The sequence below is a fragment of the Nannospalax galili genome, unplaced genomic scaffold (assembly GCF_000622305.1).
Source record: "Nannospalax galili isolate Female #2095 unplaced genomic scaffold, S.galili_v1.0 scaffold11, whole genome shotgun sequence".
NCBI classification, from domain to species: domain Eukaryota; kingdom Metazoa; phylum Chordata; class Mammalia; order Rodentia; family Spalacidae; genus Nannospalax; species Nannospalax galili.
This window is the reverse complement of record NW_008330735.1, coordinates 5,334,029-5,406,117: the sequence shown is the minus strand read 5'-3', so window position 1 is coordinate 5,406,117 and position 72,089 is coordinate 5,334,029. Positions and strand designations below refer to the sequence as shown.

General features: G+C 43.7%; 1 protein-coding gene across 1 annotated transcript; it reads right to left on the bottom strand.

The window, feature by feature from the left end:
- Positions 1-37,541: 37,541 nt before the first annotated feature.
- On the bottom strand, positions 37,542-48,974 carry Rcn1 (reticulocalbin 1). The gene is made up of 6 exons (XM_008851420.3): positions 48,565-48,974; positions 45,450-45,643; positions 44,363-44,541; positions 42,937-42,997; positions 39,600-39,799; positions 37,542-38,643 (listed from the first exon to the last, which is right to left on the bottom strand). Exons 1-6 carry the CDS (start codon positions 48,804-48,806, stop codon positions 38,536-38,538), a joined length of 984 nt encoding a protein of 327 aa, XP_008849642.1. The 5' UTR covers positions 48,807-48,974; the 3' UTR covers positions 37,542-38,535.
- Positions 48,975-72,089: the final 23,115 nt, after the last annotated feature.

Here is a 72,089-nt window from a genome sequence, read left to right as displayed (position 1 = left end):
AGCACTTGGGAGGCTGTGTCAGGAGGATCTTGAGTTTGAAGCTGGCCTGGGCTGCACAGGGAGGCCCAATCTCACTCAGCATGCCAATAAAGAGGGGAGGTGGGAGGGAGGTGGGAGGGAGGAAGAGGCCTCCAGACAGGCTCTTGCTGCTGAGACTGATCACAGTAGTTCATCCCAGCGACACACACACGGTGGGAGAAGTAACTTGCAAGTTGTCCTCTGATCACTTACGGACTGTGGCATGCGTGTGCACACAAAATAAATAAATAAATAAGTAAATAATAAAAAAAAAGTAAGAGCAGGGCAAATTTCAAATGTTAAAAAAATAAAGTATTCTATAGCTTAGCTTCTAAAGATCCAGGCCTTGGCCATGTGACCTGCCTCCTCCATTCCCCTATGAACAGATGGAAGGCTTGCTTCCTCCTAGCAGGAACTCTAAGAGGCATCACAAACCCTCACCAGTTCTCTCACTCTTCCTCTCCGTTATTAAAATTTGGAATTTCAAAAAAAAAATTGTAGCAATGATTTACAGTGAAAAAATGTTGCTGATTTGATTCTACCAGAGAAACCCCCATTTTTCTATTTTTCAGAGGACTTGGTAAGGAATTTTAAATATTTTCACTTTCTTAACCCACTCATGAAGAAACTTTCTCATCTGTGGACAAATTTTTCCTGAGCAAGTACTATGTGCTGGCACTGTGCTAGGGTCTGAGTATAAATGATAAACAAGAAAAAGCTTATAATGTTCATAACAGAACATTTTAATTGCAAGCAATCAAAATCCACCCATTAAGGGCTATTTAAGATATTCGAGGATTTAGAGGTTGGGCTATAGCTCAACAGTGAGTTTGATCACCAACATAAAGAGAAAAGAAAAGGCGGGGGGGGGGGGGGAGGAAGGGACAGGGGAAGGAAGAAGGGGGAAGGAGGAAGGAAAGAAGAAAGGGAGGGAGGAAGAAAAACAGGGAATTTGATTTGTGATGTCTGGGGCATCTTCCACAAGCCAAGAGCAGGAAGCAGAGCTGGCTATTGTAGGAGCTGGAGTAGAGGACTCCAGCCTCTCTCTTTGCTATGGAGCCATGTGTTCCTCAAGCTTCCCATTTTCTTCATTCTTGCTTCTGTACACCATCTTCTCTGCACATTCATTGACTTGCACATAGGCCCCAGTTTACATGACAACTTCGTGAAAATTAGGAAGTGTCCCCTCCAGGGCAAACAGTCTTACAAACAGGGTTTTAGTGCTCACCAAGGTGTCCTCAGTTGGGTGCCATTGTACATGGTGGCTCTCATTGCAGATGGCCTTCTCCTGGCATCCTGCAGTGGTATACTCAGCCCCTATTTCTACATGATGGTCTAGCTAGACCCCTTACCAGCAAATTAACATGTCTCTTTGACCCCACTTCATTTTCCTCAGAGGAGAGAAGTTAATTGGGTCAGGTGTTATTCTTCATGTAGTTGGATGTGCTGGGACAGGCTAGGATGAACAGGGTCCTGGAAGAACCATAGTTCTCCCAAGGCTGGGGCAGCTGCACAGGGGGAGACACTAGATCGTGGCATGAGAATTGCATGGAGATGTGTGGGATGCAGCATGCAACCTAGTCTTGCATCCCAAGCATTCAGACCCAGGGATTTTGGAAAAGAAAATATTGGATATTGATGACACCTGTTCTCCATCAAAGGCTCAGAGCAATGGGTCAGAGTTTGTTGTGTCTTTTGTTTTGATCCCACAATCTCTTTGAGACTAAGACTTCTGCCTTGGGATTTTGTCATTGTTTCTTTTCCATGTATAGCAATTCCCATTCTGACTCAGAGTCATACAGAAGAAACTGTTGATATCCAACCCTTAAAAATCTCTGCCCTGTGAGGACCCAGGTTCAGTTCCCAGCACCCACATGACAGCTGACAGCTGTTTGTAACTCTAGTTCTAGGGGGCCTGACATCCTCTTCTGACCTCCACGGGCATTGCACGACACAGGTACACTTACATACATGCAGGCAATATACTCATACATAAAATAAAAATAAAAATGTTTTTAATAATCTGTGTCTCCAGCATCATGAAGTGTGGGAAAAGTGCTAGTGAAATGTGCCTACCTCTGTCATTGCACCCACCCAACCCTGCAAGGCTTCTAGATAAACTTTACAAAGGCCTCTTGAGCTGCTTTCCTGAATACACCACTGAGTCTGTCTTCTAAGTTTCATCCAATTACACAACAAATTTTGTGAGGGCATATTTCAAAGCACCTGATAGTTTTACTTGAAGAAGAAAGAAAATGAAGACAAATGTTTGAATTATGCTGACTTGCCTCATTAAGAAGTTAGCTTGGGTCAAGTTGGCTCAGTGAATTCATGTATAGGCCCCTAAACTTTCCCCCAAACATGTAGTCATGAGAAGTAAAATATTAAGTAGGAAACAAAAAAGGTACAAAAAAACATAACTGAGAAGAAAGAAAATTCCATGGACCAAAAAAGCAACATGAGTGGGGCTGAGTCCTTGGACCAGCTAACTGCAGGGGAGCAGCTGACAGGGATCAGAAAGCACATCTGGGTAACAAGGGTAACCGTGGGTGAAGGGTAACAAGGAGCCACAGTGCTAACCCGGCCACACTCTGTTGCCAAAAGTTGGGAGCTGGGGTGTAGCTATAAAGATATGCTGAAAATTTCTGATCACTCCTGGGAGTGATATGACAGTTCCTCACAATCAGGACCATAGGAGCCTGAAACCAGGTAATTCCATGAACTAGGGCTTCCTGGCTATTGTAGGAGTTTTGCCACCATCCCTGGCCTTACCCACTAGTTGTGTGTTAGATTTCCCTCACTGTGACAAAACGCTGAGGAAAACAACTTGAAAGGAGAAGAGGTGTATTTCGGTTCATGGTTTGAGGTTTTAATCCATGATCCTTTAGGCCTGTCACTTTGGCATGAGGTGATGCTGAACATCATGGTACAAAGCTTATATGCTCACTCTTATTTAAGAGATGCTTTCAGAAGCATGACCTCACTGACCTACACCTACAGGCCCCACCTCCCATTAGCCCATTTAACTATGAACACATAACAGGTTAACCCATTGAGGAGGTGTGTACCCTCATGATCCAGTCACCTCCCCAAAGCACATGAACTGCAGCCAAGCCTTTAGATCCAAACTGTAATAAGCTGTAACAGCCAACACTGTCTCCAGGCAGATGTCCTCTAGGAGACAGACAGTACCACTGGGTTGTAGCTGTAAGAATGATGGTGCCTGTGGATGCGGGAGCATCTTGAGTAAGAGTTCAGCCATGTTGGCCTCTGCCTTGGGACTGGATCAGTGATTTTCCCTGTAATGCATGAACACGGCCCTGAAATTCCACTGGAGAGCTGACTAGAGATTCTTTATGGGGACTATTGCAAGGCTGTCAAGCAAGGGCAGGTGAACCAGCAAGAAAGGCAAAATGAACAAGTGAAATAATTGCCAACTATGTCTTGAAATATACATATATAAAATTTATTTTATGTCATCTATGATATAAATGTTGAAGGAAAATGACCATTGACCTAGACTTTTCCTGCACCACTAAACGATTTCAAGGTGGGGGCCTGTGGGGGCTCAGTGGTTAAGAACACTTACTGCCTTTTCAGAAGACCAGAGTTCAGTTCTCAACACCCGCATCAGACAGCTCACAACTGCCTGAAACCCCAGTCCCAGGAAATCTGACAGCCTTCCTCTGCCTCTTTGGGGGACTGGCATGTACAGGGTACACATAAACTCATGCAGCCATGCACAGGCACACACACACACACACACACACACACACACACACACACAAATAAAATAAAGAAGAAAAATTTTTTTTTAAGAAGAGGAGAAATAAGTCAAGAAATGAATTGTCAAGAAAAAAACAAAATAAGCACACACAACTCTATCTCAAGAAATGGGATGAATCCATTAAATGGAAGACACTATTAGATTATATCAAAATAAAACACCATAAAGCCCAGCCCTGAACTCTCCTAAAGGGTTGTCTACAATAACTGGGTTAGAAGTGACAGACATTGATATTAATGATGCCTATGCCCAAACTAACCTCCACTTCCAGCAGAAGGTTTCAAATCTTCATTTTCATTGCATTTACAGTCATCCCCGATTTTCGATGGTTTGATACACAATTCTATGATGTTATGATGTTGCAAAGGCAAAACATTATCAGTAGAAATCATTCCTCATTGGGTTTTGAATCGTGATCTTTCCCCAGGCTAGTGATGTGTAGTACAGTCTTCTCTCAAGATGGTGGCCAGTGGTACCAAGCCATGGTTCCCTGTCTGCTGTGCCACCTCCAAGGGTGAACATCTGACACTCTGCATTGTGCTGTTTGCTAAGCTAAGAAGTTTGATAGGTTAGGCGATATACTTTGGTTTCTATTGCTATGACAAAACACTGACTAAAACCAACTTGGGGAAGAAAGGGTTTATTTTGGTCTACAGCTCCCAGGTCACACTCCAATATAAAGGGAAGTCAGGGAAGGAACTCAGGGCAGGATCTTGAAGGCGGGAGCTGAAGCACAGACCATGGTGGAATGCTGCTTACTGGCTTGCTTCCCTGGCCTGTGCTCAGTCTACATTCTTATATAATCCAGGAACACCTGCCCAGGGATGGAACCACCCACAGTGGGCTGGGCCCTTTCATATCACTCAACAATCAAGAAAATGCCCCACAGACATGGCCACAGGACAGTCCAATGGAGGAAAATTCCTCAGTTGAGGTTCCCTCTACTCAGCTGTGTCAAGTTGACAACTGACGCTATTCAGCACAGGTGTAGTCACTGCATTTGAACTTGATGCTGTTTTCAGTTTATAGATGGGTAATTGGGACATGATGCCAGCATAAATCGAGGAGGACCTGTAGTGCAAAAGGAAACGGATTGGATTGGAAGAGACTGAAGGTCATTTCAACACTAAAATCCCAAGATTTAATGTTTACTCACCAATGTGGCATCTTTGTGGGTAGAACTTTTACCAGCACTCAAGACCATTAAGGACCCCACACACTGTGGTTATTACCACACTTTATGAGGCTGGCCTTGTCATTTGGACAGTTAACACTTGGAATGCAGTTCCAATGTTCATGTTGTCACTGGGCTGTGCTAAGGAGCCTTTTGTAGATGGATAGATGCTGTTCTTACCATCCTTTAATGGACACATGGACATTGGCCTGGATGAGGCAGGAGAGGGCCTTTTACTGCTAATATAAAAGTTTGATCAGAGTGGGAATTTCCTGTCATGGATGATTAGTATCAGCTGGGATCAATATTCACTTTCTGTAACTCAGTATGAAAAGTGCCAACATAAGAACACATTGTGATGAGATGGAGAAAGATGGCAGAATTATACTAAGCACAATTTCTCATGGCTTCCATGTGAAAGATGAGTGGATCCCTCTCCCTTCCAGCTCCCTGTTTATTCTGAATTTGTTGAACCATTCAGGCCATTTCTGTTCACAAATATATAACCTTCATCATAACAACAATAATGCAGAAGCCAGGCATGGTGGTGCACACCTGTAATCCCAACACTGCTGGGTGGTCAGGTTCTGAAGGTCAGCCTGGACTACATAGTGAGACCCTGCCTTAACACAAACCAACAAGCAAAAACAAATATTGCATGGAGTGGTTGCTATTTGGACTAAGTTCTTGACAGCTATTAATTCACTAAGTTTTCTCTAATACCCATGATTATCCCATTTTTACATATGTGAAAACTGAGGTATAGGGGGTTATGGCTTACTTGAGTTCACATGGACAGCAAGCAGTGGTGTAGGACCCCAAGTGAGCAAGGCTGGCATGACTATATGGAGCAAGGTTGCTCCTGCCCTGGAAAAGAATCTTTTAGACTGGAGATGAGATTTCTCAACCTTAGCACTACTGACATTTTTGAGCTGAAGAATTATTTTGTGGGGGAGGGGCTATCTTGTAAAAAAAAGAGTACAGTTTCCTTATAGTGCAGCCCAGAGAAACAAACCCTGGGTTAGGGTCAGCCCCATGCTCAGAGAAAGCCCAAAGGAGATTGATGCACCATCTGGATGTGGAAGTTTTGGGGAAGGAGAAAGGAGTGATGGTGATTGAAGAAGGCTTTGTGGAGGAAGTGCCACCCAAATTTGAGGTGGAAAGGAGTCCACCCAGCAGAAGAGGAGGGAGAAGACGGGAGAGTTGTGCTTTCCCAGCACCACTAGGAAAGAATTTGATGTGTTATTTGCCCACTTCCATTCTGATTCTAACTGAAGTAGAAGATATTAGGATTTCAGTCTGGAATGCCCTTCACAGGCTCGGCTGCTGATCCTGTGGCCCCCCAGCTTTTGACTCTGTTTTGAAGGCTGTGGAAGCTTTAGGAAGCAGAGCCTGGCTGACAGGAATAGGGCATGAGGGACCTTTGAAAGTTGTAGCCCAGTCCTGGTCCCAGCTGCGACACGGTCTAGACTTTTACGAAGACATGGTGAACATCACTGGTCTTTATGACAATACACTGGATATTGGTTTACCTTGATGAGGAAGAAAATAGAGTACGGAGGGGGGAAATTCCCTATTAAGTTTATAATTATAATATGAAAATTCAGTTAATTTCTTTTATCAGAGCAAGTCATTAAAGACTGAAGTAGACTCCCAGCCTTTTGTTCCTGAAACAGTCCCCCAGAGGCCTAATGCTCTGTCATCTAAATGGGCCTGATTACAGCAGAGAACCTCTATCTTCAGATTACCCCTCTTCATCATTAGCATTGTGTTATCTTGCTCTTCAGACTGATTTTTAATTTTTATGCTCACAATTAGAAATGATTTACAGGGACATTCATCGCCCGACCTGTCCTGAGTCATTAAATTCACCTAGGTTGAATAGCCTGATGTGCACCTGAAATTAACTAAATCAGTGACATTATCTTGCTGGATTTTTCAGAGGTTTTAGAAATAGAAGAGAGACTCCATTTTCCCTCTCAACTCTTTGGCTTAATGGGAAAAGAATATTTTTAATTGATAAAAGAGGTAATTAGCCAAGGCTAAGAGGTGCACACTAATTGTGCAGTATATCTTGTGGAGTGAGTCTGACTGTGGTTTGGAGGATTGGAGGGAAAAAGTGGGAGGGCTCAAATGGGGCTAGTTCATTTATGTTTTACAAACTTCTGCAATCAAGCCCTGGAGAAGAGTTTTGTTTCTGTATACTGAGCACCTACTGTGTGCCAGGAATGAGACCTCTCAGAACAGTCTTCTCACTCCAATACAGTGGCTTGCTCTGTATTGCTCTGATGCCAGGATGGAAAAAATCCTTAAGCTGGTTCTGATGATGCAGAAGCCAAGCGCTCTCTCACTCTAAGGAAGAAGGTCGAAGGCCTTTCTTGCTCTTCCTCTGTCACTTAGGAGATGAGTCAGTATCCTCACTCTGCTACTTGCCTACATGCTATAATTTTTTTTTCTTTTGTTCCATGGCTTGGGCTGGACAGACTCCTTTTGCCCATCACCTTCCAGTTCTAGTCCCAGCTATAGCTTGGCAACAGCCTCCACTCTTCTTGGCTGGAATTCTCTGTAGGACACCAGTAGTCTCTTATTAGTTAGTGGACTGTCCGTCTTTGATTAGGAATATGTCCCTTGTGGCCAGAAGGGATGTGAGCTGTAGGTAGAACAACAATGTCAGGGTAATGGTTATCTGTTTGGTGCATTTTAAGATAAGTGTGATTATACACTGCTTACCAAAGAGGAAACTGAGGCTGTTAGAGCTTAAGTAGTTTGTTAGTATCTGCTGGCAGGTATCAGAGGCAGGAGTGAGGGACAGGTGGGAATGACTTCATTTTCTCGTTTTCTGCCTGGTGTGCTGATCCTGTAACGCCTGTGCCGTTCGTTGCACAGATGTGTAAGCCAAGAACACTCATCACCCAGGATGATTGCTGGTGAATTTGATTGGAGACCCAGTGACTATTGGAGCAGTATAAACACCACCTTCTGTCCAAGTCTGTGCCTTTTCTGGGTGAGTTTAGAGGCATTGAAATAGTACATCTCACATTCAAATATCAGAGGTGAAAGAGAAGATATCCTGCCCCATTTTCAGCTTTGAAAAAGAGCCCAAAGAATATATGATTGAAGGATAAACTAGATATTTATAAAACTTTGACAGTAAGAAAAGTAAGAGAAAAGGCCAGAAACTGGTCCTTTCCTTACTGTTGAAAGATGGGGACCTGGGCCTCTCCTGACCTTTAACACTTACCAGCTACTGTATGGCTTTGAGCAGAGTATCTAACTGTCCTGATCTTTGTTCCCTCTCTAAAATGAGTATGATAGAATTGCAAAAATTGGTGCCACAATGTGTGTACTAAGTATAGCTTCATACCCACAGCACCTATGACTATCTAGGCAGGGTGGCAGGGTGGATGACACGGACCCAGAGCAAGCTATGATGTTAGCAGTTGCTCTGGATCTTATAATACCCTGGAAGATTCTAGTCATCAAGGAACTGTAGCTTTCATTTTTCTGGCACCCTTTCCCTCCATTAGGTAAAACCACACCCCATTTTCGAGTGACCAGTGTCTCTCTCCTCTATGTGGTTCTGATATGACTGCCAATTCTGTACCACCCATGCCTAGGCAGGCACTGAACCCATCTTCTTGCCTCCCTGATTGGACCAGAGATGGGAACCTGACCAAAGGTGGCCCAATGAATAAATACCCCGAAGTGGGCAGGCTGGAACTCTTGCTCTCTTGCAGGAGTGTGAAGCTACCAATACTTGAGTCACCTCTGACGTGCCTCCTGCTTGCTTCAGCAGGAGCAAGGAAGGTTGAGTTAGAAAGGAAATAGGGCAGAGCTAGATTCTGAGAGCATTGCTTCAAACTTGAGGGGTCTCGATGCCACACTTCAGCTTCCTGTACAGGAGCTAATGAACTTCCCTTCCTTCTTATGCCTTGAAGGAAACAGAGACTCACTTTCCCGTATTCAGATGCTTGAATAAGGGATAATCCAGTGATGCCCACTCCCAGTCAGAGCCATTTTGTTATCAGAGGCCATACTGCCCTATCGATTTCCTATTTCTGCTTGCCAGTAGTCTTGTGGAAACTAAGCCCCCGACCCCATGCAATGTATTTGCACATGTGGAAGCCAAAGGAGGATGCCAGGTGTCTTGCTCTGTCTTATTCTTTGAGACAGCTGTCTCTTATTGAATCTGGAGCTCCCTCAGTGACACCTCAGCAACCCTCCTGCCACCTCCACACCCACAGTGCTTGCATAGCTGCACCTGGCTTTTTACATGAGTTCTGGGATTCAAACTCAGGTCTTCATGCCTGTGCAGCAAGGGCTCTTACCCATGGAGCCACTTCTCCAGCCCCTCTTCCCTCTTTCTTCCCCAGCCTGTGATCACAGCATGAATACAGAATACCTCACAATCAACTTGCACCATGCTCAGCTGTGGCACAGCACCCCCTGTTTAAACTCTGGACACTGCTTGGAAAGCACGCCTTATCTCCCTCTCATAAATCTCTTAACTGGATTATACATGCTAGTACTCAAAATTTCCTCATCAAGACAAACTGCCACTGATGTTATGCAGTGTGCTTACTGTCACAGATCTGACTTAGGAATTCCCCTCCCTTTCCCAACATGTCCAAATGTCTGCTCTTAGTACCTGTTCCCCCCACAAACAGCTTCCCCCTCCTACACGCCTGCCTGGCCTTCCCCTGGGTGTGGGCTCTGCAATAACTGCAGAGTCATCACCAGTCTCCTTCTGTCCTTCTGCACCAAATACTTCATTTCTAATGAGGCAGCCTCAAGGCATGGCCTCCCCAGCCAAAGACTTCATCCTGGAGTTCGGCTCAGTCGATAAGCAGTGATGTAACCCAAGTACAACCTCAGTTTTCTCATCACAAAATGGAGATATCCTGGGCTTCCTTGGCAGGCCCTAGCAGGAGATTCAGATATGCTCAGCTTGGGAATTGGGCAGCAATGCCCTTGTCTTGGATCCATTTGCATCTACTGTTCTACATGAGGACCAAGTGCCTCCTGAGGAGCCATGTGCAAGGAAATGAACAGCCAGTGTCCATGTACAAGAATACAGTTGATGTGAATTTCACTAACAACAAAAGACACTTGGAATGCAGCTTAGAAATTCTAATGAAACCTACAATCCTGTTTATCGTAAAGTCCACACTGCCCATTGGTTCTTGGAGAATGTGAAGAATTTTGGGCTGAATTCGTCTATCTTTGGCTAGTCTTCAGCTGCAGTTGACACACATTGAGTTTATGGCGTGCAATGTTTGTTGGCATTTTTGTTTGTGTTAGTAAATGATCGAAGCACCTTATATACATGTATGAAATTCTCAATAAAGTGTTTTTAAAAGTTAAAAAAAAGTAAATAATGTTGGGAGAACTAGGAAACACCTCTTTATTGAGATGAAGCCCAGGAGATTGAATGGCATGTCTTTTGGAAGCTTTCTCGGTACACAGATACAAAGAGCACTCAGCCAGGAACACTGAGTCTGTTATTTAATTATAGGCTAACTTATGAGCTCCAAAGTAAGATGGAGGTTTTTATGATTTATTAATTGCCTATTGGTCTCTGAATATGTTTGAAAGTGGAATGACAGTCCCTGCCTCTGAGACATATACATCTAAAGTCAATATATAAAACAGTTGTACACTCCAAAAATATTAATACAGTAACTCTCTCAAAGGGGAATATATACCTTCACACTCTAAGGAGGGATTATATAGTTTCTTTATTTCCACATATGGCCTCACGTTGAAAATGTAACTTTTTTTGTTTGTGATTTTAAAAAATATTTTATTTTTTTTTCTGTGTATGAGTATATTGCCTGCATGTCCATAAGTTCACCTGTGTCATGCAGTGCCCATGGAGGTCAGAAGAGGACATCAAATTCTCTGAAATTGGAGTTACAGACAGTTGTTAGCCCCCATGTAGGTGCTGGGAGCCTAACCTGGGTCCTCTGCAAGAGCAGTCAGTGCTCTTAATCACTGAGCCATCTCTCCAGCCCCCAAAATATAACTTATCAACAAACAACCTCAGAAGATAATCTGGGGGCTGAGGGAGTAGCTCAATGTTAGAGTGCATGCTTAGCATAAACGAGGCCCTGGTTTCCATTTCTAGCACCAGAGAAAGAAATGAAATGAAACTCCGATGACAGTGGATGAAACTCACCTCTTTTATCTATAGATGAATAAAATCATCATTGCTAAAAACAAAACAAAACAAAACAAAAACTGTGTTGTGAGCTTTAAAAAGGTTTTGAGGGTTGGGGAGATAGCTCAGTTGGTAAAATGCTTGCCTTGCAAGCATGAAGATCCAAGTTCTATCCCTAGACCGCATTTTTAAAAGAAAAGCTGGGTGTGGTGGCATGCACATAAATCCCAGTGCTATGAGGCAGAGACAGGCAGATCCTTGAGGCTCACTGGCCGGCTAGCCCACCCTAATTGTCAAGTTCCAGGCCAGCGAGAGACCCCAGTTGAAAATAAAAAAATAAAAAAAAACCAAGACAGAAAGCACCTGAAGAAAGACAGCTGAGGTTGTCCCCTGCCCCTCCCCACATGTATACACAGGTGCACCTGCGTGCACACACACACACACACACACCAAGCAAGTTTTTGAACACTGGAGATCTAGTTCCTCTATTTTTGTACTATTCATGCTACAGACAAGATGTGCCCTCGAATCTAATCTACACATGAGGGCTGTGAGACAGGGTCTCTCTGTAGCCCCAGCTGGCTTGGAACTCACTATGTAGACCAGGCTGGCCTCAGTCTCACAGGGATCTGCCTGCCTCTATCTCCTAAGTGCTGGGATTAAAGGTGTGTGCCACTACACCCAGCTAATCTGCATTTTAAACATGTTCTTATAGCTTTAGCTGAGGGATCAACAAATCATAACATGTTAGCCAGCTCTGGCCTGTGCCTGTTTTTGTGGGTGAAGTTCACTGACCCTTGGTATTCCTACCTTCTTAGGCATCACCAGTGGCTGATTTTGAGCAGAGGTGAGCAACTGGGACAGAGCTGTATGAGTCACTGAGTCTGGAACATTCACTAGCTGGTCCTTTATAGGAGATACTTATTGCCTCCTTCCCTGTCTCTATAATCAGTAAAACAATAAGTTAGTTGATAAACAAAAGCATCCATCTGTACTGTTTGCTGATTTCCATGGTATTAGTTGCTGACTTGTAAAATGCAGGGCTGTAAAGAGCTTTGTGGTATAGAATGTGTTCCCTGAACAAGTACAGCAGATCTAAATCAGCACAAGAGCATAGACTTAAAACATAGTAAAACAATCAGGAATGATGAGGTTTGGGTTCTTTTTTTTTTAATTGCTTATTAATTTTTATATTTTATGCAAATGTATCTTTTGTCTCCCTGTAAGTAAGTGTATCACATGCATGCAGTGCACACAGAAACCTGAAGAGGGCATTGGATTCCTGGAACTGGAGTTAAAGATGGTTTTTAGCCTCCATGTGGGTCCTGGGAACCAAGCCCAGGTTCTGTACAAGCAATCAGTGCTCTTCCATCTCTCCAACCCCAGGAATGATGAGTTTTGAGTGTTTATTACTGTCATGTATTTTACTGTACATCTGTGTAATTGAATTTTTAGTAGTGGTCATATTTACTAACAAATTGGTAAGAGCTCTGAAAATATAACAATTGGGTCTTATGAACTCATAAAGACTTTTCCCTGAGGGGAACAGGACCCATGTTTTTGCTGGGGGTTTGGCTAGATAAAGGCATGGCTGATGATTTAGTTGGAGATGGATAGATAACTGGCAGGGTATGGGAGGCCAATGGCAGACAAGGAGCAAAGGGGCAGTGTAGACCCCCAGGAAGAGAATTCTACCAGATGGGGACTTCACCCAGAGTCTGAGCATCATTGAGAGACTGGATGGAGACAGCAGGTAGCTGCTCCTTCAACCCATCCACTTCAGTTCTTTGGCCTGTGAAAGGTGTTATGTATAAGTAAGCTTCAAAGAGCTGACAGGCAGCCAGGGACAGTGGCACATACCTATAATCCCAGAACTTGGAAGAGAAAAGTTGGAGGATTGTGAATTTGAGGCCAGCCTGAACTACATGGAGAGTTCCAGACTCAACTGAATAAATAGTGAAACCCTATCTCAAAAACATACAAAGCCAGGTGTGGTGGCACACACCTTTAATCCCAGAACTTGGGAGACAGAGGCAGGTGGAGCTCTTTGAGATTGAGACCAGCCTGGTCCATATAGTGAGTTCCAGGCCATCTAGGCCTATAGGGAGATGCTGTCTCAAAAACAGCTGAAAACCTTCTATATATACCTGTATTGCTAAAGGACCCTCCAAAGTTGATGGACTCTTAAAATCAGAGCATCTCCTTACAGTGCAACTAGCAAGGAAAGGAACACTGCCATCTGAAGTGGGTGATGGTGGTCCCCCAGCCAGGGGTTCACTGTAATGCATGGTGGTCAGAGCCTTTGTGGGTATGAAGATAAAACTACTTCTTCATGGGGGGTAATTTCAAGTTAAGGTGAAATTCTAATACCAAACTTCCAGCAGAGGTGGGTTTTCAGCACACGTCTGTCTATTCGGTCCCTTGCTTTCCTTCTCTCTTGCTCCTTCAAGGCCGCTATCTCAACGTTATCTTGATCCTAAGTAACTTGCTCTAAGCTCTGGGTGTGTGAAGAGACTGGCTTCCGGCCAGCATATCTCACTGAGCATTAGTGGGGCACAAAGGCTGCCTGGCCTTTAGGTCTTGTTGCATCACTGCTCACCTCGAACTTCGTTAGAAGCGATGGTTCAGCCTTTCTTCTGAGTCTCACATCTTTTATTTCATTCCCTCTGCCACACGGCCGCACCTGCAGACAGTTTGTTTCTCTACTGTCCCTGGCTGGCCTCTCATCTGCAGGTTTGACTGAGGCATGTGGGGTGATGTGGCCCTGTTGTAAGTGGCCTCATTCTGCAGCAGGTTAGCCTGGGCTCTCACAGCAGGAGGATCAACCAGGCAAGCAGCTTCGATGGGCCTCTTGGGACCTAGGTTTGCAATTTGCAGTGTTCTTCCACTGTCCCCTCTGCACAAAGTATGTTAGGAGGTCTACCCAGAGTCACAGGAGATGGGAAATGAGATGACAAGGTAAGGGGCATGCATATAAGAGGTCATTAATCACAACCATTCACAAATCAGTCCCCCAGAAAGCTACCTGATTGGGACACGTGTGGCTCCCAACAAGCCTGCCCACAGCCCCAGTTTGCTCTACACCCTCCACCCTCCCACCCCCATTTCTTCAGGTCTTTTGAGTCTTTGGGGTCTTCTTGTTTTGGAGAGTCTACATTTGGTTTCTTTTCTTACAAATAGTCTTCCTGAAGACGAATTATCTGGAGAAGGTGCTTGCTAGAATAATTCACACTCTGGAGGAATATACATTTGGAATTTCATTATTTCAAGGGTGTATGGCTCACGTTTCCATTCACGTCCCTCCTCTGATTCCCTTCTTTGCTCCTAGGAATGATGGGCACCTAGTTTTCCTCCCACCTCCCAGTCCTCTCAGTCTCGTTTTCCCTGCAACTTCCTTCTTTGTGCACCTGCTTTCAGTCTGCTTTTCCAAGAAGCAGACCCTGCTTTTTCCCCCGAAGGCCAGGCAAGCAGTGTTCATTGAGAAGCAGAGTAACAGTTCTGGTGTCAGAAGGGGAGTCCAAAAGTGGGTTGTCCCAGAAACAGACCTGGGTACAAGGGTTTGGCATAGGTGGTCTCTTTGGTGCTTTGGACAAACCCATAGAGGAGTAGAGAGGTAAGATGGGGGGAGGGAAGCCAGTGAACAGCATATTAGTGACAGTCATGTCTGAGGACCCAATGGAATCTCCGTGAGCTGCCATCGCACATACTTTATTTGGCCCGTGTGAGGCCAAGGAAGCTCATAGTTATCCTTTCACCCCATCCCTCATGGATAAGAGGGATTAACCTGCTTGTGCCAAGTTCATCTGTGGGAACTCCCTTGGGTGGAGTCTTAGTTCATGTGTGTTGCCTTAATAAAATGCCTGAAGCTTGGTTATTTGTGAAGAGATGTCATGTTACTCATGAGTCTACTTACTGCTATAGACAGCGCAGTGTTTGGCACCTGGCAAGGCAAGCCCAATCCCCCACCACACCCCCGCCACTGTCTGCATCACAGTGTGGCAGGAAAAAAATGGAAAAGGAAACAGTCCAACAGTCACATACAGAGATCACATGCTGAAACAGGAAACTAGAGATGATGAGGAGAGATGGGATCTTCTTAACAACCCATGCTGGTGATGCTTTTCCTCCTGGGTGTCCATCCAGTAGCCACCTTGAAGGCAACACATCCGAAGCTAGCTTCACCCTTTCTTTCCTATACTGGGTTGCTGTGACAAATCATCCTCTTATTCTTAGTCTATGATTTAATTAGAGCTCCAGGTAAGCTCAGGAGGGAGATGGGGTCTGGACCTCTGGCTGTGGTGATTGGTTTGGGCTTTGACACAGGAGCCAGACCTGGTCAATCAGAATACTTGCTCCCTGGTTACAGGGTTCCCAGCTTTTAGGCCCATAGCTCCAGAAAGTCGTGGGGTTGGGTTGACTTTTGTTATCTGGAACCTAGCACCAGTTCTAAACACTTATTGGCTTTTCTTTGAATAAATGAATATAAAATATTACTTGATAAGCTTGGGTACTGGATAGTCAAATCATTAATGCACTAAACACTTTGAAAATATCTTATCATCTGAGTTAAATATATTCTTGAATGCTTTTTTAAAAATCATCACTTTTACCATTAAGATTTCAGAGGAAAACTTCAGCCATGTCCAGACAGTTTTAGCAATCATTTCCAAGAGCGGAATCCAGATTCCTGAGATTTGACCATATTTGGGCAGGTGTAGAATAGTATTTTCTGGAAACTAACTTGTCATCACTGTGTGCATTCTTTTTAAGGAAATACTGTAGTGAAGGGCATTTGTTAATTACATTAGGTTTTCCTTAATCCTTCTGATCTTGGGTGAATTCTAGAAATAACAAGTCCTGATATCATGGAACACTGGCCCCTCCACCGCTGCCAGGCTGTACCATTTTCCCTCTTCTCTCTGTCTCTTTTTGTATCTGAAAGACATTTGAGCTAGGCTGCCCAGATAAATGATTCATTCTATTAATGTATTAATATAGTACCTTCTCTCCACAGATTACTTTAGCTTTAGATAACCCATCCACTCCCCATAGAACTTATCAAACCCTTTCATAGTGTTCTCTGGCCTCCTAGTTTTTAAAAGAACAGAGATCTTTTGTCATCTGAAAGGTGTCATGCCTTTGATTATTTTTTCATCACCCAGGCTCATATGTGTAGACTATTTTCTCCAAATCTTTTTTTTTCTGAGTCTTTCTTTTCCTTCCACAAAAGTAGTTTTGTAATTTTGATAGCATAATGTGTTCATTTTTTAGAAAATGGGTGAGATTCAGAGATGGCTAAAGAAGAAAAAGATCATTTTTAATAACCCCATGGAGACTAATTTCATTGAGAATGTTTTATTTACTATTCACATCTTAGTCTGTTTCTCTCTACTGTGTTCTTTCTTTAAATTATCTTTAGGGACTGGAGAAATGACTCAGTAGTTAAGAGCACTGGCTGCTCTTGCAGAGGACCTGGGTTCAGTTCCCAGCATCCACATGGTAGATAACAACCCTCTAGAACTCCAGTTCCAGGTGACCTGATGCCCTCTTTTGGGCTCTACAGGCATTGCATGCACATAGTGCACTTACATGCAGACAAAACATTTATACACAGAAATAAAAAAAATTAATTACAAGTATATCTTAATTGGAGCTGGAGAGATGGCTCAGCAGTTAAAAGCACTGGCTGCTCTTGCAAAGGACCCAGGTTTGATTCCCAGCACCCACATGGTGGCTATGAACTGTCCTTAACTCCAGTTCCAGGGGAATTTGACACCTTCTTCTAACCTCCGTGGGCATTGCATGACTCAGGTGCACTTACATACATGTAGGCAATATATTCATACATGTAAAAGAAAAGTAATAAACAAAATATTAATAAATATATCATTGTTGAGGTATAACACAAAGTAAACTACACATACTTCAATGTACAATTTGATGAGTTGAGGCGTATTCCACACTTAGGAAATCCCCCCCTCTACAATGGAGATGAAAGTTATCATCACCGTCACCTCCAAAGTTTTCCTTGTAGACCTGCTGATACCTCTCTTCACCCTATCACCAGGTAAGCACTGGTCTGCTTTCTGTCACTAGTGATTGGTGTGTCATTCCTGGAAGTTAATGGAGCCATAGTGAGTTGCATCATGAGCTTTTGGCGGGGGGGGGTAGTTGTGAGGTGGGGACATCTGTCCATGCTGTTGTGTGTTGGTTTTCTTTTTATTATTGAGTAGCATTCTGTTGTAGGGATAGCCTGTGGACTCACATTTGTGTTGTTTCCAGAGACTACAAACAAAGTTTCTGTGAATACTCATGTCTTTGCCTTCATGTCTCTTAGGTAAATAACTAAGAGTGAAAGGACTGGGTCATATGATAAATGAACTATTTTTTTTTAACCTTTTAGGAATGCTAAAGTATTTCCCCAAGCAAATGTGCCATTAACATCCTTATCAGTGTACTCCCACATCCTTGTCAACTCTTGGCACAACCTACTTTCTTAATTTCAGCCATTTTGGGCTTTTATTATGTATTCTTTGGTGAAATAACTGTTCAGATTTTTTGCCCATTTTTAAGTTGTATTGTATGTCTTCTTATTGAGTTACAAATGTATTTTATATATTGTAGACCATAAATGCTTTGTTAGATATGTCTCTCCCTCTGTGGCTTTGCCTTTTCATCTTTGTAATAACTGGCTTTGAAAAATGCTCTAGTCTTTTTTGGCTTCTGTAACAAAATACTTTAGAATGGGTAGTTTATCAGCAGCTGAGATTTTTTTTTATAGTTCTGGAGGCTGGGAAGGCCAAGATCAAAGTCCCAGTAGACCCAGATCTGGTGAGGACTCTCTCTTTCTCTCTGCTCTGTAAATGCTGCCTTGCTGCCCCTCACATAGTGGAAGCAGTAAGGCCTGTCTCTGAGCTTCTTAGTGACGACACTAATTCCATTCAGGAAGTCAGATCTCTCAGGACACAGTTACCTCCCAAAGACCTTACCTCTAATACCATTGCCTTGATAATTAGAATTCACCCTACAAATTTGAAGTGTGGGCACAAACATTCAGACCATTAGAAGAAAAGGTGCTAATTTGGATGAGATCAGATTTATTGATTTTTTTTTTTTTTGCCCTTTATAACTTGTATGTTTCATGTCCTGTCTTGGCTATTTTTCTCATTACTATACTATGACAAAATACTTGACAAACTTAATGAAGAAAGGTTTACTTGGGCTCAGGTTTGAAGATGCAGTGTCTCATGCTGGGGAAGGCCAAGCAACAAGAGCAGCTCTAGTTAGTCACAGTAACTGTCCTACATTCTTTAAAAACATTACCATGAAGGAAAGAGCAGGCCAAGGGATGGTTAAATGAGAGACCTGGAAAGAGCTAGGACAGCTAATGTACTCAGCATCAAAGAGCCAAGAGTAGGAAGAAGCAAATCACATTGTATCCACAGTCAAGAAGCAGAGAGAGAGATGAACACCGGTGCATAAAAAGGTAGCGTACTTGGCAGACAGGATGAGGAACATACTGATTAGCACAGAAATGAGTTGGTGATGAAAGCCAATTGCTATGTGACCTTAGTTTTATTCAAACAAAACAAGTCTTTTGAACGTGTAACAATATGTACATTGAACGTGTTAATTCTGGTTACTTTTGAATTGTGTCTTGAAGGGGATTTTAACTTTCCTTCTTTCCATCTATATTTCCCTTGTCCAAAGTTTGCACGCAGTAACTGATAACGTGATAGATTTACTTATTTAAAAATAAGGAAACAGCAAGTGGCAGGAATGCCTTAAAGCTGCCCCATTGCATGGACTGATGCTGGGATCCTCTGAGCTGGGACAGTTGCCTTATTTAGTCCCTTCTTCCTGATATCCAGGATGTGCTTCTTCATCCTTAAGCATCACATGGTGGGGATTTAAAAAAACAAAAACAAAAACAAACAAGCAAAAAAACCACTTGCTGGTGTGTGTGTGCAGGTATGCATACAAGTGTGTGCATATACATGTGGAGGCCAGAAGTCAACCTCAGGGGTCTTTCTCAATCATTCTCCACCTTTTTTTTGAGATAGGGTCTCTCTGAACCTGGAGATGGGCTGAACCTTCAGCCAGGCCGGCTGGCCAGCAACCCCCAGGGATCCTCCTGTCTCCACCCTCCTGGTGCTGGGATTATAGATGTGTGCTGCTGCACCTAGCTCTTTTACATAGGTGCTGGGGATCTGAACTCAGGTCCTTATGTTTGCACAGCAAGCATTTTACTGACTAAGCTATCTCCCCAGCCTCCTCCAAACCTTTTTATAAAGGCTCCATCCTCTGCCTCCTTCCCTCCTCCAATTCTACCTTCTCTAGGTAAGAAATCTTCAGAGACTTGTTTCTGGCTCACTGGAGATTCTAAACCATTTGTGCATCTTAGGTCTTTTCTGCCAGGTGGTGATTAAAAATAGAGTTTGAAACTGCAGCACCTTTCCACACTTGCTGGTCCCCGATTGCCAGGGCAGCACCTGGGGACCTGTCTGAACACTGTGGCACAGGAAACATCACACAGACTCATCTGAGCTGTTTCTCTCACTTTCCTCAGCGGGCCCAGGAATGATGGTCAGATTCATTTTGAGGACTCCAACCATTTTGTAATCACTCAGAGATGCCATCTTGGATTTCTGTCCCTTAGTGAGTAGCTCCAGCAAAGACAGAGGGCACAAGCTTTGTGATGTTATTGGTGCCTGGTGTGGAAGCTTTGGTCCTGCAGCTTCCCTTTCAGAGCTGACTTTAATAGCAAATTCTGCTTCTGAATCTCTGATAATCAAATCATTCATAGCTGTCTGTGTTTACCCTTGAAGATTGTGTTTTCCTATTAATTGAGCATAATATCAGTCTTCTTGTTTTTACTCAAATTTTTTTAATGAGTTCATTTCATTCCTTCAATTTTTTTGTCTTTATTTTTCATACAATCTTTTTAATGCTCAGCTTCTGAACGTGGATTTGAATTTTTTTTTTTTTTTTTTTTTGCTTGTTACATATTGTGCCTCTGGAGACATGTTGGATTTTCCTGTCATTTTGACACTGATTTACCAGAATGAACTTCCTGTGAGAACATTGTTGCGGAGAGGTTGTTCTGCTCTCAGAGCAGGTAATTTCCATTATTTTGATTTTCCCCAGGCTGGGATCTTCTTGCATGCCCACTAAAAACTGTAGTAGCTATGGTCTGCAGCCGACTGGGCCTGAGCATCTTCCTAATGTGAATGCTGGCTCATTACCTTAGCTGCTTCTGTTTGGAGCTAGGCAACTTGGTTTAGAAATATCATTTTTATTTTTTATGTTGGTATACTGCCAACAGCAAGATAAACACAGTCTGGGCTAAAGGCCTATTTAGATATTTGCTCAGTCTTGCATCTTGCTAGAATTTAGTTTTGAGAAATTTTTCTTGCTACCTTTGAGATCATTTATCCTGTAAATAGAGCCAAAATGTGCTAAAAAGCAGCATGAAACTAATCAAAGAAAAAAACCTCAGTACACTTCAGGTCATGGGTGCTTAAAATATGAGACTGTCGGAAAGCGGTCCTTTGCATTTCCATCTTCATTGCCTCCCGTCCCTTCTGGAAGCAAAACAGTGTCTCTACATTTCAAATAAGTTTATTTATCTGTGTGGTCATTTCCCCTAACTTTGGAATAATATTCTTCTTGAAGTATTTGAATGTACTAGACCTAAAATTCTGCACATAGACAATGGAACAGGAGCCCAGACTTAACTGGTGGGTGACTGAGGCAGGCTCTACCAAGAGAGTGCTCTTCCTTTACAATGAAGACCCCATAGTATCCTCAACAGCCTCAGAGGCCCAGAGGAGCTCATGGAGACATGCATGTGCAGTAAATTATTGTCAACTACAACCTTACTCGGAGGGCAGCTCACCAGGAAAAGCCCAGATTTCAGTCCGTTGACTTCCCCTTGAGCATCTCTAGAAGCCACACTTTCGTCTCCACTGTTTCCATCCATCAGCTCCATAGTCCCTAATGCACCTCTGCATCTACCCTGCCTTCACCAGTTCACTTCCTAGATCAGTGATTTTGAAATTCAAAACATGATCATGTCTCCACCTTCCTCCCACAGAACAGGTTCCCATCCTGTTAGGATGAGGTCCAATTTGTACACGATAGTACCCAGCCTCTCTCCTCCAACTTGCCCATCCTCATTCCCCCATCTCATAGTTGAGCCTTACCTGTTGCAGTGGTTTGAATGAGAATGTCCCCCACTGGCTCCAAGTATTCGAACACTTTGTCCCCAGTTGGTGGTGCTGTTTTGGAAGGTTCTGGAACTGTGGCCTTGCTGGAGGAAGCATGTCACTGGGGGCAGGCTTTGAAAGTACAAAGTCACATTCTACTCCCAGTTTTTCTCTCTTTCTCTGCTTCCTATGTCTGCTTGAAGACGTGAGCTCGGCTTTCTGCTCTAGTCACCTCTTCCGCCATGCATTCCCTGCCATGATGGATTCATATCCTTCTGGAACCATAAGCAAAATAAACTCTTCCTTCTATAAGTTTTCTTGGTCATGATGATTTATCACAATCACAGAAAAAGTAACTAATGCACCTGCCTCCTTTCAGTCCTCCAAAAGCTCTGTACATCGCTTGTTTCCTCCCAGGCTAAGTTCCTTTATTACTACATCTCAGACAACCATGTATATTATGTGCTTTCCTGCACAAGCACATTCTCAGTTTATGTATATTATGTGCTTTCCTGCACAGCACATTCTCAGTTTGTGATGAAGTGTTCATCATCATCTTTTGGCTCAGTGTAGGACCACCAGAGAAGAAAATCCATCTTCACCAGCACCAAACATCAGGATGTGGTTAAACTGGTAAAACTTAAGCAGTCTAGATTGTATCATCAGCTCCTATTGATGAAGTCTTAGCTTCACAGTTATGTTGGATGTGCTTAAATCATTGCCACCAAGGGACTATAACAGACCTCTTGATTAAATTCCCATTATGGTAGCACAGTAACTATTACTTAAATTATGTAATATTTACTATGCAAATTTCACTGTCTTCACTTTTGTCTGGCTCAGTGACTATGCTAGTCCCTCTCCCCTATGAAAAAAACCTCTAGCACTTCCTGGAAAAGTTCCTAGAGTTTAATGTGGTGACATGGTTCAGAGCACTTGTCTAGTATGTGAAAGGCCCTGGGTTCAGTCCCCAGCACCATAAAACACAAACAACAATAAACAAAAGGGAAATCTCATTTGTTATCTGACATGTGGCTGAAGTGTAGCAGTCCTTTACACCATCCATTTTGTTCTTCCGCCTTGCTCTGCTCCTCTGGTCCTGGTGTCTATGACCTTGACACCATCTGCAGGAGCAATAACAGTGCCTTTATTGAATTACCACCATCCTCTTCCCTTGCTGGATGTCAGGGTCCTGACATATACATCTTCTCAATATTAAAAGTGAAAAAGTTTTTTTCTTTTTTCTATAAATAAATAAATGTTTCTATCCCTAGAGTCCAAATCAATTTACAAAACTGACAAAAAAAGAGCAGATTTGAAAAAAGAGCAGTATGTAGAATTGAAAAAAAAAAACAGAAAAAAAAGCAGAGAATAACAGAGATCTTTAAGCTCTAGAAATTAGCCAGGAGAGATAAAATATGCTTTTCTTTGTTTAACCTAACCCCTACACCCTTGCCAAAACAAACAAAATTAAACAAAACACACAACCCATGAGACAAAAAATGAACGAAAATCTATTTGCCTCTTTCGTTACCCCTACACTAATAGGCCTCCCCATAAGTGTCATGAAAATCCTATTGGGTCTGTGTTATTAGCTCCATTTTAGAGAGAAGAAAAACTGAGGTTCTGAGACATTGAGTGACTTACTGAAGTCACACAGCAGCAGAACTGTGATTTAAACCAGGCCTAATGACTTGAAACTTTTAACCTGTATTCTGTACCACATGATGAATCAGTGGACATGACTGCATGGGGACTGCTGTTCGGTTTGTTTCTATTAGTCTTTGTGGGCTGTGTAGACCCTGATCATTCTGTTATGACAAGATGCACATGGGCTTGAGAGAAAATCGATTATTTATATAGAGCCACATGCAGTACATTCTTAAGTGTCAGGCTTATCTTTGTCTCCTGAGGGTAACGGACCTGCAGCTGCTGTGGGATGCTCCCTGAGATCTCAGCCTTATCTGGGGCTCCTATTGCTAACTGTGTGTTTAGGGAAGATAGGGATGGACTTCCTGCCAGTCTCCTGCACTACAGGTAACTGACTACAGGTTCTAGCTTGCCCTGAGTTAATTATAGCAAATGGCATAAATAACTGCACTCTCTGAAAGATGCACCGGTGCCATCTGCCCACTGGCCTTCCACCACCTGAGAGGCACGTTCTCTGCCGACCTCCAGAGGAGACAGGACTGTGTCCTCACACAAACCAGAGGCCACACAGGCAGGGCTTCCTCTCAGGGGTCCAGGGAAAAACTAGTTATGGATCCATTGAAGTAGATGGGAACTTGGGGGAGAGGGAAAGGAGTTAGACTGAGTCAGAAACAAGTCAGGGCAAGATGGTACTCATCTGATTCTAAACAGTGAATGCCTCAGAGACACTTTGGTCCCAAGCCTGAGATGGGGCTGAGTTGTTGGGTGAGGAGGTAAAGAGACTCTGCTGAAGGGGCTGGAGTAAAGGGCACAGTGTAACAGGCCCTCTTCCTTTCTATCTGGGTGACAGCAACTTGCTTCCTCATCTGGGCTGTTTCCTTATCTGGGCAGGTAGCCCTAGAAGAGAAAGTGTGGTGCTCAGGTGTGTGTATCACAGTCACCAGCCGCTTGCTATGGCTGCCTGGAGCCTTCCTTGTGGACTACTGGGGAAGCCTGGCATGATGCAGGGTTTCCACAGGAGGTTCTGATACATATCAGGCTTGAGGGCCTGATGCTAGATGGTCCCCAAGAGTTCTTTCAACTCAGAAGTTCCTTTATCCTACAGTTTACCAACTCTGGGATAAGAATTCATGAAAGATTAACATTTGGCTCTTGTGGATCACACACTTTTAGGTGCTTGTTACACCCTAAGACGTCATCAACTGGATGCTCATTCATAGGAAGTTTCCTGTATGGAAGGCTGACTCCCTAGACTCAAGTTCAAACATTTCCATATTCTCTCCAAGGCAATATCTCCTTCTCTCATGGTTTGATTACCATTTCATTCAAAGATTATAGACTGGGGACTTGAAGGACTACCCTAGACATATAGCATGTGAGTTTGTCTGCCCAACACTTTCTAGAAACGTGAATCTGTCTGGTGTCAGACAGACCTAATGCAGTGTGTTACTTAGAGCCAACCCCAGCCCTCTGTGTTATGTGCTTGAACCTTGATTATAGATCTAACCCTGCCTCTCAGCTCCTATCTCTGGTCAAACCTGTTTTCTGAGCTCTAGACATATCCAAAGGCCTCCTGGAAGGAACTCCAGGCTAAGTGCTTAATGGAAGTGTGGTAGCACAGGCTAAGAGAACGTTAGTCACATGATTCCAACCCCCCATCTTTTTTGAAAACCTCCAGAGTCCCTCAATTCAGCTCCTTAGCACTGAACTCACCTTCCTTCCTCACCTGCCTCCCAAGTTTTCCTACCATCCCCTACCAGCCCTCCTGCCATGAGTGGAGTTACTGGGACCTTGCTAAAGCCTGGGAGTTATCCTTGGCTCCTTCTTCTGCCCTGCTAGACTGATGCAAAATGTCTCTTGAATCCATCAGGCTGTTTTCTATTTCTTCCATGGCTGTCCTGGTCCAAGCCACCATCTTTGCCAAGATGGTGAAATTGTTTAGTTGTTCTCCCTTCAGACATTGTTCTCCACTGGAACCCACACTCCCATTGGAAGGCATCCATCATTTCACTAAGCAACCTCCATCTTGCCTCTCCCTTGCATATATGCACTGCCTTCCCCACCGCCCAAGATAAAGTTCAACCTCTCATACAATCCTCAGTCTGGCTCCTGCCTCCTCCCCACCCCCTCTGCAGTCTGCGTTCCAGCCATTGGGGATTTTCCTTGGTGCCACCAGTTGCCCTTCTCAATCTGGCCTCTGGGTTTTCATGCATGCCATTTCCCTTGGAAGGCTTTCTTTCTACTGTTTACTGGGGGTCGGGGTGGGGGGGTTGCTGTGCATGTGTGTGTGTGTGTGTGTGTGTGTTTTAATGTCTCATTTTAAGCTGTTACTTCTTCTTTAGTTCCCAAGATCAAGTAGGCCCCTGCTCTGACCCAGCAGAGTTCTTGTTCTTCCTTGGTACGGTGTTCATCATATGCGATCAATTGTTCCTCTCCAGAGTAACACTACATGCAGCAGGGACTCTCACTCTCTCACTTGTTCTCCGTTCTCCCTTCCATGTCTAGAACATGATGGGAGTGTAGACGGTATACAGTTAAGGTTTGCTGAGGAAGGAAAGAAAACATGTGGGAAAGAAGCAAAGAATGCAAGGAGGAAGCCTGACTTTCCTCTCCTGCAATCAAAAGAGAGTAAGTTTGCACCTTGCCAAGAGAAGAGTAAGAGCTGATTCGTACTCCCCATTTAATGGAGAATTTCTGGGACAGGAATTCTCTCTTGCTCGAAGATGTATCTTTAGGATATAAGTCAGCCTCACATTACTGTAACAAAATATGTGAGAAAACATATAAAGAGGAAAAACAGTTATTTTAGCTCTTGGTTTTAGAGGGTTCAGTTCATGGCTTCATTGCTTTAGGCCTCTGGCAAAAGTGGTGTGTCACAGATGGGACCATGTGTGACACAAAGCCACTCACCTTATAAATCAGGAAACCAAAAAAAGAGGAAGTGACCAGGGTCCCCCAAGCCCCTTTAAGAATATATCTCAAGTGACCTAAGGACTTCCCACTAGCCCTTACCTCCTAAAGGCCCCACCACCCCCTAACAGTGCCTCTCTGGAATCAAGCCTTTGCTATATGGGGTTTTGGGGAATTCTTATTCAACCACTCAGCTTCTAACAAAGACCAGGCTGTTTACTGATCTACACTGTTATCAGTGGTGTAGCCAGAAAGCTACTGGGGTTTATTTGTGATAAGACTTGGAACTTTGACTTTTAAAAGTATACAAATATAAACTGTGAGAAACTAAAACCTAAAAGAAAAGCAATACTAGAAAAACTTCTCACCAGGAACCCTACTGTTACAAGCAATCCAGTCAGACTGGTTTCTGAATTTGGGAATGTGGTGTTTTCATAAGGCTCCAAAGTCACAGCTTCAAGTCAAATACTTGAAGTATAGTTCATCCACTAAACTGAGATGTAGATTTTTTGTTTGTTTCACCATCAGGAAATTCAAAATGGAGGAGAAAATGTGAACTCGCATCAAGAGAGCCCAGAGTTTAGTTCCAAGCCCAGAACTTACTGCATGTAAACCCTGGGAAACTTAATTCAACTTCTCTGCTTTTTTTCCCCCTCCTTGTAAAATGGGGGGAAGCAAGAGCTGCCTTACAGGGTTGTTTGGAAAACTGAGTATTAGGCTTGCCACATGCCAGGTGGATGGCTTTGTTAAAGGCACCACATTTCAATTATTTAAGAGCATCGTGGCTGAGCTCACACCACAAACAAGGAGCTCATGAAATATTACTCTCCTTGTGGGAAAAGGCACCATTTCTTTGCTGTCTGCTGTCTAACAGAAAGAGGAAACTGACTGGGCATAAAGAAGCAACAGAGAAACTCTGGAAATAACATGGGAGATTTGATTCTTAGTGGTTCTTGGAGGTGTGCTGCAGAACAAGGCTCTTTTCCTCTGTTCCCTGATCCCTCTGCTATGCAGTGAGGGTTTGTGTCTTCCCAGCTTCCTATGTTGAAACTTAATCTTCAGTAGGTAGGTATCTGGAGATGGGGCCTGTGGGAGCTGATTAGGTAATGAAAGCAGATCCTTATGAATAGGATTAATGCCTGTGATGGCTAATCCTGGGTGTCAACTTGATTTGATCTGAGATTAACTGAAATGAAAGAGATCTTCTTGATTGGATCATCTAAAGCTGGAAGACACACCCTAAATGTGGGTGTTACCTTCTGACGGCAGCTGTATAAAAGACCAAGGCAGAGGAGAACACGGGGCTTTTTGCGGCTTGCCTTCTCTCTCGCTGGTGGGTTCATCTTGCTGCTGTAGACCGAAGACTAGCTGATATTTTGGAATTTGTCAGACCTCCAGCACCGGATTGGGACTACTGAGACATCCAGCCTTGTGGACAGAGCGACTATGGATTCTCAGCCTCTCTAGTGTGGTAAAGCCATTGTTGGATTACTTGGACTCTATCTTGTGAGCTAAGCTGATAAATCTGTGGTACCAGGAGTGGTTCTAGAGAAACAGAATTGAAAGGATGAATTTCTTTAATGGGCTTGTTGGTATTTGGAGCAGGCTCTCTAACTCAGTCTTCAGATAGCATGGAGAGTACTGAAAATCCATGGTGTAGACTATTTGAAACAATTATGGAGATAGACCCATTTGAATCTCCTAACTCACCTCTTGTGAGGAGCAAGCCAGTAAGCAGCGTTCCTCCATGGCCTGTGCTCCAGCTCTTGCTTCCAGGTTCCTGCCCTGAGTTCCTACCTTGGGCTCCCTGATGAACTGTGACCTGGGATATGTAAGCTGAATAAGCCCTTTCCTCCCCAAGCTGGTAGTGGTCAGAGTATTTTGTCACAGCAATGAAGAGACAAACTAGGACAATGCCCTTGTCCAATAGACCCAGGAGAGCTCCCTCCCTCACCCTCTATTACATGACCTGTCAAGGCTGTCTATGAAATAGAGGTGGACTCTCCCTAGACCCCAGTCTACTGGCATCTTGATCCTTAGACACCCCGTCTCCAGAACCATGTGAAATGAATTCAATGTTTATAAGCCATCCAATCTATGATACTTTGGTAATAGCAGCCTGAACAGACTAAGGTACTTCTCATGGTATTCGTGAGGAAGGCACCCGAGGGAGGGCAGCCAGCGAGGCCATCTGACCAAAGAAGTCTCATTTATCCAGCCTGCTCTCCCCTTGAGCGATGTTTTGTTTTGTTTTTGTTTTTTGAGACAGGGTCTTCCTGGAGCCCCAGCTGGCCTGGAACTTGCTATATAGATCAGGTTGGTCTCTGTCTCACAGAGCTCTACCTGCCTCTGCCTCCGGGCTCAGGGATCATAGGTGTGCACCAACTCTGTCATTTTACTTTTTAAAAAATATTTTATTATCTTTATGTGTACGAGTGTACTCCCTGCGTGTATGTAAGTATACCCATGTTGTGCAATGTCCATGGAGGTCAAAAGAGGGCATCAGATTCCCTGGAAGTGGAGTTACAGACTGTTGTTAGCCACCATGTGGGTGCTGGGAACTGAAACTCTGCAAGAGCAGCCAGTGCGCTTAAGCTCTGAGCCATCTCTCCAGCCCCATACTCAATCATTAAAAAAAAAAAAAAAAATGAAAAAACTTTTCTTATTTCAAAGGCAAATCATGTTCACTTTAAAACATTGATAAAATAAAAAAGAGTAAAGGAACTGTAAAACTCAAAAACATTTTTCAGTTTATCCTTTCAAAGTTTTCTAGTCAGTACGGACATAAACTATTCTCCCATAACAAGTGAGGTCACAGGATGTAGTACTTACTGTTCTGTCAGAATCTTTCTCATTGGACAGCTTTCATGTAAGTGAATGTATCAATGACACCCTGGGTGGGCAACAAGGGAGGCAGAGCACTAGGCTCTCACGGTGCTCTCTGAACCCTGGGGTTGGTTTTTGTTGCCTCGCCTACCCTTTTCCCCAGACAAACAATGCTACAGTCTTGTAGTCAAAACTTTAAACAACCCATAATTATTCCCTACAGTGAAGCCTCACTTTGGATAGTATCTTTCCAAGAAAAGGCAGTAGTAACACAATGTGATGAAATATTTAAATCACAAGTGAGTTTCTGGTGGTGGGGAGGGAGGGGCTGTAACTCAGCACTGTGCCTTTTCTTTCCCATTCTGTCTGACCTCCAAGTTTTATCTCAGGTATCACTTCATTTCCCATCAAGAAACAAAACAAAACAAAACAAAACAAAAGAGTGAGGTACACCCCCTGTTCTTACAGAGATCCCAGTCTGTTTGCAGAAATCAGGGATACTGTCATTGTTATGGTAAGTTTCTCTCTCATTTACCACCAAAATGCCTCCATGAGAAAGAAGAGATGATGTGATGGTTAGTTTTGACAAAACTTGACACAATCTAGAATCATCTGGGAAGCCAGTCTCCATGAGGGATTGTCTAGATCAGGTTGGTCTGCGAGCATGTCTGTGGGGACTGTCTTGATTGCTAATTGATGTGAGCAGACCCAGCCTGCTGTGCATGGCGCCATTCTCCGGGCATGGGATCCAGGACTGTGTCGGTATAGAGGGGGCTGAGCATTGGCAAACATGCATGCATTTCTCTCCATTCTTGACTGTGGCTGTGACCAGCAGTCTCAAATTCCTCCTGACTTGATTGCCTCACAATGATGTAACCTGGAATTGTGAGCTAAATCAAACCTTTCTAAGTTGCTTTTGGTCAGGGTATTTTAATCACAGAACAGAAATAAAACTAGGGCTGATAGAATCATACTAAAGTAGCCTGTGTTTAATGAGCACTTACAATGTCTAGGAGCTGTTGGGATATTATGTGACATGCACCCTTTATTCTCACTGTCAGACACACTCCTGTGGTCATAAGCATTATACTATTGTAGAAACTGAGGTACAGGGAACTTAAATAACTTGCCCAAAGGAATTCAGGTACTAGGTGATAAGTTTGATTAAGGTCCTAGGGCTTGGACCCACAGTCACTGAACATACTACCTTTGGGCATGAAGACAGTATCATGATAACCAGAAATAAGTACTGTTATTTCACCCTGCAGGTACTGTGGCCTAGAAACCAGCTTGCTGACATCCCCCATGGTGGGGTTCATGGTAACCAATCAGTGCACCTACCATACACCGATTGGCTTCCCTCAGATCCCAGTGGCTGCTCTGGCTGTGGAGAAAGTGGGTCACTCCAGTGTGCATTACCGACTGGCTCTGTTTCCTCCTAAGCCCACCAAGGAGCCAACTTCAGTCAATCACCGTGACCTCACTGATGGCTTTTTCTTTGGCCACCCCAAATTGGTACAGTTTGACAATCTGGCCTGTACCACAGGGTCTGCAGTCCATGTCTTTGTGAATCCAGCCAGCAGCAAGCCAGAGGGCCTTCCAGAAGACTTCAAGAGCAGCCTCCAGAAGCTGATGAATCCAGCATAGTGTGAACTGTGTAATGCTGGGAGTCGTGGCATAAAACGAAATTTACATTATTTTCTGTGAAGTTTCTTTAACATTTAATTCCTTGGCATATATTTTTTCCCTTAAAATGGCTTTTAATCCCTTAAAAATCTTTACAGTAGAGTCATCTAATTTTTTGCATCAGCCCTGACGCCAAGTGTTTTACACACTTTATCTGACGAGGAGCTCACAATTATGTCGTGAAGCAGGGATCATTCTAATTTACCTTTTTCAAGAAAATGAGGTTTGCAGAGAGAAGTCCTCTGCCTCCATGAAACCGCCAACCTCAAAATCCACTCTCAGACTCTGAATCGATACCCTCTCTACCCAAGCAGCCCTCGACCCAGGCAAACCTAGGCACATGAAGGTGGCCATAGAATTGAGCAGGCACTGCTGGCGTCTCTACACCCCATGCAGCCCTTTACTTCTTTGCCAGTATGTTACTAGCTAGGTTACCTATTTCCCAGGGTTTGGGTTCATTAATATCATTGAATGTCTTTTTTTTTTCTTTCTTTCTTTTTTTTGGCAGATGTCAGCTATGGCACTAAGAGAAAATCACCTTTCTTTTTTAAAACAACAAAATGACAAGCTTTTAATACTTCTGTGTTATATCCATAACTTGTATCAGTCACTAATGCCATGAGTTGAAGCCAACAAATAAATAGCTGAATAGAATTAATCTCTGGTGTTGAAATATGTGAACATACTTTGGTCTTATAATAAAAATGGTTGTCTGTTCTAAAAATGGTTTGTGGTCATGATCTAAACTGGTGCTTGGGAGTGCTCTATAAGGCGGATGCTATTATCACCATTTTCCAGAGGAGAAAGGTAAGACTCTACAGAGGATGATGGCAGACAGAGGAAGGGGCTCTGATCTAAGATCTGCCTCTACCTGCCAGGAAAAACTCTGGATTTAATCTCTGGGCCTGTGTCCTCATCTGGAAAACAAAGTCTCTAGTGATCTTTCCCATTTGGACTCCTGAATGCATGGTAAGTGTATGGGGGACTCAGTCTGCTGTGGAATTGTCAAATCCCTGCCACATATACTAGCTCTGGAATACCCTCGCCATGTATGATACAAGCAAAGGCCAAGTACTATTCCTTTATCATTAAGGCCTTGCAATTTTCCCTAAACATTAAGGTTTTAAAAACACTTGCCCCAATAATTCTAAAACTTGAAAAACTGCTGCCCAGTAACCTGATGCATACAGATATTGATCTGCCTGACTTGAGTACTTGACCTACTCTGGTAGGTCAGTTGGAAGCAACTCTGGTATTTGTGCATTACTTCAGTCCTAGAGGGTATTGCCCTTGCATTATCTCATCTTATTATATAACTACTCTGAGAGTTGAGTATTATTATTATTATCATTATTATTATTATTATTATTATTTTATTCTACTGTGCAACCAGGACAGGTTCAAAAGAAAGGTGACCTGCTGAGACCATAGAACTTTTGACTGGTTGAGTTAGCACTGGAGTCCATCTGGGCCTTTGGATCCATCATTGCTTTTGAAATGGGGGGCGGTGCACATGTATGTGCAGGTGTGTATGCATGTGTGTGCAGTGCATGTGGAAACCAGAGGACAACTTCAAGTGTCATCCTCAGGAATACAGTCCACTTCCTTTGAGTCAGAGCCTCTCATTGGCCTAGAGATCACTGATTAGACTACACTGCCTTGCCAGTGAGTCCCAGGGATCCACCTGGCTCGACTTCCTTGGGGCTGGGATTACAAGTGAATGCCATCACACCCAGTGTTTTAAAGTGGATTCTGGGGTCAAACTCAGATCCTTGTGCTTGTGAGGCAAGCATGTCACAGACTGAGCTGTATGCTCAGCTCTGGAGCCATTTTTCCATCCTCCCAACTCTGCATCTCATCACATCACAGAATGAGCTGTATGCCCAGCTCTGGAGCCATCTTTCCATCCTACCAATTCTGCATCCCATCATGAAGGACAGAGGTCAGAGTTCCCATGCATACCAGGCTCTACCATCAGTTCTCTACATCGTGGTAGGTGTAGAGCCTTTCTCTGAGAGGCTCTTAAATCAGAGTCAGTGAAAAAAGGTGATTTAAGAAATGGGATCTGCCCTTAGCAAGACCTGGATTTGTACCCTGGATCTGCCTCCTCTGTAGGGAAACACCATGTCTCAGGTCACCAGGACAGCCCTGGTTGTCCCAGTGTTATGGCAGACTCTCCCAATACTTATGAACCCCAGGGTGGGAGCAAAAATGGCCCCAATAGTTGCTGGGTTGTTTCTTCCTACCAATGGGCATTGTATAAGTGTATTTGTTCTTGCCGCTATCACAAAATACCTGTCTGGATCATTTATAAAGAGTTCTTCCCAATCCAGAGGCTGGAAAGTCCAAGATCAAGGTACTGGCAAGGTCTTGTTCAGAGCTGCTCTCTGCTTCCAAGATGGTGACTTGTGTGACCTTGCATCATGGAAGAGCTGATGGGCAAAAAAGGGGCCTGGCTGGTTTCCTCTGTCTTCTATAAGTCTTCTGAGTTAATAGCCTCCGAAAAAGCCCACCTGTTAATGCCATCACATTTGGTCTTAGGCTCTAGTGATGAATTTTAGGGGGCACATTCAAACCCTAGCAATGTGGGGAAACATCCCAGCTTTCATGATTATGCTCACTCAGCCCCTGTGGTATTACTACTCCAACATTATGATTACTGAACAAATAAAAGCCTGACTCTTAAATTTAGTTTTTAAGAGAGGGTCTAAACTTGGAGGACACTTCTTCCCATAGACTTCTTTTGGAACTGTCTGCTGGACTATGTCTGAAGTCTGGTCCCACCCATAATTTAATTCAAGATGATTTCTGCAGCTTCAACTGGGGAAGTACAAGCTTGGCTCTAATCTTAAGAGATCATTCTGTCTTTCCATCCCTACTTCTCGAATACCTCATTCATCCAAGGTCAATTGTCCTTTCCAATCTCTACTATTTGTAATGGAGACGGGTGAACCACCTTTTAGTGCTTTGCTATGTTAATTCTCAAGTGTAAGCGCATTGATTGTCTTTTTAGATGGAGTACCAATTGAGGTTGCCTAGGAAAGATCAAGTACCAAGGTCACAAGACACATGGTTTTGCTGGGATTAATGAAAAATCATTAGTTCACATTATGTCCATTTTTAAACCATTCCCACACACCTCCAGGGCTAATCTTCGGAACTATATGTGCAATTCTGCCTGCCTTGTAGATATCCCCATGGTGATCTGGGGTCATTTGGGCATGAATTCTGGGATCCTGTGGAGACTTGGAGCATGGCTTAGGAGGGGCAGCACTGGCTTTGAGTCAGTCCTCATCCCCTGTGGAGAAGCATGACCACAGGAAGAGTGGAGTGGATCTCTCTAAATCCCCAAGTGGTAGGGGAGATGGCCCAGAATTTGGGGAGATATTAAAACTTCCCCTTTCATTGGCAAGCATCCTAACTTGGGTAATTAGAGTCATCTCGTTTATGATCATTACTTGAAGCCTTTGCAATTCTCTGCTTTGTGAAGTGGGGGCAACAGTGCTGTGGTGACCACAGGCTCTGCTCACCAAGGTTTCAAAAGGCCTTCCCTTGTGTCTGGTAGATGGCCATAGTATTATCCAAGAGAACTGAAAGGCTATGTACTACGCGAACACCTTTAAGGCAAGAAAACGCACAATCATTACATTCATTTTATGTATGTCTCTGGCCAGTCAGATACCATTTTCTATTTTATGTGAGAAAAATTACAGCAGTAAGGTACAAGGGTAATGGTATGCATTAAGCCTAGAGTGTGCCCTGGAACTTGCCAGAATTGAGAGTGGAGATGGTTTCCTTAAAAATGGCTCCAAGTTTGGATAAATTTCATGAGCTGAAGTGCCAATGACATACTCTTTCCAGTGTGAGCCAAGGCTGAGAACATTATGACACTCGTTGGATTTTAGTGGGAAATTTTAGTACCATAAACTCGTTTTAAGACTACAGAGAGAGCCAAATCTCAATGGCATGTTCTTAGAGGTAGCTGGGTGTTAAAAAGGTGACTAAATCTAGAGACCTAAAAAGAAATGGTTGGCCACTTAGTACTTCACTGCACAAGATTTGGTAGCTGAGCTGCACACTGCTCTTGTTACCCGGCATGTCTGAGCAGATATGACTCATGTGTTTGCTAACAAAGAACCAATTACAATAATCCAAGCAGGTGAGGAAAACCTTCAGATACTGCGGATTTCCTAACTACCTTTTGTTACACTTGAATTCATTTGAAAACCTACAGTAAGAGATGACGTACAGAATATGTGCTCACATTTTGCTTGGACAGAATATGGCTCCTAGCAATTAATGCTTTCAGTCACATTAAGCATTAAATAATGCCTTGTGACATTACAGTATTCCCCATTACAGATCAATTTTATAGTGTTTGTTCATAATAAGACTTGAAATGTTACCTAGAAACAAAATATGTTTTCCTTGAAACAGTCAGAACTTATTAGAAATCTAAGGTTTTACATACACATCACCATGTTAACAGTTATGTCCCCTGGCTAAGGTTTTCTTTCTTTAAATAGTGTTACTCAGCCCCAGAAGCTCAAGTCTCTTTGAGTATCAGTCTTTGTATGTACACTGACTTGAAAGGAAAAATTTAATGCTCCAAATATACCTAGTGTCCTACTATGTACAATTTAATAGATCAACCAGGATTCCGTTTTACAGGGAAAAATAATGAGAGTGCTTTGTAAAATTATGCCGATAACTGGGTTACACAGTATTATTTTCTCATTTTGTTAAAGTCAGGATTTCCAATCCTTTAAAAAAAAGAAAAAAAAAAGGCATCAATTATTGGGCTTGATGGCACACCGCATTTGGGAGGCTGAGGTAGGCAGACCACAAATTAAATTCAAGGTTAGACTGAGCAGCAGAATGAGTCACAACTTTAAAGAAAGGAAGAAAAGGGAAGTAGGAAGAAGAGATGGAAAAGAGGGAGGGAAGGAGAAAGGGAGGAAGGAGGAAGGGATAAAGAAAGGGAGGGAAGGAAGAAGGGAGGGAAGGAGAGGGAGAGAAGGAATTAGCTATTTCTGGCTTGGAGGAGTTACATTTTCTAGTCACAAAATCATACTGAAGATAAGCAAAGAAATAGAGAAAACACGAGAATCAGAGACTTAGAACAGTATGACTTAATGCTAAACTACTGAGATTTGGGGGACATAGATTTGAGTTTCGGCCTGACGTTACCTGTGGAATCCTGGGTAAGTGGCTAGCAGCTACATATTTATACATTAATTTTTCCTGGTGAATATTCCCTTTGACTGAAGCTACCAGACTCTCATTTCCTCATCAATAATTACCAAGCACTTTATTATCCAGTAGTGCCAGGTCCTGGAAAGCTAGTGCCAGGTCCTGGAAAGCCACAGAGACAGACCCCCGTCCATAATGCAGATTACAATCCAGCTTGGCTGTGGGGGGTGGGGTGGGGTGGGTACAAACAAGATAATGTCAAATGGTGTGGTAGGTGGAATGTTCCCTCTAAAAGATATATCCACCTCCCAACCCCTAGAACCTGTGCAAGTGACCTTATTTGGGTTTGTTTTTGTTTCTTGACACAGGGTCTCCCTGTAGCCCCAGCTGGCCTGGAACTTGCTATGTAGAACAGGTTGGCCTTGATCACACAGGGATCCACCTGTCTCTACCTCCTGAGTGCTGGGATTAAAGTGGTGGGCCACTGTGTCCAACAAGTGGCTTTACATGGGAGAAGGATCTCTGCAGGTATATTGAAAATCTCAAGATGAGCTTATCCTGACTACACCGAAGGGCCGCAGGTCCAAAGAGAAGTGTCCTTATAAAAGACATATCAAGCAAGACACCTGGAGAGTGGAAGTTCATGTGAAGACAGAGGCAGACACAGAGCGAAAGAACCCCAGTCACCAGAAGCTAATGAGAAGAAATGAGTCTACCCCAGGGCCTTTGGGGGAAGCACAGCTCTACTGACTTTTTTTGGTGTGCTGGTGTGCAAGTGCACTTGTGTGTGTGTGTGTAGAGGCCACAGGGCAACCTTAACTGTCATTCCTTAGATAATGTCCACTTTGGTTTTTTAAAATTTTATTATGAGTGTATTGCCTGCATGTATGTAAGTGCACTTGTATCATACGATGTCCACAGAGGTCAGAAGAGGGCATCAGATCCCCTGGAACTGGAGTTATGAAAGGTTGCCATCTGCCATGTAGGTGATGGGAATCAAACCCAGGTCCTTTGCAAGAGCAGCCAATGCTCTTAGCCACTGAGCCATCTCTCCAGTCCCCACCTTGTTTTGAGACAGATTCTCTTACTTGCCTAGAACTCACCAAGTAGGCTCAGCTGCCTGGCCAGAGAGCCCCAAGGATCTGCCTCCCTAACACTGGGATTAAAACCATGTTTCACAGCTGAAATACACTTTTTATGTGGTTTCTGGGATTATTTTGTTCGCATAGCAAGCACTTTACCAAATAAGTGATCCCCCCAAACCCCCACCAGTTCCCTACTGAGACTTTCATGTCCAACTCTGGCCTCCACAACTGTGAGCTAAGTTTCTGTCACTGCGAACCACCCATATTGTGGTAATCTGGACATTGGCTTAGGGGGCAAATATTAATCATACCAAGAAATAAAAAAGACAGGACATGTTAAGGACCTAACTGGAGACTCCCTTAACTAGTGGGGTCTGGAAGGCCTCACTGAGGAGGTACCATGTGTGCTACCTGAGAAATTGGGAGGTGGGAGGTATGTACCTATTTCTGAGGGGGCATCAGGTACAAAGGGCCTGATCTGGGAATGACCTGTGTGTGTCTGTGGACCAGAAAGTCAGCAGGGCTGGAATACGGAGGGAAAGGGAGAGGAGTAAGGGAATGGTGTACAGGAGACAGGAGGGAGGCAGGGACCAGATCCTATTAGGTGGTAGAACCCTACATTTTCTCATTAAAACCTAACTTGGAAAGATTATACAGCAAAAATGACTTCAGGTGCCCTAACTGCAGAGAAAGGGCGTTAAGTACAGAGTGATGAAATTGGCAAATACCAGTATATTCTGAACATGCTAGTAATTGGGACCATTCCAATCTGATTCATGGACTCCCGTTACTGTTAATTCCAGAGGAATAATGAAGCCACACTGTGAAGTCAAACACCGTAAGACACATTGGAAAAACCTCAAGGGTATCTTTTATTTCATTTGCTTCCTACTTACAAGGTGGAATTTCAGCCTGTAACTGTTGCTCCTGCTAGTTCAGCCGATGGCTTGGAACACCACCTGTCCTGACTCCATGGTGTAAGCCACGCTAGGGGCAGGCCCAACGGTCCAGGACTCAGCAGACAGGGAATCGAAGTTTGGATTCCCTTGAATCCCCAGTCTGGCTCCCGTGCAGGATCACAGAAGAGAGGCCTGTATTTCTATTCACTATTTCAAAAGTCAGACAAAAAATTCCTCAAGTATATTTCAGGTCCTACAGTTTTTCAAATACCTGATGTTTGTCTCTTCTCTGCCTCTAAAACTGCTTTCTGGTTCACATTATCTTTCTTGATTGTTTCTTATTACAAAAACAAAAAACCAAGATGTGGGTTTATTGTGCACATTAGCAGGTCCATACATAAAAATGCACAGTTTATATACCACGTACAGTAACAGCTCAAAGTATAAAGAAAGAATTGGAAATCTTATGCTTGCTCCAAAATAAGCCTATCTAAAACCACGCCATATTCACTTCATCAGAATTTTCCTTCTCCAACTGTTTAACAGTGGCAACTATTCAAAAAAAACCTGACAGCGCAAATACACAGCAGTTACTCTGTACAATGTCCCCCAACCCACCAAACTTGAGGAACAGAACTCTTTCAAGTTTTCTTTCCCATTCCTTTAAACTTAGTGGGGAAACCCCTAGAAAACTGAGTCAGTTTATAGCAATGTGTCCCCAGAGAGAGAATTGCAATTTGCCAAGATTTTAATGTGCTTCAAGAGAAATCTTACTGAAAAAAATAGCAGTGGCCATTTTCCAGTAAATACAGAGTGAAAAATATTTCTTTTACCCCAATCTGAGGTATAATCTTGTTTTGGGGGAACACAACTGCTATAAACTTGATTACTGCAGCAACCACCCAAGACAGACAGTCACCACATTAGGCTAAGTGTATATCAAAGCTCATCGTGATTTTTTGTAAGATCTTCCCCGTAATTGGTAGCTTGACTTCCAACAAACATGTTCCAGTTGTCCAATATTTCCTCCTTAGTTAGTTTTTCATCCTGAGGAGAGAGCAGAGCTGTCAGGAAAGCCCCAGAAATGCTAAGTCTACTGGTCAGCATGCTGCCCAAATTATTTTGTTGATTTGCAGCATTTTATAACTTCACCTACGAACTCAGAAGTCTCTGGGTTCTTCCTTCATTTACAGTGACTGTGGTGTAGAAAATAGCCTCACTATTTATAAAAGCTGTGCTAAAGTGCCTCGGGTAGGTCCCCAGGAATCCAGAAGATAGGCTCCACTTACGTTACAGGCAGGCCTAGAGGAATTCCACTTCCCTTCTTGGCCTTACTATACAACACTGTAGGTCTGCAAAGCCCAGTGTTTGGGGCAATTAACAAAATGGGATGAGGCAGGATTTTGCCTTAATCTTATTTATTTACTTATTTGGATGTTGAACAATTATTATTATTGCAGTCCTGGGTCTCCAGGACTGAACCCAGAGCCTTACACACTCTAGCCAAGTTCTCTACCACTGAGCTACACTCTCAGCCCCTATTCATTTGGATACTTATCAGTAGATATGGAAGCCCTGGTAATCATCAGAGCCAGAAGAGAGAACTTCTCTGAGGCTGTCGAGGCTCCAATGGAATAGACTTTCTGTGCCTGACTTTCAAAGAAGTTTGTTAAGTATTTAATAACTGAATGAAGGAAGGGAGGAATATGCTTGTCTTAGAACATACTGAGTTAATAACTTAAATCCACATTCTGTCTGTATCCAAATTGCAAGCTTTTCAATCATAAAAGGTTTGACCTAATAAAGTCAGTCTCTGGTCTGAGGCCAACTACACAGAAAAGACCTAAGCTGCTCACTGTGGCTATGGTACTGGCTCAATTTACAAGTCTCTAGTGTAGGGCAAGAGAAGTTAACAGGGTCAATGTTATCGCCAAAGAAGCAAACAAAACCAATCTTGAGCAAACTGTTTTCTTATAGACATTGGCTCTGAACTTGGAAGTTACCTTGTTTTTGTCTGACTCGTATACCAAGTGCCGGGCCTCGGCCTGCGCATGGTCATAATCCTGAGGGAGGATCCAGTGGCGAATCTCATCCTGGTCTAGCTTCCCATCTTTGTTCAGATCCCGGAAATCATTGAACTGCTCCCGTTCTGACAAAACCCAATCTGGCTCAGGGCCATTGTCCTCGTGGGAAAACATATCGGCTAGAAGGGAAGGTTATCCTTGATTATAGAAGACAAGTGGGAAGATAGAAGCCCAAAACCTTGACCCCTGAGTTTTAGAAGGATGACCTGAGTCACACTGGTGCACAGAGCTGTGGGCTGACCACTGACTATCCACTACAGAGACCACATGGTGGGACAGGAAAGCCTGAGACAAGAAGCCAGATGAAACTTGGGATTGCTTCTTAGTTCAGAGACTGAGCCTGAAGTTTATACAGAGACAATAATGAGTAAATCATAGTGCTATTGTGAAGACCAAATGGGCTATTTATAAGACTTAGAAGATGAAAACAAATGATAATCAACACCAAGCACTTCCAATAGCCCAGATATATTAGTGTTGGATATACACTAATTTCTAGTCTCAATTCCTTAACCACCCTATGAAGGAGAGCTGTTGTTCTTCCCGTTTTACAGATGACAACACTGAGACATACCCTGCAACCCACTACTAGTCTGAGCCTGAGGTTACATAGGAACATGGGTCCTCTTCCCCTCTCTTTATTTTAAAGCTTGTCTCATTTCCAAAGAGCTTTCACAGATCATTTTATGTCACCCTTTCAACAATTACTATAAATCATTATCTCCATTTTACAAAACGGCAGGGAAAGGAGAAGGGAACTGGTTTTGTGTTTTGAGACAAGGTCTCACTATGTAGCCCTGGTTGGCCTAGAACTCACTTATAGAGACGAGGCTGGCCTCAAACACAGAGATTTACCTGCCTCTGCCTCCTAAGTGCTGGGATTAAAGGAGTGTGCCACCCTCACCCTCACATAGTTTATCACTGGTCTTTGTAGGCTCATGGGCTGTTTCTCTTTGACAGAAGCAGTTTAGAAACCTTAGGTAGAAAAAAAAGTGTTTCAATTTGTAATAAAGTTTCAGTGTAGAAAGAAGCTTTTGGTAGTAAAGTCTCAACCTAAGAAAAAAACCGAAGTTTCCATACAGAAAAAAAGACTCTTTGTAATAAAAGTTTCAATACAGAGGAAAGAGCCAGGTCTTGGAAGGAACAGGTTAGTGGAGAAAAGGAAAAGAGATGAAAGACGACTGTCTACACGATAAACTCACCCCTGATATTTAGCTTTTCCCCCTTTTCTTGTGTGCCTGTTCATGTGTGAATGTGCATGTGAAAGTGCATTCCCCATGTATATAGAAGCCAAATTTATGTTAGGTGTCTTCCTCACTTCTCCATCTTAGCTTTTGAGTCAGGGTCTCTTACTGAACCTAGAGCTCACTGATGGGCTAGACTGACTGGTCAGTGAGCCTCAGGGATCCTCCTGTCTCTGCCTCCCCAGTGCTAGGTTACAGATATGTGCCACCTCTACCCCCCATCTTTTTATGTGGATACTGGAGATCTGAACTCAGATCCTCATGTTTGCACAGCAAGCACTGTAACAACTGATCCAATGCTCCAACCCCTGCATACAATTTTTAAGAAAGGGCTATGACATATATTAGCTAATTTGAGCTTCATTCAATTCAGTAAGAATGGGTCTTGGTGTCCTCAGGCTGCAGATGAGGAAACTGAAGAAGCATGGAGAGATTGTGGGACTCTTTCAGGGTCACACAGCCAGGAAGTGGAAAAGCCAGGGCTCCTAACTCCAGAGCCCTTCCCAATGCACCACACTAGTGACTTGGTACTTGGTCTGCCCAAATCTAGGGAGGTCCAGAAATGAAGTCACTTGCCTAATAAGTCCACATATTAAGGTCTTTCACATTATAAGCCATTGAAAATTTGATTTTTCAAGCACAATACCACTTCCTCTCTCCCTCTCTGTTGTGTATACAATGGAATGTTTCTTTTAAAGTCCAAGCCACTCAGAGTTTTTCCCGACTCACATCATCTTAATGCAGAGCTCAGGAGGACCCAAAAAGAACATATATTGCTCATCAAAAGCGCTGCATTGTTGGTTTTTATCAGGCAGCCTTTTCTGTCTATGTCATTCAATTGCTGCTGTCTCAGTGGCACATCTGTGCTCTGAATGCTCCCCTCCCATAAGTGCTGGAGAAGAGGAAGGCTCTGCTGCTTACACTGAAGAGGCGACCGGAACATCGGTATTGTACAAAGGTAGTATCACCAAGATCACTTTAATTACCATGGCAAGAGCTACTTGACTGTTACCAATGAAAGACAGAGGAGTATTCATTTCTAGAACCAAATATAATTTTTAATGATTAGCAGAAACTCTATTCATCATTATCAAAAGTACTTGTCCTTGGATATGGGGAGACAAAATTATACAACCACAAGACAGAGAATGAGGCAACCTGGGCTCCAATTTTACCTTTAATGGTAAGTGACTTCCTCTGTTAAATACATACACAAAATTTTTCTCATCTATTTCAATAAGTCAATACCTAAATTGAATATTTCCAGTTTTTACTCAATTGAGATGGGAAAAGGGGAGCTATTATGGGATGGCAGCCTGAAGTTGGAGCCTTGTGCCACAGCGGATGATGGGAAGAGTAAATGGAAATTTCCTTTTTGCTGGCTCCCGAGTCTGGTACTGGGGGGCTACTGGCTAGCAGGAAAGGCTTTAATCCCAGTGCGGACCTAAGTTTCAGTCAGGCATTCCTTAATGGTTTCTTAGTAAGAAAATGCTAGACATGGTAACCCCGAAGAAAGGATGCAACACCAAAGGCACCTATGGCTCTAAAAGGGGTAACTGTGCACACTGTAGAAGGATTTACCTCCCTGACAAGGATGACTTTCTACAGAGAGCTCAGACAATAAGCAATTCCATCAATCACAGTCTCGCCCACTCAGGGCTTCTAAACTGGGCTGACAAGAGATCTAATTTTAGAGTCTTCTCACCCATCTACTTTAGTCTCCCTGTGAATCTACAGGCTCTCTAATTCCATTTCCAAGGCAGTGTGGCAAAGAGCACCCCTGAGTACTGTGGGGCTGCTTCTGGCTGGCTTCCTTTTGCTTCCTCTCTCTGCCCTCCCTAAACAAAGCTTAATTACTTACTTTGTACCACTTGAGCCAATGTGACAAATCAGGCCAGAGGGCCCTCCACACTGGAAAGTCCTAGCCATGAAGCCATCGGATTGTGGGTGGGTGTGAGTGGAGAGCAACATCACCCTGTGCAGACAGCTGGGCGGCTGTAGCCAACACTCACCAATGTACTCGTCCTGGTCCACAAACCCGTCCCCATTCTTGTCAATGTCCTCCAGTGTTTCCTAGGAAAAGGGGGAAACAGACGCAAGATGACCATGTGCTCTAAGGAAATTTGTCCGTTTTTGTCCAGCTTTTACGGCTAAATGCTTGCTGAGTGCTGCCTCATTCTCTAGCTCCCTGGGCACCCCATTATAATAAACAGGCGACAGTTGCTACCTCCATCTCCCCACAATTCTGAGAGAACCTTCTCTTCAAAGGAAAAGGTGTTTGGAAACCCAGTCATGTTCTAATGCTATCAGGAAGCCCTGCCAGACCAACCAATGTCCGCTACCAAACGACACCCCTGGGAGGCTGTGAGAACCCCTAGATTAGATGGATCACACAAAAAAATTCCATAGCTAGGAACACAGAGCCTGCAACAGAGAAACCTAAAACTGGAGAGAACGAAACATTTAAAGGTGTTTCTGGCTTGTAAATTTTTCTACTCTAATTCGTATACTTGACTCTTGGTTTGTTTTTTGTTCCCCACCCAGTATCAATAACTAAGTGAATTTGCCGTCCATTGATCTAGCAACTCAAGGACATCCCATGTCAAAAAAAAAAAGCTCGAGTAAAGGGTATCAATCTTGAGGACATACAATCTCCCTATGGCAATTCCACCTTCATTGTCTTCTGAAAAATTAACTATGACTAAGAAGATGTTGGGTAATAAAGAAAAATGATTCTTGGGCCACTGCCCAGTCCTTGGGGTCATGGTGGACATGTGGCAGAAGTGTAGGGCAAGTGTGGCCCTCCCTCCCCCACTGACTGGACTTTTCACATACTCAGAGCTGCTTACAAACAATAGCTTTAGCCACCTGTTTCCCAGCAGTTGGAACTGACTTAGGACATCTGCCCAGGAAACAGGTGATGGCATTTATTTAAATGTCATGAAAACTGAAGACATGCGGGACCCAACAGGACACTATGGAAAGCAATGACACTCAGAGGCCTCACAAGCACTACCCCCTTTACAAGCCTGGCATCTGGGCCATTTGCCCTTTAAAGATGATTGCTAGAAGCAGCAGCCTTTCCAGCTACAATTTCCATCATGTTCTCTATTCCCTCCAAGCTGAAAACAAGCAACAAGGAGGTGCAGAGACCAGCTAGCTGCTCACTAGGCCATCCGCTCTTTTGGAGCACAGGTCTAAACCGTGTCTTCCAGCCTCTGCATATCTAGGAGGAGCCATCGAAACATAAACATGGACAGGGACACGTCTTTTTCTTTTCTTTCCCTGGTCTGCCACCTGGCTGTTACAGCTATGCCAAATATTCAACTGCAGAGTCCTCCAATTCCCTTCAGGTTGTCCCTCTTTGGAAGAAGGGACAAGGTATGGGACAGTGTTCTCCCTGGTCTTTTCCCGGTCCTAGCTCTTCATCGTTCTCACCAAAACCACAATCTCCTTCATATGTTCAAACTCCTCTGGGTGCAGAAAGGCAGTGAATTCCTCCCGAGTGGCTGTCAGGTCTCCATCTATGTCTGCAGCCTTGAACCTTCTCTCATCACGTGGCAGCATCTTCTTAAAGGTGTGATGATCAGAACTATCTTGGAACTCTGCGGGGTTTCCTGTAGGGCACATACAGATGTATTCAAATGGTGCTGAGGAGGACACTTCGTTCCAGATCAGTCATTCTTCATATACTACACAAAAGATCCTGAATCCCCAAGTTCTTTAAAGTATTTCTATTTGAAATGCCTCTAGGATCTCTTCCTCTGTGTCATTCCATAATCCCAGCCTTAATGCCCCACTAAGGACAGCAGAGCAAGCGCTGAAGAGCCCACACAATATCATAGTTCTGTTTGCAGAATTGTGCTTTTACTCATATCACTTTTGAATCTAGAATGTACATGGACTCCCTGTGTGTCTCAAGGAAGCTTGTCTAAATACCTTTGCTGGCTTTTAAGTTCTCCCTAAACCTGGCTTTGAGTCTTCAGTTCCTCCTAGGCCTGTCCCCTTACTGTTTACCAGACATCCAGGTCTGGGCCATATTCCTCCTTCCTATAATCTACTTTCTCCTATGTCAAAGCCCTGACCATCATATATGCATTTCTGTACCTCTCTGTCCCTTCAACTCAGTTAGCGTCCCTATAGTCTCTCTAACTCTCCAAATTTAAATCTATCCTTCAAGGCCCAAGTTCCAATCCACCCTCCCCACAGAAGTCTTTCCTGACACCTCCAGTGCACTCAATCCTTACTACCCAAACTTCAGTAGCAATTTGCACCACAAGCACACCTCCTTCCTGCTCTCTTCTCTGTGTGCACGAAAGTTCAAACAGAGCAATGACCTGAGATACCTTTTCTCATGTCAGTCAAAGAAAACTATTCGGTACATTCTTAGTAGGCAGAGGAGGATGTTACACAAAATGTTCTACTTTGAAGGTTGTGGCATAGGACTGAAAGGGATAGCTGTGGCAACAGGAGAGTCTCTTGCAGGTAGCTTGTTAACCCAGGTCCCTGCTGAGGCCCTTCTCACCTAGGTAGTAGCCATAGGTGGCCTGCTTGTATTCTTCCCAGGAAATCTTGTCGTCTTTGTCTCTATCGTAATCCTTCCAGACTTTGGCGACATTATCATAGATGTATCTTTTCTGTACCCTTTTGATCCAAACTTTCAGCTCCTCAGTGCTGACAAAGCCATCTCCATCATTGTCAATTCGATCAACAATCTTTCTGTAGTTAAAGAAATAATAAAAATAAAATAGTAAATCCCACAAGGCCATATAATGAAGACTTGTGTGATCTCAGTCCAGCAAAATATCAAGCACTTGCAGGATCTTATATGAATTACAATTACTAAAACAGAAGCAGCCAATCAGTGACCTGATGGTCCTGGGAAGGGTCTTGAGGTTTGTCTTTTCCAAAGATGACATGTGTTTCCCTTCCCACGACCAATGGCAGAAACGTGTAAGGAATAAAGGGGGTGGGGACAAGGGGTGATTTTCCTGTCTCAAGACAACAGTATAGGGAGGTAGGTCAAGTGTGGAAGAAAATGTCCAACACTCAGCAAGCAAAAGAAATGAGTAAAGCCTTCAGTAGGGTCGTATGGCAAATGGAGACTGCTGCCATCTGCCATCAAGGCTGCCCAACTGGAACAAGAGGAGACAGAAATCGGGGTGCACAAGTGAAATTATTTTTTTGAGACAGGGTCTCCTATAGCCTCCACTAGCCCGGAACTCACCACGTAGACCAGGGTGACTTCAGTCTCACAGAGCTACGCCTGCCTCTGCCTCCTGAGTGCTAGGATTAAAGGGGTGCACCACCATGCCTAGCTGTGAAATCACTTTTAACTTTACATGTTGGCAAGTGATTTACATTTTCTAAGATTATATTGGGCAACTGAGCCTGTATGCAGCCTATGGCTTCACTTTGCAACTCTTTGGCCCAGGTGTCTCCAGGGACTCTTAGCAATGTCCTCCCTCTGCAGCCCAGACTTAGGGGGGACTATTGGTACAGAGGACAGAGAGACAACTTATTACATTCAGCCTGTGATTTCCAAAAGACCCAGTCTACTTCTAGCCTAGATTACGTTAGAGAAGAGACTCAGGCCAGAAACCCAGATGTTATCTTTGGTTCCCTCCTCTCCAACACTGAGTCAAGAGCAAGTGCTGCCACATCTGTCTGGATCCTTCCTGTCCTAACACCCAGCAAGGTCATGCATCATTTTCCTACTGCCCAGCCTCCTAGTCTGCTTCAGGTATGTTGGCTACCCTTTTGCCAAGGTTTGGGGATTAGGTCATCTAAACCACCACCACACACAGATAACACCTCATCTCATCCCCCTGTGCCCTTCACTTCCTCTTCTCTCCCACCTCTCTCTTCTCTTCACCTTCTCTCTTTCCTCTTCTCTGCCACTTGAGGCCCCCAGCATCCCTCCTGCCCCACAAAAGAGGCGAAACCTTTCTAAACAAGCTGTTCTACTTCAGGAACACCTTCCTCTTCTTATCTACCAGGCAACTTTTGGATCATCCTCACAAGTTCTGATGAGTTACCACCTGCAAGCCCCACAGCACCTCTCTCCAACCTGAAGCCTTAGCGGTGCCTTCTTGTGCACACTGGCTGTGGTTTTAACATGTTGCCATCACAGCAATCATGCCTGTTCGTGTCTGCCTGTCCTCAACATTGGATTACCAGCACCTTGAGGCCTAGAGCATGTGGCTTCATCTTTGTACCTGTCAGGTGTCAAACAGGATACTCACTATACAGGAGTGACTGTAATACTTGCTGCATGCATAAATGAATGAAGTCAAGGTCTTCTTACAAAGACTAAATCCTAAGCAACTCTATTAGTATTTGTATTTGCCATTAAGCTGACCATCCTGATAAAGGAATTAAACAAAGTCAGAGGACAAAATTACCAGTCCCCAGCCCTCTCCCCCTTACTCTTTTCCAGTCACAATGCAAAATGGCTACAATCAGGGCTCTAGAATAAATCAGTCTCCAAGGCCTCAAAGCTGTACAATAGAGTGAATTTATCAATGGCCCCTATTGTTAAGTCTCCAACAAGAAGAGAAGGTACTTCACTGCCAAATAAAAGACGCATGTTTGGAGGTGACTTTGAAATCCAAAGACCTTATCACAGCGGGCAGATGGTGCACCTACACAATAGGGAATCATTTACCTAATCCCCTGAACATTCTGGCCTTTGGTAGTCCCTGGAGCACAGAGGTGGCTGTGTTCTTTTTCACCGTAGCAGGACATGAAGATCCTCCGCCCCCAGAAACCAAGTTCTGGAAGCCCTGGCCAGCAACAGGCAGAATTGCTGTGTCCTTTCCCAACCCAGCCTCCACCTGGACTATGCTGGCTACTTGGTCCCTCTAGAAGGATTTCCAGGTAACTAACTATACAAGGGCCAAGTGTCTCCTGGGGATCAGGGGAGGGATTATCAAGACGTACCCGTTTCGTTCCTAGGTTTGTTTTCTGATTCCGAGTTAAGCTCACCACCATGGCCACCCTGAAGCTTTTTGCCCCTGACAACCAGTTCCCAAACTGGGTGCCTCACCAAATCATGCTGGAAGCAGAGCTCAGGGGATTGGTTTCTATCTCTGTGCCCGTCCCCCAAGTCTCAGCCCGACTTTCCCCTACACAACTAGATTTCTAATTCTCTCCATTAGACATAGACTAATCTGGGACGACTAGTCAGTCATAAGACAAGAACATCCAGCCCTGACCAAAAGACCAAAGAACGAGCCTGTTTCGCCTGCTCCGCATTTCTGTTCGCTCTTGATATCCCATTGCAAGAGTCTCAGGCGCCTCTGGAGGTCTAAGACAGAAACTGCGGGGAAGCCCCCGGGAATGAAGGCCACTATGGACAAACTCCTGTAGGCTCTCTCCCTTCCCTTCTGATGCAACCAAGGGGAGCGGGCAGGCCCTCTCGGCCCAGCTCCCGCGGTCGCTGCCACGTTCTCGCCTCCCCGCGGGAAGTCACCCCGGCCGGGGCGTGGCGGCGATCTCCACGCGGGGTCCGGGCGTTCGCAAGCAACTTTGCGGGATCGGGTCCCGGCGCGATTTCGCTTTCACTTTGCGTTCGCGATCCCGCGTGCCTCCCGCTGTGGGTACGGCGGGCACCTGCGCGGCCCGGGCCGCGGCCTCACCCCAGCCTCTCCTTGCTCTCGTCCGGGGTGAGCTGATCGAAGGTCTTGGAGTCCTCCTTGCCCAGGAAGGCCTCGTGGTCGTACTGGAAGCTCTGGTTGTCCTCGGGCGGCCGCTCGCCCAGTTCCGAGTCGGGCCGCACCACGCGCTCCTTACGCACGGTGGGCTTGGCCCGCAGCGCCAGCACCAGCGCCAGCAGCAGCCCCAGGGCGAGCCCCAGGCGGCCGCGGCCACCGTGCGCCATGGTCCGGAGCAGAGGGAGGCACCGAGCGGCCGGGCGATGGGGGCTCGCGGCGCCGCTGTCCCCTCCCCGCCGAGGGGGGCGCGCCTGGCTCGGGGAGGCTCCGGCCGCCCTACTCACCCGCCCATTGGCCACGGCCGCGCCGCTGGGGGAGGCCGGGGCAGCCGAGCCACGTCGCCAGCCCGGGGCGGTGGGCGCCCTGCTCGGGTTTCGCCTCCGCCCCGCCCCGAGATCTGATCTCGAGGGGCGGGCCCAGACGAGCGGGGCCGGGGACTGGAGGGCTCGCTGCTACACTGGGAAGAAGTTCTTGGCAAAAAGCAACACATGTTCAGGGCAAAATCTCCTCCTGCCTCTCCTCAACTTGAGAGCCCCAGACTTGTCCTGAGATGTGCACTTAAACCCAATCCAACCCGTTTACACAATTTGGAGTGTGGTTACACGCGTGCCAGCATCTGGAAGAAGGCCAGGATGGGCGCGGTCCCCTAGGTTAGGCAGGTCCTTCATCCCAGCACCCAGAAGATAACTCCAGCCGGGGAAACCCCTGAAAAGAGAAAACAAAACAAAATAAAACAAAAAAACAGCGCATTTCAGCTTTCAGGGGAAGAGAGACGGAAAGGCCTACCCAAAGAAACCGTTCAGATCTTTATGTAAATTCATATTACAAACCCACCACGTGAGTCAAATACTATCAGTATATTAAATCCAAAATAATACCAATCAGAGGCTCTGTACTACTTAACTTTCTACTATGATGAACTGTTCTCACTGTGGCCTGTCTCATTAGTAGTAGCCACTGGGCCCATGACATGGAACCACTCCAATCTGAGTAGTTGAATTTAAGTGTAAAAATAGCCCAGTGGCCATGATATTGGACAGTGTATGTGTCTGGATCTATCATTCTTTTCTGTCACCAACTCTTGAAACTCACTGAAAGCTATTGACTCCTTTCCACCAGACTACATAGCCAGTTGTTGGCATAGGAGTTCCATTAAAGTGTCACCGAGGATTAATGGACCACCTGAAGCCAGGAAGCCCTGTGTTGAAGATTCCTTGAGAACTGTGGTTGAAAGGACAAAACACTCCCACCCCAGCCCTTGAAAGCTGTTCTCCCAGAAATATCCTCCATCTTCTGTTGCCTTTCCTGACAGTCCAAAGAAAACGTCACTAGGCGGTGCTTATTGCACATATAATATGGATATCAGAATGTTATCTATAGCACAGGTGCAAGTACTTTCTTATAAAGGCCATTTTCAGTTTATAAGTAGTGACTGTCAGCCTGCTACAGTTAAGCATTGTGGGTATAATAGTGAATAAGATAGGCATGTCTCTGCTGAGCTACAGTATATATGGCCATAGGGGTCAATCAGGGAAGGCCTCCTGGAGTGAGGGACTTATCCAAACCTACACTTAAGGTAAGTAGGGTTAAGATAGCCAAGGGGTATGGTTATATGAGAGAGCCTATGTTAGGTGACAGAGGACAGTGAAGTTTGGTAATACTCTGTGACCTTGTATACCACCTCCAGTGTCAGTGAGACCTGGAGGGTTGATTTTGCATTGGATAAGTGTTGTGTTTGAGAATAGAAATTGGACCCTACTGCCAATCAAGCAGGGTGAGCTTCTAGCAAAGGAAAAGTGTTACTTGGGGTGTAGAAGTGCTCCCTTGATTGTTAACTTGGTTGGATCGAGACTCAAATAAGATGACCTATATGTGAAGGCATTTCCAGAAAGAATTAATTGAAAGGAAAAGACCTTCCTCTAGCAGCTGCCCAGACAGGAAGAGGTCAGAGGAAAAAGCATGGCTCCTTGCTGGCCTGCCTTCTCTGCTTGCTGGTGAGCAGTACCTCTGCTACCCTTTACTACCACCAAAATGCATCTTCGTCAGCCTTCTACTGTGGACTGAAGACCAGCGACTCTCCAGGAATCTCCCAAGCCTCAGTACTAGATTGGAATTGGGGAGCTGTCAGGTTCTCAGCCTCTCCAGAGTACAGATGGCTATTTGTGGACTGGCCAGCCGCTATCATGTAAGACAGACTAGCCATCCCCTATCATGTTAAGACAGATAGCCAGCCCCTATCATGTAAGCCAATCCAATACAACACAAACTTATTCTATTGGTTCTGTTCCTTAAGAGAACTCTTAATTCCCTTGTAAAATGTAAATGTCTTGAGGAAAGTAGTTTAGCACCCTCTGTATTCATCTGGCAATCAGGAAGTGAATGGAGTAAGAAGAAGGAAAGAAGAGACTTGGAAAGGGAATGGAAACGCGCAGGTAGAGACTCGTGGCAGTCTGCTTATTCATGATTTTTGCCTCAGTAGAGCCCAGCTCACCCGGACCGAGCCAGATTCTGAGGAATGACAGTGACACATCTTCACTCTTGCTGCAGTTGGCTTCCTGCCGGACACAGTGGCTTCCAGCAGATTGTTCCAGAGGTAGTCTTAGTTCCTGTGGGAATTACCAGTACGGCTATGAGTCTGGAAGCTTTTATGTAACTTCCCCTGAACTTGCTTACATTCTTGTCCTTCATAGTTTCACTGCTCCCCCCTTGAGAGTTCAGGTCCTCCCAACCAAATGATCAATCAAGAAGTGATGATGCAAAATAATTGAGGTATTAGGTAATTGCTTTCTCTCATTTTCAAAACTTTCTTTTCATTTCTTCCCTGTACATATATGGGGAGACTGATTAAGCATATTGTCATCTCTAGGTTAACTTCCATTCTCGATTACATAACGGATCCTCAAGCAGAAGAGGTAACATAGAGCAGAGGGTTGAACCAGTGGCAAGAAAAAAAGAAGTTTAAAATAAATGAATTGATAGGCTAGGGTATGCTGACCTGCTGAAAGTAATATAATCCCATCAAAACTCCAGCTAAAAGCTACTAAAACAAAGAAGACATTATTAGCTCATGTATAAAACGTCTTTTTAAAAACATCTCTGCGTGGGGTTCTGTGGACACCTGAATTCACATCCTGCCTGTGGTGATCTGCTGCATAAGTCTGGCCCATGAGCTTCCAGGAATTCTGCTGTCTCCATAGCATTTAGCTATTTGTGGGTTCCACACATGTGTGGGTCCTCACACATGTTGGGCAAGCATTTTACCCACTGAGACACATTCTCAAGCCCCAGAAAGTCTTGTGTTAGACCAACTTCAGATTGGTTTATTCAAGTGGCTTGAGGGCATCATCAATGGATCAGGTTTTTGGAGCTTTGTTTTTGGTTTTTCTTCATTGGCAATGATAAAAGGAATGTTTTCTCCCTGTATTAGGAAGAAAACTTTCCTATCAGACCTCCTTTCACATCTCATTGGTTAGAATGCTGCCACTGAATGTGCCTGATTCAATGACAAGCAACTGTAATGGAAATTCCATGACCAATTAGATCAATCAAGGTTCACTCCACAGGGCTGGAAAATATACAGCACCCTCTGAACCACACAGTGTATGAGGGTTTTGTGGGGAGAGAGCAAGCAGAATGGTTATATATCACAGGGAGTCATTATTAACTGCTTATGTAATTAAGCCATTTCTTTTTAAAAATATTTTATTATTTTCGATTTTTGTGTATTCGTGTTTTGCCTGTATGTATGTAAGTACATCCATGTCATGCAATGCCCGTGGAGGTTAGAGGAGGGCATCAGATTCCCCTTGAACTGGAGTTATGGATGATTGTTAGCTGCCCTGTGGGTGCTGGGAATCAAACCCAAGCCCTCTACAAAAACAGCTAGTGCTCCTAACAACTGAACCATCTCTCCAGCCCCTAAAAGTCATTTCTTCATCTCCATCTCCTTCTACCTCTCCACCTTACAAAATCATAGGAGGTCTTCAAGACTTAGCTCACATGTCATTTTTCTGTGGTGTTTTCCTTATGCTTCAAATAAGAATCAATTACTTCTAACCCCAAATGCCCACAGCCTTTCCATCTCACAAAAACATTTTTCACAGCCTTATTTGTACTAACAAATTTGCTTCAGTCTCTTAATTCTGTATTCCCCGACAGGAATAGTCCCATCTGAGTCATGTCCATATACATAAATCCTGGGAATAGCACATTTATTGTCACTTCACAGCAGTTAATTGCAATATGACAAGCTTGACACGAGGCTGGGGACCATATCCTTTTGACTCAATACTGCATAGCCACTACTTAACATAGTATCTGGTTCATGGTAGGCGCCCCAATTACATGTGAATGCATAATCAGATACTAATGCCTACTAAATTCTGCTTCAGGTCAAGATGGGAAAAGGCAGAGACCCTTCTATTTGAAACAAATAGACATGAAATACACAAGGGGACAGTTTTTAAGATGGTGGACACCAGGGACAAAGGCCACTGGAAATAAACAAGTGAGTCTCATGGTTGTCTCAGTCCATTGCTTTGAGAAGAATTTACAGCTGTGACGCAAGGAACAAGAACTAAGGTGAAACTGATGGATGTCCTAAGTTAGAAACAGAGGTGAATATCCTGAGAGACGAGGTCAGTCATATTCTTAAGGTAAGCACGCTAAAAGGAGAAAGCTACAGGTGAGAACCCCCAAGATTTGCAGGGCACCCCCTTGAGTATTGAAAGGCACTGCTCAATGCATGAGTCAAGGCTGAAGAGTGAACCATCTGCAGAGTTAGAAAGAACAAGGAGTAGCAGGCCCAGTACTTGCTTCTACCTGTCACACTGAAAAAAATATGTAATTCACTGGGCACTGGATAGAGAACTCAGGAAGGTCTTGCCTCAGAGGTGAGCAGGACTCAGCCTCGTCATTGCTTTCCAAAATGGTTAACAGAATGCAAAAGGAGGATCTGAAATTCACAACTGTTTCCAAGTAACTTAACTCCAGAAAAAAAAAAGCTACAGAAAACTTATGGTAACATAATACAGAAAACAGAAATAGAGCACCAAATAGAGTAAAATTCACAATTTCTAACATCTAATCAAAGACATGCTAAGGAGGCAGGTGTGGTGGTCCATGCTTATAATCCCAGTGCTTGGGAGGCCAAGGCAAAAGAATCACTAGTTAGAAGGCAGCCTGGGCTATATTGTGAAAACAAAATAACAACAACCACACAAAACATAAAAAAATCAAAGCAATACATAACAAAATGAGAAACCATTGATTAAAAACTGACCTAGAACTGACCAGAATGAACAGAGAAAACATTTAAATGGTTATTACTGTTGTATTCAATAGGTTTTTTGGTTTGTTTTTGACAGGGTCTCCCTAGTCCCAGCTGGCCTGGAAGTCACTATGTGGACCAGGCTGGCATTGATCTCACAGAAATCTGCCTGCCTCTGCCTCCAGAGGGCTGGGATTAAAGAGGCATGCCACCATGCCTGGTGTGTATTCAATTGATTTTGAAAGTTCAGAAGACATAGGGAAGTTACAGAAAGATACAAGTTGAAAGTATAAAGATCAAAATTGGGATATCTGAGATGAGAAAATATTCCATATAAGATTAGTAGAAGATGGGACTGAAGAGATGGCTCAGTGGTTAAGAGCACTGACTGCTCTTGCAGAAGATGCAGGTTTGATTCCCAGTACCCACTTGGAGGCTAACAACCATCCATAACTCCAGTTCCAGGGAATCTCTTCTAACTTCCATGGCCATTGCCAGACACGAGTGTACTTACACATATGAGGCAATACACTCATACACATAAAATAAAAATAATCCATAAAATATTTTAAAATGATTACTAGAAGATTAGATATTGAAGAAGAAAGTATTAGTGAACTTGAAGGCATAGCAAAGGAAATTATCCTAAGGATTTCTAGGCAAGATGGTGGACTAGAAGCTGCTTCCATGTGATCCAGTACAGAAGTATCAGGATAAGAAAAAAATAAACTTTATTTTGAAAAGATGAAGAGCCTCAGAAATCCACAAAAAAGACAGAACAGCTGAAAAGTATGGTGTCCTGAAAAGAAGAATACCACGATAATTGAAACTCCAACCTGGGTCTCCAGAGTTGGGGAGGGAAACAGAAGCTTCGTCCAAAAGGTAAACCAAATGGCTCTGGTGAAAAGAGGACAAGCTCACAGTGACCACAGGCCACAAATCCTGTTGTAAGTCTTGAAGAGACAGAGATTTTTCTACTAGAATGGGTCAGCAATAGAGAGGAGATACCCTGCTTAGAGGACTGCGACAGGAATCTAAGAGGGAATCTTAGATGCCTTGAGAGGGAATCTTTGTTTAATATTGAACTACACTGAGGGTCTGAAAATACGAAAAACAGTCACAAGTCAGGGAGTCTAAATTTAATTTACCACATCCCCAAGGTCTTGGTGATAGTTGTGGAGAGTAGGAGGGCCAAGTAGATAAATAGATGATGATGATAGATAGTTGATAGATAGATAGATAGATAGATAGATGATAGATAGATAGATGATAGATAGATGATTAGATAGATAGATAGATAGATAGATAGATAGATAGATAGATGATAGATATGGATAGATGATAGATACATAGATGATAGATAGACAGAGATGATAAATAGATATAGATAGATGATAGATACATGGATGATAGATAGATAGATAGATAGAGATGATAGATATAGATAGATGATAGAGATGATAGATAGATGATAGATAGATATAGATAGATACATAAATAGATAGATGATAGATAGAAAGAAAGAAAGAAAGAAAGAAAGAAAGAAAGAAAGAAAGAAAGAAAGAAAGAAATTATAGGAACCAGAAAATCTTACTTGGTTAATAACCGTAAATGTAAATGGCTTCACTTCTGCGATAAAAAAGATAGACAAGCTGACCAGAATAAAACGGAAGATCTAATCATCTGTTGTCTCCATCTAAGAAACTCACCTCATTAGGAAAAATACCCACAGACTAAGAGTCAGACTCAAACCCAATTTATCAAGCAAATGGAAATTAAACAGAATCTGGTATAGTTATTTGATAAAGTAAACCTCAAACCAAAAGAAACAAAACCACTACATACTAATAAAAGGAACAATTTAGCAAGAAGGTATTACAATTGCAAACATATATGTGCCAAATGTTAGGACTCTCAATTCATAAAACAAACACTAATAGGCATTAAAGGTCAGATAGATATTGATACAATCAATAATGGTAAATAACTTTGATACTCTACTCCCATCTGTAGATAGTCATACAAACTAAAAATCAACAAAGAAACTGTGAATTTTAACTATACCAACAATGAAATGGATTTAACAGATATATACAAAACATTCTAATAGATACAGAATACATTCTTCTCAGTGGCCTATGCAACTTTCTCTAAAGCAGATTATATTCCAGGTCATAAAAGAAGTATTTAAAAATAAAAAGAATTGAAGTAGTTTCTTGAATCTTATCAGATTATAGTGGAATAAAATCCATAGCAAAAGAAACCACAGAAACTACATAAATTCTTGAAGACTGGACAATATACTGTTGAATGGCCAGTTAGATCATTGAAGAAATCAGAACAGAAATACAATGAAATTAAAATGAAATTACAGTTTACCAAAACATTTAGGACATAACTAAGGCAGTTCCAAAAGGCAAGTTTATAGCTGTGACTGCTTACATGAAGACATCAGAAAGGCTGGGTATGGTGGCACACACCTTTAATCTAAGCACTCAGGAGGCAGAAACTTTTGGATCTCTGTGAGATCGAGTCCAGCCTGGTCTACATAATAAGTTCCAGGGCAGCAGGGGGCTAAAGGAAGACCCTGTCAAAAAGACAAAAACAAAACAAAACAAAACAAAACAAAAAAACCCTCAAGGACTTAGAAAAACAATAACAAACTAGTCTCAAAAGCAGTATATAGCAACTATTAAAAAGTTTGGGGCAGAAATTGATGAAGTAGAAGCTAAAAGAACAATATGTAAATCAAACAAAGGATTGGTTCTTTGAGCTATAAACAAGATTGGTAAACCTTTCTGGCCGATGTAACTAAAAGAAAGAAAGAAGAAACAAATTAATACAATTAGAGATCAAAAGGGAGATTTCACAATAGATTCCAATGCACTATTTACATTATCTAAGATATGGAGCCTGCATAGATGTCTGTTAGCAGATAACCAGATAAAGAAAGTGTAACATACACAATGGGTGTTTTCAGCTATAATGAAGGAAATTATGAGATATAGAAAAAATGAATGAATAGAACTGGAGACTACCATGCTATATGAATTAAATCATAGTCAAAAAGACAAATGTCCTGTTCCCTCTCATAAGTGTAATCTATATTTAAATATTTGTGAGAGAAAGAGAGACAAAGAGATGACAGGGAGAAAGCTATGGAGAGAACATGAAGCTTTCTAAGGGAGAGGGGAACAAAGTTGGGTAGGTAGTGGAGTATAAATGCAATGAAAGCAGAAGGTGGTACTGTTTGAGGGAGGAAGAGAACCAGCAAGAGGGGAGATGGCAGAACATGAGGGAGGGGTTGAATAAGAACAAAGTGTGAAAAAATACAGACAGGGCTGGAGAGATGACTCAGTGGTTAAGAGCACTGGCTGGTCTTGCAGAAGACCCAAGTTCACTTGCCAGCACCCCATTGAGGGGATGACTTTTATTAGTGAACATAATATGGACTAATGGCTTTTAATTAACCCCAGCAAAACCATGCTCTTGGGGCTGATGGCCTGGCTTGGCAACCTCAGCTTGGTACTCCACCCAAAAAGACAATGAATGATGTGGGTGTGCTTGAGAACTAATACATTATAGCACTGCAAGCAGTTCATACAGCCTTTGTAAACTGGAGGTTGGGAAGAACTGGGACCTTGGATCAAGGTGAACTAGGTGGTCTGTGAAGATTAAGGGTGGAGCCAATTTTGAACTTGTACTTCCCCAAAGAAGCTGGAGAGCTGGGTGTGGTGGTGCATGCTTATGGGGTGCGGGGATCTCGGGGCACCAGCTGCTGGGCGTGGCGCCAGTCTCCCGCGGGCCTCCAAGGTGCGGCGGGTCGCGCACCACGTTGCTGGGGTGCGTGTCCCGCACCGCGTTGCTGTGGGTCTCCGTGACTACTGGGTGCTGGCGACTCTACTGATCGCTGTGCTCCCAGGCGGGTTCCATCCCAATCTACTGTGCACTCCTTCAGGGTTCGAGATCTGTCAGCTGCCGGGTCACTAGGGGAGGTGCAGGACCACGAAAGCAGGTTCTCCGTGGGTCGTGGTTTACGAAGAGACAGCTCTCTCCGGGAAGACTGGATCGTAGGCAGTAAGACACAGAACTCAGCTCAGTACAGCTCCTTTATTCAGTGACTCAGCTTGGCTCCAGGTCTTAGTGATTCAGCTCCCATTAATTAGGGGAAACCAGGATATTTTACACTGTGGGGGCAGTGGCAAAACCTTAGTTGCTAGGTGCTTTTAGGATGCCTCATTTACATGTGGTGGTGGGCTCCTGCCAGGCTGCCAGACATTGTCTGATTATCACACAGGAAAACCTGGCAGTTCCTATTCCAGAGGCCATGTTTTTGGTAGGGCATCTGTGGTGGCCACTTCAAAAGGTGAGTCAGGAAGAGAGTAGGAAGGCGCCCTGCTGATAAAAGGAGTCTCTGCATATGAACTCCGAGCCCCATGGGCTATCCAGACATGGAGAGACTGCTACCTTACACAGCAGGGGTCCCCAACACATGCTCGATCTCTGAGAGTTCAAGGCCAGCCTGTTCTACATATTGAGTTCTAGGCCAGCTGGGGCTACAGGGAGACCCTGTTTCAAAAAGACCAATAAAAGAAGCTGGTGAAACCATTTTGAATATATTGTGGGTGTGGCCTGATGGGGGACAGACTGGGAGAGAACAGGGTTCCAGAGTCCATTCTATTGGCGGCACAAACATGGTGAGGATACAAGAAGCTCCATCTGCACAGGTTGAGGAGCAAGAGAGGTCCATCAGCACAGTCCTTGGAGACAGTTCTAATAGATAGCTAGTGGAACTAGTGTCCAAGTTCAGGCCCACTCTTAAGAGTCAGTTTGTTCAGGTGATTATGATGTTAATGTAATAAAAAATGCCTGTATCACGTGGCTGTTTACAACCATCCATAACTCCAGTTCAGGAGATCTGATGTCCTCTCCTGGCCTCCCGGGGTAATTACATGCATGTGGTACACTTACATGCACGTGGTACACTTACATGCAGGCAAAACATTCATAAATTAAAAATAATTAAAAATATATATGTGTGGACATATTATACTGAAACAGTATTTTTGTATGCTAACAGAAATAAGTTCAGAGGCTGGAGAGATGGCTCAGTAGTTAAGACCATTTGCCATTCTTAGAGAAGACCCAGGTTTGGTTTCCAGTACCCACATGATTGGCTCACAAAGGTCCTTAACTCCAGGGGATCTGATTCCTTTTTCTGGCCTCCACTGCATGCACATGGTACACATAGGTAAACCCGCATTCACATAAAATAAAAATAAAGTTAAATAAGTAAATTCAACAACAACAACAACAAAGACAAAAAACTGATCCCAGCTGAAACACCTGGACAAATGTGAACATAGAAAACACAGAATCAGTGATCTCTGAGGCAATCTCAAATATATGTATCATTCAAGTCTGTGAAGAAGAGGGAAAAATATTTAAGGAAGTAATAGCCAAACATTTTCCAAAATGGGTTAGAAGTATACCCTACAGACTAAAGAAACCCAGTATACCCCAGCACAAGAAATAAGACGAAAGCTCCAGGAAGGCACATAGTCACATTGCTTAAAATTGGTGATAAAAGAAAAATTGAAAAGCAATCATAAGCTCCTAAGTAAAAGTCATGTTCCTTCTGTTTGTGGAGGGCTTTGCTTTGGAAGTAACTCCATGTCCTGTTACCTGCTGCAGGTAATAAGACTTTCTCCACTCTTATTTCTTGACTATACTTGTTTTCAACTTTGAAGTCACCAGGATGTGAACTTACTGTGTTTAATTACCGTGTGACTACATTTGGAGACAGGATCTTTAGGAGTGTGAGCTTGAGCTCTCTGAATAACCTACATCTGTTCTGTAGACTGATTGTTGGACCAAAACTGCAGGATTATGGAGAGATGAAATGTTGCATATCAAATGCCAAAATGATCTTGGTCTAACCTTAATATTTCCTTAACGGCCATTTACCATCAACCTAACATCTTTGTGACTATTAATGTAAAACTTTCAGAATGTATTATTACACTTAGCAGACCACTAGCCTCTACCACCTTAGGACTGTTATAAGATCTGAATCCTATAAAAGAGATTCCAGCTGTGTTGTAACCCATTGCCTGATGTTCTCAACAGTGCACTTGGTAAAGGCATTGATCTATTAACTTCCTTTTGTTCTGTGGCTATAAAAGTTCATGTGAATGTTAGAGTAGCAAAAAGCCCCATTTAAAAAAAAAGAAAGAAAGAGTACATGAAGTTGTCAGAAAAAAAGTGATGAGGAGATGTGGGAGGAGTTGGAGTGGGGCGGGGGGGAAGTGGGCGAGGATTTGATCAAAATACCTATGCATGTATGAAATTCTCAATAATTTTTTTAAGTTAAAAAAAAGTTGATGTGCCCTCTTCCTCAGCAGACTATATATTCTTCATATTTCACTCAGAACAAACTATCTCTTATTTCCTTTGGAACAAGAGCTGTGTTTTGTATTAACAGGAAATCACTAAGGTTAAATGAAGTAATATTAGGATGCTAATGTTATAGTACTGGCATAATACGGAAAAGAGTTTCCACATGCAGGACCTGAGGAGAGGCCACAGGAGTGGGTGACAATACAGTGAGGAGGAAGACAGACCTCACCAGAGCTCAGTATGGTGGCACACTGGTGTCAAGCTTTCAGTCTCCACAACTATGAGCAAATACAATTTCTGTTGTTTAAACTGTCCTGCCTATGGCATTTTGTTATGACATCTTAGGCAGTCTAATACACCTGGGAATCATATTTCATGAATGTGCCTGACTCTGGTAAGCCCAGGTTATGTGGAGGGAGCGCTTTAAGAAGCAAGAGGGACAAGTAGCTGATGCAGCAAAGCCTTAGATTAGTAGATCCCTTAGAAATAAAATGAAAGCTAGAAACTCATCTAAAAATTAAGCAAAAAATTCTAGATTAATTTCAAAAGATCCGTAGATCACCTGGAGGGTCTCACAGTCTCTTTGTGACCCCTTGTATCTTTGCTTGAAGAACATTTGTCCTAGGGAAAACCAGAGGAGTTGGAACAAAGAGCTTTGGTGGGAAACTTACCAAATAATAAACGTCAGCAAGGATGTAAGGCACCTTTCTGAAGTGGAGGGAAAAGGAGCTGTTAGCCATACACATTATGAGTCAGTGCCCCCCATGGAATGTGAAGAGGGCAAAGGAGGCATGCTGGGGCTTGGTAAGGATTGCAAAGGCTAGGAGTGCCTCAAAGTAGGAGAAAGAATGAGGAAATTAGTAGAAAGAGTACAAAAGTGACAGGGTGTCTTAGGGCCCGTGAGTTGGGGTCAGGTTCTGTGAATGCTGGGCACAATTCCAGCTCTGTGAGGAGGATTTTAGCAGCAGAAGCAGTGGCAGACTAGAAACTGATGAATGTGGAATCTACTTGCAAGGAGCACACAGGGAAAGGTCTGTCTGCTTTCAGCTAGAACTTATTTTAATGAATGTGTATCTACAAACGTTGGATAAGGAAGTAGGGAGACAGTGATAAAGAAGAAACGGATAGAGGGAAGGTGAGGGGAGGAAGAAAGGAAGGAGGGAGGGAGGGAGGGAAGGAAGGAAGGAAGGAAGGAAGGAAGGAAGGAAGGAAGGAAGGAAGGAAGGAAGGAAGGAAGGAAGGAAGGAAGGAAGGAAGGAAGGAAGGGAATTTGCTTCAGGCTTTGGGGACATTAAGGAATTAGATATCCTTGTCCTGTCTTGAGGCACTGAATGAGTTTCTGATACTGAATTTAGGAAATTTAGCACTGTTAGTACAGTATTAGAAAAGTCTCTACATTTGCCCAAAGGTCCTTACTAAGGCTTCAAAGTATGAAGTAAGGACTGTTTTCTGTTTTGACCTACAGACCTGAAGCCACAGTCTCCTTAGCCCTGTAGGGCATGCTTTAGGGCATTCCTGGTCCTGATGATGGGATGGAAAGATGGGGTTCTTCTAGCTCTAAGGATGATGCAAAGTCACCCTGAGGGCCTCTTCTTCTCAGGGTCTTTGGTGTGTTGTGCAGTCCTTAGTGATGCTTGAAAGGGACGATGGCACCACCACACCTTGTGTACAGGATGGCTCAGGGCCACCTGATGATGACACTGTCAACAAGAAGCACTAGAGACTCACTGAGGACAGATATTCTTTTAAAAAAATATTTATTACTTTTATTTTACTTATGTGCATGTGTGTGTTGGTGTGTATATGTGTTTGTGGATGCTGGTGGCAGAGGAAGCCAGAAGAAGGCAGTGGATCCCCTGGAGCAGGAGTTACTGGTGGTTATGAGCTGCCTGAGGTACATGCTGGGAACTGAACTCTGATTTCTGCAAAAGCAGCAAGCCCTCTTTCCCCCTGACTTATCTCTCCAGGCCCTGAAGACTGATCTTGATTGGCAAAAAGATCATCAAACAAAAAGTGCTCCCCGGGGAAGATTTTCCGCCTTCAAAAAATTATACATGTAACACATGTTCCTACAGATTAATGGCAAAAGGACAAATAAACAAAAAAATGGAAACCACCTCAAACCCTACCACCTAGACATAACCACTGTCAGTGTCTTGTCTATCAGACCTCGTCCATTCATAAGCAAATATATAAATGTATGTTTCACAAACACAGGACTGTATTTAAGTACGCCATGCTGCAGTCTGCTTCCCATCCAGTCCTACAATTTGTCAGTCTATTGTGAACCTTTCTGGTCATTATACATCTACATGAGTATTCTCAGAGGCTGCATACTATTTCTCCATTCTCTAATCATGGGGGATTTAAATAGCGATTGTTCAGATATCCACAGCATAATAATACTTTTAATGAGTAAACTCAAGATCTCAGTGGCAAAAAAGAGTAAACATTTGGTGACACGTTTGTGGGCTTTCTGTTGATCCAGGTGGGGCTGTCGCATACTCTGCAGTCAGCTGCCGGCTGGCTGAGCAGTCCTCCTCATTTTGACTGTGCTCCATCATAGGCCTGGGGCTGACTGCCTCCGGACTCCAGGGAGGTGGCTATAGTTGGGACAATTGGGGCAAGAGGCTATTCCTGGTGAACTGTCTGGGAAGCTCATGAGTGTTCAGAGGAGCAATTACTAAACAGTGATATACAAGCACTTTTGCCAACCTCTGCCATGTGCCAAGAACACAGAGGAGAATTGTGGGACAAACAGTGCATGGCTAGAACTGGGGACTTGTTTCCTCAGAAAACTCTAGAACAGATATTTTTGTTTGTTAACTGATTATTCTGTGATATAAATTTCTAAACATAAAATTACTAGGTCAAAGGAATATTCTTTTTTGAAGAATCTGAAGATAAACTGCCAAATTGCTATTCAGAAATATAAACCAATGAACATTCTCATTTAAGTGAAAAAGGCAATTTCTCTGTATTCATGGTGTATTGAAACCTAAGAATTAGGGGTTTGTGCTTAAGCTGTGTGATGTGCACAAAAACTTCACAGACATAAACAGGAAACATAGGTCATCTTGGAGGACTGGAGAGATGTCTCAGTAGTTAAGAGTGCATAGTGCTCTTGTAGAGGACCTGAGTTCAGTGCCCAGCACACAAGTTAGGTGGTTCACAACTGCCTGTAACTCAAGCTCCAGAGAGATCCAATGCCTTTGGCCTTCACCCACAGACAGATGCACACACACACACACACACACACACACACACACACACATATACACACAAATAAATCACATATAATCTTGGAAGCCCTGGGAGAGGTACCTAGTATGATTAGTGTAATCTTCTGGAAATTCATGCTCTGTTCTTGCCTTAGAATGTTGGTGACTCGAGGCTGGAGAGATGGGTCAGTAGTTAAGAGCATTGTCCATTCCCAGCACCCACACAGGAGCTAACAGTCACCTGTAACTCCTGTTCTGGGGGGATCCGATGCACTCTTCTAACCTCCATGGGCATTGCACAACACAGGTGCACTTACATATATGCAGGTAATACACTCATATGCATAAAATTAAAATAATAAATTAATTATTTAAAAAAGAAAGCTGGTGACTCCAGCACAAAGTCAAGCAACAAAGGGGCAGCTACATATATATCCTGCCTTGCATGGAATCATCTTGTCTACCCTATTTGGAACTATATTTTATATGACCTCCAGGTAAAGGTCATCCTAAAGTAGGTTACCTTAATTAATCACAGACTCCTCCATTCATGAAGCTCATGTTTTGGAGTATTTTGCTTTGAACATTTATTATGTGTCAGCTGTCTCCTAGGCACTGAGGACACAGTCATGAGCAAATTCAGAGATGATCTCTGTCTCATGGTCCCTTTATCATGGTGTTTTCAGTGTAGTGGGAGAGATGTAAACAGAATAATCACACAGATAAACCTCAGCAGTGACAAAGGCTACAAGGGAGAGAGGCTCCTGCTGCAAAAGTATTTATAAAGTAGGAGATTTGATCCTGTCATGGAAGTCAGGGAAGAGCCCAAAAGGAAGTGATGCTGCCACTGAGATTGACAGATGAGTGGCATTGACTTGTGGGGGGAAATGAGAACAGGTGCAGAGACTGTGCTGGAGAAGAGCAGGTGTAGGCAAGAGTGTTAGAGACTTGTGCAGCTGTGTGGAGAAAGCCAGGGTGTGTAGAGTGAGGCCAGGATGGAGAGGCACTGGGCGAGCACGCCTCCCAGCATTGCATACATCCTTCTTCCATGCCATCAGAATTCCTGTTTTGGTCAGGAACCCATGTACCCCCTCATACATGCTTCTGTCAGGGAACACTACATTCACTCCCAGTTCAAGGGAGGAATCCCTTTCCTAGGGATTGATTTAGTTATGAGAAGGCTCCAGTTGTGACAAATGAAAAGTGAAGGAAAATTTCCTGGGGATTTCCAAGAAAAGTTTCCTCACCATTATGAATGAGTCACAAGCAAAGATAGCTCCCCATTTATTCCATTTATTACTCCAAGTATTCCCAAAGCTGGATATGAAGTCTAGAACCAGTACAGATGTCCTCTTCTCTCAGGGTGAAGCCAGCACCACAGTGATAGAGATGTGGAAAGAGTAGGCGAGAATCACTTATCCTGATTCAGTTTGAGCTGCTGAATCAACCTGTCTTGAATACCATCCTACTCCAGGCCATCCTTTCATATAGAACACTAAAATTCCCCATTATCAAAACAGAACTAAGTTCTTGTTTCTGTTACTTATAGTCAAAATGCTACTATCATTGACCTATGTTATTGGCTTTCTTAGTTTTGTTTTGTTTTGTTTTGAGATAGGGTCTCCCCATAGCCCAGCTGGCCTGGAACCCACTCTGTAGATCAGGCTGGTCTCAATCGCACAGAGGCCCAAATAACCACACAATGGATGTCATGGGGAGAAGAGAGGAAGGGGAAAGAGAAATGGAGGGAGAGAGAGAGAGAGAGAGAAGAGAGAGACACTGAGAGGGAGAGAGAGACTTGGCCCATCATCAATCTATGAGGAAGGAGCCATCAAGGACATAAAGTCTTCAGGTGACTCCTGCCTTTGTCATTTAAAACAAAAAAAGTTAAGGAGATTTTGCTGTAGGATAAAAATGACTAATGAGGTAGACCAGTGAAGGACAATATGAATACTTTATTTGAATCCCAATTTAAATCACCTAATAATAAAAATATATCCCCCAGGAAACTGGAAAAACAGAATATGTAGTATATGAGGTGCTATTAAAAATTATTGCCAATCATTTAGCTGTAATATAGCATGCAGTTTATGTTTTAAAAAATATGCCCTTGGGGATAGAGAGATGTGGGTTCAGTTCCTAGCACCCACATGGTGGCTAACAAGTGTCCATAACTCCAGTTCTAGAAAATCTGACACTCTCTTCTGGTCTCCATGGACATTGCAATCACGTGGTACACCTAAATACACGGACACAAAACATTCATACACATAAAAATAAAAAATAAGTACAAATTTAAATATAACCCTATAAGTTAGAGATGCATACCTCTGATGACCTGAAATGTGGGATTTTCTTTGAAATGTATCTAATTGTAAAATGATAATAATTGTTAAGTCTGGGTGATAAGAAAATGTGAATTCATTGTTCAGTTTCTCTGTTTTCAGATAGATCTAAAAAATTTATTTTACAATTTTTGAAAACTTACTGAAGCTTATCTAAGTATTTACATACAAAATAAGGTTAACACTGAATTGTAGTAACTGAGCATAGATATGTTATCACTGACATAATGATTCCTCTCTTGGGATACTAGAGAGAATTCCCATACTAATATGTTACTCTAATGAAATGCACAAAGGAAAAAAGAGGCAAAGGGAAGGGTTCCGTTGGGAGGATGTGGGTGAACAAACAGGAGAGAGGAAGTTCCCTGATAGTGTGAGGTGCTGAGAAGGAAGGGGTGGGCTCCAGAGTCAAGGTGGAGATGGGGCCAGTGTGTAGACTGGCACCAACCAGTGCATTGTGTCTAGAACAGCAGGGAATTCCCATTTGTCAAGCTCTAAAGCCTCAGAGAATTAGGAATGAGACCCAGTATGAGAAAGTTAGGAGATCGGCAATTAGGAAACTGAAGTTTGAATAGATCTGCGTGTTATTGAAGAGAGTGGGGATTGAATTCACTGGAGAAGCTCAGTAGAATCTCAGCAAGTTGAGAACAGCTGCAGTGGGAATGTTACTAAAGGAATGTGCCCCAATGGGTAGGCTGACTACAGTGAGAACAATGGAAGGAAAATGCAATGGGCTGAGAGGAAAAGGAGGCCTTGCCCAGCTGCAGTTGAAGAACCCGAGTCTTCAGCCAGTTCCGGACTCAGGAAGTGAGGGGGAGTCCAGGTGTCTGCATGTCTGATAAGTCCTGGAGATTTAAATAGATGCAAGGGACTGTGATCCACTGTGAAAAATGCTACCTTCATGTTGGATAAAGGGGAGTAAAGCTAGTTTGGGACTACAGTCCTGTCATGTTCCAGTTGGCAAGCATGCCGACTGACACCAGAACACGGAATTCTGGGATCCTTCAGGTGACTGTAACTTCCTTGTCTTGATGGACTGAAATTCCAGGATCCAATTTGTCCAATATGGTCCTCTTGGTGGAGTGAGTTTCAAGCACAAAGGTGATCCAAGGCTTCACACCAAAGGACTACAGCCATTCAGGGACGCGGGTTGGGGAGCTTACCATTTGTTGATTTTGCAATTTTTGATTCTAGAAATTTATTCGTTTTTAGTATTTTATTTATTATTTTTATTTTACTTATATGAACATATTGCCTGCATGTAAGTGCACTGGGCCATGCAATGCCCAGGGAGGTCAGAAGAGGGCATCAGATTCTCTTGGAACTGAAGTTACAGATGGTTGTTAGCTGCCATGTGGGTGCCAGGAATCTACCCCTGGTCCTCTGCAAGAGTAGTCAGTGCTCTTAAATGCTGAGCCATCTCTCCAGCCCCGATTCTAGAAATTTTTTTAAGTAGGCTTTCAAAATCAAGCAACCAATCAGCACTACTGAGATTGGCCCAGTGGGCCTAATTGTTTTCCTTCTCATTTCCACTCACTTCCCACTGAGTGTGAGATGGCATTTTCCAGCGAATCTTTGGAAATTCTTAGGAATAAAGCAATTGCCTTCATTTCCCAGTAGGGCATACCAAAGCAAGCTTATTTGCAGAGAGAACAGGAATGATAGATTTGAGCTTAGCTCCTAAAACAAAACAGCCTCCTCAAATCATAATCCACTTATGCTTTAAAAACTTGTTCCAAAACCTAAAGGACTCTGTGAGTCTAGGACATGCTAGAATGATCTGTTATTCTAGCAGCTTGTCAATTTATCTATAGAGATAAACTTACCTCTTACTTCTCCCCTCTTGGCTCTGGAAGCTGGGAGTTGCCTGGAAGTCCGGGAATAAAGCCTGCCTTGAATCAGCTGGAGCAACAGGAGTAGAGCAAGAGCTGGTCTCTTTCTTGGTCTCCAGCGGTTCTGAATCTGTAGTGGCAGAAAGAAGGTGGTTGGGGAGGAAAGCCCTGCCTGAGTAAAGGCCACTGGTCACGTGGTCGCATTGGCCAGGCTGGCTGAAATGAAGCTGGCTTGCTTTGGGGCTCCCGGTTAGGGAGGGAGGCTGAGCAGAGGGCAGTTGAGTGGTGCCTGAGGAAATCCAGAGCCATCTAAATGAGCCATTTAAGTCTGACAAACTGATGTTTCAAGATTTACCAGGCAGTGATGTGCAATGAGGTGGGGGTGGGTGATGGGGTGTTCATAGGGACAGGGAGAGGGGACAGTGAAACCAAGGGAACAAGATTCTTTTCAGAACCAAGAAACACTTACTGGGCACCTGTTGTGTACCTGTCTTGTGCCTCCAGGGTATGTCTTCAAGCATCCTTCTTCTCAGCCAATAGTCACACCTGCCCTTTGTCCAAGCCAGATCCCTGGGGTCTAGCAAGTCTTCCTGTGAGTGCCAGGCCTCTGACACCTCCCTGCTATCCCTTATCCTCATTCTTACCCAGCCACTTCCATCTCCCACTGATTACAAGCCTCCCTGCCCCAAGCCTTCCCCTGTAGCTCCTCCTCTAACTGAAGCAGTTAGGGTGAGAAGTAGGATGATCTTTCTAGAACATATGGAATCAAATCACCCCAGCCCATCCCCAGCAGAAACTGTTCTGTGTAATCCCACTGTTCCCAAGTCAAAGGCAAAAGTCTCTGAGGGAGCTCAAGGCCTTGACGCCCGATCTCTGTTGGCTCTCCTATCTTCTCCATTAACTCTTGCCACGCCCCACCCCCTGCCATCCCTGGCCTTGTCCATGTGGAAATCTTTCAGTTCCTCTAAAAGGTTTTATTCTTTTTCTTCCCTGTGTGACAATACCCTTTGTTTCATTCCTTCTCTCTCACTCACTCAGCATCCTCCAATAAGGTCTTCCTGCTCCACAGGTCCCTCTCACTCCCTGTCTCCTCTCCCCTCCCCTTCCCTCCCCACCCCCTCGTCTCCACTCCAGTGTGACAGCCTCCACAGGGCAAGGGTTCCTCCCTCCCCTCACTCAGGGTCCTCCCAGCACATCAGAACTGCCTTGCAGATACTCATCAATGTGAATGATGAATTTACAAGAGCCTGGGGAGCTGGCAGAGGAGTTATGCATCCTATTTTTACAGGAAAACTGAGGCTCAGAGAGTGATTTCCTAATTTGTCCAAGGCCTCTCAGCTTCACAATGCAGAATCCACATCAGGGATGCTGATTTCCCAAGAGTCTTCTTCATTTTCGTTTTAGCCACAGAGGGACTCATTACCCGGAAAGGCACTGCATAACATTCTTGATTCTGTTGGTCATTCAACAAACCCACCATGGGAATTAATGTGAAGGTACATGAAATAGCTTTGATATAGTTCATAGGGATTTCACAAACCAGAGTATTATCTGGCTTGAAGATTGCAAAGGGCTAGGAATCCAGAAGAAACATTTTCAGATACAATTAGAGCATTTATTTCACTGACCTTATGATTCAGAGCATAAATCCTCTGTATTTTTGAAAACTGGAGGGTCTGGTTCACCTATTCATTGCTGTTTTTTTCTTTCCTTCAATAAAATTTCTGCCCACCTTTTTTTTTTTTTTTGGATTGACTGCAAGAGTTGCATTTCAGAATGATAGATATTGTTCATTTAACTCCAGCATTTACTTTCCCCCTAACTAGCTCCCTGTTGGTGATCGATCAGACTTCTCCCCCATTTAGCACCCATGCAAAACATTGCAAAAGATTGGGTCTGCAGCTGGGAGAGGGATTTTTTTTTTTCTTTAGCAATCTGTTCAAGCCACAGCAGGCATGGAAGCCCTTAATGAAATGTCGGTGGGTATTAGGATTTTATGGACTGGAAAACAGTACAAATCAAAGCACTTTGCTTACTGTTTATCTGTTTAGAACATTTTTATTTTCTAAACCTAGCAGTGCTCATCTTTTCATGCTGCATTTTAGTCTAGCTCTTTACATATTGATTTTCCCGTTCAGTGGTGTGCCAGATGAAGTTGGAGCACTCAACACACTGTCTAGATGAGTGGGCACAGAAACTGCATGACTGCAGTATATTCCCAGCCCCAGACCCTTCTACCCAAGGGGAGGGAGAGAGCAGAGTTCACTGTACAGAAAGAAAGCATCTCTATGCTCATCCTTCCCCTGTGTGGTTTTCCCCTTGAGCAGGCAAGACTGACCTTTTCTGCTAGTAGACTCTTAACATGTACATGAAAATTCAGCATCAAAAATGGCATCCTCTCTTTAAATATTGTTAAGTTAATATGACAGACAAGATCCCAGCAAGAAGCTAAACCCATCAGAAAGTCTGTCCACGGTCTGGTAACTTTTTTGTGTGTGAAGGGTCAGATAGTATTAATAAAGAATTTTACAAGTCAAGTTTTTTTGCAAGTCACACACTGTCTCTATCAAAACTAGTGGCCATAGACAATTCCTAAGTGCTGTGATGGCCAAGTTGCAGTAAAGCTATCTTTACAAAAAGAGGCGGGAAGAGGGGCTGGAGAGATGGCTCAGTGGTCAAGGGCACTGGCTGCTCTTGCAGAGGACCTGGGTTTGTTCTTAGCACCCACAGGCTAACAACCATCCATTAACTCTAGTTCCAGGGGATCTAATGTCCTCTTCTGGACTCCACAGGCATTGCATGACATAGGTACGCTTTCATACATGTAAGCAAAACAGTCATCCACATAAAATAAAAATAAATAGTAAAAAAAGACTGGAAGAAAGATTCAGTTGGGACTCCCTATCTGTGGCTCCATAGATTCAGCCAGCCAGGAAAAAAATGTGCAAGGTAACTTTTAAGATAACCTTACAGGGGCTAGAGAGATGGCTCAGAGGTTAAGAGCCCTGGCTGCTCTTGCAGAAGACTAGGATTCAGTTCCCAGCACTCACATGGCAGCTAACAACCATTTGTCTGAAACTACCTTTCCAGAGGATCCAACACCCTTTTCTGGCCTCCATAGGAATTGCACACACATGGTGTACTTACATACATGTAGGCAAACATTCATACACATAAAATAAAAGTAAATAAAATGTAAAAATTAAAAAGGTAGGTAGCATTACATCTTATTAGGTACCACTGGTTGATTGATACAGTCCATTTAAAGTATATGGAAGGGTGTACACAGGTTCCATGTGAATACTGCACTGTTTTATGTTAGAGACTTGAACATGCAAGGATTTGGCTATTTGAGGGGCATCCTAGAACTAGTTCCCTTTGGATAACAGGAGATGACTCTGGTTTGTGAGATATGTTTGCTGACCCTTGGTTTAACCCGGAAGATGAAGGGACAAGGTGCAGATATGACACAAACATCAAGGGCACAGAAATAGGAGGGGAGTCTGCCCAAAGAATAGCAGGAGGAGGCTGTTACTCCCTTACAGACTGAAGGGACAGGGGAGGGCATAATGTTCTTATGGAGTATTCCTTAATAAGCTAGGCTTACTGCAATAAGCCAGTTAAGGAGACAGGCAACAGTGAAAAGCAGGAAAAGGAGATCTACGTAGTATGGCCACATTGGGAAGATGAACAAACAGATAGACCTAATGAGCCCCAAGTCTATCTTCCAGGCACTGATATGGGGTCTAGGTTTAAAGAGAGGACTAGAGGTATACACAACCAAGCAGTCCTGGTTAAGGTGTGGCTCCCGCCCATCATTGTCTGGTCTCCAGTCTGTCCTGCAAGGTGGTTGATAAGGTGTCAGAACTATGTGAAATCTCTTCCTGGGAGACAGCGCCCTCCTCTAGCTTGCACTCTACCACAACCTCAGTCCATCTCCTCCCCCAGCATGAAACTCCCAAGGAAATTCCAATTCCTTGAGACCATAGCCTGACAGCAAAAGGGAGGGGCACAAATGTCTCTCTTTACAGCATCTTCCCCTCCTGTCAGGATGGCTATAGTGTCCCTGGTGAGAGTGGGCTCGTGGGGAGACAATAGTGTTGAGGGAAGAAGGGCCTGGACCTCCTTCTCCTCCATACCTCCTGCCAAGCTCTTGTTGTCTGACCTAATCTGCCCCTCCCCAGAGGATCCTGAGGGTGAAATTGGCATCTCAGAGCATAGAGCAGTAAGTGAATAACACAGGGCAAGTTGGGGGTGGAGCAGAAGAGAACAAGAGCACAGGATTGTCTATTTGAGGACTAAATTCCTAAAGCTACTCCTTTCTGGAGGGGCAGCAGCCTGACCGGCCCATTCTTTGGGCCTGGTTCTGCACTCTTTACTTTCA

Excerpts from the sequence above, each read along its gene's own strand:
- Rcn1 (XM_008851420.3), bottom strand. The coding sequence starts at position 48,806 with ATGGCGCACGGTGGCCGCGGCCGCCTGGGGCTCGCCCTGGGGCTGCTG. Across the intron at positions 45,644-48,564 it reads GAGAGCAAGGAGAGGCTGGG|AAAGATTGTTGATCGAATTG; the intron begins GTGAGGCCGCGG and ends CTTTAACTACAG. Across the intron at positions 38,644-39,599 it reads ACGAGTCAGACAAAAACAAG|GATGAAAAACTAACTAAGGA; the intron begins GTAACTTCCAAG and ends CTCTCTCCTCAG.